This window comes from Chrysemys picta, chromosome 13 (genome assembly GCF_011386835.1).
Source record: "Chrysemys picta bellii isolate R12L10 chromosome 13, ASM1138683v2, whole genome shotgun sequence".
NCBI classification, from domain to species: domain Eukaryota; kingdom Metazoa; phylum Chordata; order Testudines; family Emydidae; genus Chrysemys; species Chrysemys picta.
Window position 1 is genome coordinate 41846754 of NC_088803.1, and position 64760 is coordinate 41911513.

Consider the following 64760-nt stretch of genomic DNA (forward strand, 5'->3'; position numbering starts at 1 on the left):
AAATGACCCTTTTTAGTATAACGCGGAATGGGTCTGGATCCTTTCACTGATGAGACATCTTGTTGGGCAGGGTGTTTTTCATGAAATATTGGATCTGTTTCCTGTGAAGCCAGCGAGCGCTGCAACAGTCTGAACTTTGGGGGGAAACCTACTTTATTAGTTAGGAAAGGTAATTATTAATAAGTGTAGGCCCTCGTTTGCATTTTTTTATTTTGTTTTGTATTGCAACCATTTGTTTCTATCACTCTTGTTTCTAGTGGAAACTCTGTTTTCTTTTCTCTTGTTTCATTACAAATGCTGTGTGTTATACTGAAGCAGTGATTTTAAACTGAGGTACACTGCTCTTTTTGGGGCAGAGGGTCTGGGATTTCTGTGAGTAGCCAGTGTCAGGAGCTGGATATTACAGGGGAACTCTTCAAGGGAGTTAACTCTTAACTCTTGTTAAGTTGTCAGGCAAAGGCAAGGCTGGTATAGCCCAGAGGAGAGTGGGTATCTGAAAGGCTGATGGTGTTAGGGAGCCAACACACATTTACCACAACCAAAGCTCCCTTATGCTGGAAGCAGGGGGTAACAAGATAACTCTCAGTCCTTGATACTTTGAAAACCATTGTATGTTCAGATGACCCTGGAAAAACTAAAGGTATATTTATGCTACAACTGCACAGCTATGGAACTGCAGCTGTAGAGTAGATGCTCCTTACATTGAGGGCAGGGTTTTCCCCATTGATGTAATTAATCCACCTCTCTGAGAGGTAGTAGCTAGGTCGACCAGAAGAATTCTTCCAACTGTCTCTCCTGTGGGGGCTAGGTTGATCTAACTACATTGCACAGGGTGCAATTTTTTTCACAGCCCTGTGCAATATACCTAATCTAATTTTTAGGTGTGGACCAGGCCTAAGAGGTAGTTTAGGCAAGCAACAAAACCAAGTGGGAGCCTGAAGAAGAAAGAGATTGGTCTGGCCAGAAGGAATAGGGACCAGAAGAATGATCGGAGATTAGTTGCTGTGGGAGTGTCTCCTAAGCAGACCTACAAACGCATTGCATTGTGTCATGGTTCTGTGTGTTCATTTGCCACGTTGATTGGACCATGACAAATTGCAACAAGAGAGAAACAATGCAATGTTTACAAAATAAGAAAAGGTTTCTTTCAATCGACTATTATATTTGGAGACTGAACAAGTAGAGACTCATTAAAAGTATCTCATTTAAAAGAAAGTGCATTGCTATGCCACATTGCTCAGGACTTTTAGCTCCACTGTAGCTTTTCACTGGTGTGATGTCACACAGCAGTCTAGGATGGAAATATTGGTAATCTTGCTGAAATACTAAATGACAGAAGATCAATGGTATCTGTTGCCAGTCCACAAGCATAAATGATAATTTACATACTTCTGAGTCAAAACCATGTTTTGAATTAACTGAGGAACTGCTGTTAATTTTAGTTTTCTGATTTTTTTTTTTACATGTATACTGGTTTGGAGGTGATGGTGGTTAAACTAAAAGAAGTTGGATCACCATTTATTTTCTAATTCTGGGCTATAATATTTTGCTTTATATGACCATTTACAGTTAATCTTTTGCCCTGTGTCAAGAATTTAAAATGGTGTAAGCCATTTTTCTCCCATTTTTGGTCAATCCCCAAATCACTATTTTATACCTTCTTCTTTGTCAAAAAATAAATAAATATCAAAATTAGAAATTTCAATCAAATTTTCAAGAAAAGATAAAATGTTATCCAAAATATTACTTATTTTTGATCAGTTCAAATTATGATTATTGATTATTTTGGTGGTAGCACTTAAAAGCCATAATTAGCGAACAGGGCCCCATTGTGCTAAGTCTTTTGCACGCATCTAATAAAAAGAGAATCCCTGCCCCCAAAAGCTTAGTCTTTGACTCTGTCATCTACTTCAGTATGAAATGAAAGACTTCAGTGGACTTTGGATCAGGTCCCAAGACCACAATGGCTCCTTTTGACTTGGTGTCTCATGACAAGGTTGTTGCCATGCATGAGATGCATATACTAATATTTAAAGTGCTGCCTTGCCTCCCGGGAATGAGTTAAGCATGACATTTCAATATTAACATTGCATTTCCAGGATTTGCTTAATTTCCAATTTAATCTTACAGTTGCTATAACATTCCTGTATTTAATCCAGTAGACGTACTGTAAACTCAATGCTGATTTAGGAGTGTTAGGCTCTGAAGACTGGAAGATAGAATTGCTTTCCTAAATGTAAAACTGAGGGTTTTAAGCATCATGTTAAAATCTGTCTCTTGTTCAGGGTTGATTTTTAATATGTTGCTATATCTGCTCTTTGGCGGAGAACTTTGGAACCAAATGGCCACATGCTTTTATTTGCACTTAATTTAATTGCAGGTACATTGAAAAGCCCTAGTGCAAAGGTGGCTTTAGGATTCTAGATAACTTATCTTTTAGATATTATGGATAATAAAGTAAATCCAAAATATTCAGTGACATAAGAGTACTGTTAGGGGATATTGATTCACTAAATTATGCTGATTGGTTGCAACTTTACATGTTAATGAATTTTCAGTAAGATAGATCATGACTACTTTCTTTGTATTTCCTATTTGATTTCCAATATCTGAATCCACTGCAATTTTTCTTTCTGATTTGCCAGAGAGATTCTGTAATACTTATGATTAAATGTGCAATTAAGGCACAAATATTATAAGCACAAGCGATTTTGAAATTAGGATGAGACTATAACACTGACATCAAATTTAAATGTCGGCACTGCTGGAATAAGAAGTAGGACTTTTATCATTCAGTAAAGAACGATGAAACTCTGCCGTGCATATTGCTAATGAGTAAGAAGCATGATGAGGCACCAGGACTCGATGTACCCAATACCAATACTTAGGAGCCGTAAAATGGATTTTCCCAAGGTAAGTTTTTTGGAATGATCAGTATGCTGAGATCATACAAAAGATGTGGAGTAAATTGTATTATTTTAGCTTGTTTATCAACTTGTCATCATCTCTCCCTGTGCAATGTAGCGTTATAAATCTGACTGACACAGAGAAAGTCACTAAGACCCACTGGCCCATCTAGAGTTCTAGCAATATTATTATGAAAAATACATTAATTTGTCTATATGGAAAGGATTTAAAGGTTGTTGCATTCATTTGTTACCAGAGACCGAACACTTAATCACACACGGGCTGTTCAGCGAGAAAAATCATCTCTTCTTCACAAGTCTATTAACAGCACTTTTACATAGTCTTGAGAAATGTTTATACTGGAGCATATTAATGAAGATGACATCTAAACTTGATGTATTAGTGCTCAAAAATGTGATTAAGTGCCCTGTTAATTAACTTTTTTGCCATGATAATTGTAAACCTGCAGCCATATTTTAAAGCCGTCTGTGCTGCCTAAGAAAGACTGGTATGACAGGAATGCTGCCAGAAAATGATTACTTCTAACAGCAACATATAGCCCACCTCAGAATTGGCATAACACATAAAAACAAGTGCTGAAGCTACAATATCATTATAACGGCATTTAGGAAATGTGCACTCTTTGCTTGTTACTTTTGGTTCCACCTCTGTGGGGAAGACACTGTCTAATAACCGCTGTCAACTTTTTCATCTATTGTTTGTGTTACGGTAGTGCCCAAAGCTCTAGATATGAGCAAGCCCCATTGTGTTAGGCACTGCCCAGACTCCTAGTGAGAGACTGTCCCTGCCCTGAAGAGTTTGCAATCTAAATAGACAAGAGAGAGTGAGTGAGAGAGGAAGTTTTTATCATTTCATTTTGCAGATGGAGAACAGAGGCTTGGGAAGTAAAGGGCCAGATTTTCAAAGAAGCTCGGTTCCTGTTTAGCCATCAGAATAAATGGCCAAGTTTTTAAAAGGGCTGAGCATGTTAGAGTTGAGCTTATTTGAAAGTCTGTCTGGGAGTGTCATAATGGGAGTTACAGGGTGCTGAGCACTCTTGAAAATCTGGCCCTCAGTGATTTGTCCAAGGCCACATAGGGAGTCCATAGTAAAGTCAGGAACTGAAGCCATTTTTTTTAAAATCCAGTCTAGTAACTTAACTGCAAGACCATCCTTCCTCTCATACCGCAAAGCATCTTGTTTATATCTCATTGAGGTTCTTGTGTTTAACTGTGCTGTCATTTGCCTTGGCTGTGTTCACAGATTTCAAAAGTGTCTTATTTCTAGACCCAAAACAAAGGGAGAGCTAGTGATGCTTCATCAGCAGGGAAAGAGAAGTGCCACTTTATCATATCTCTGTGTGTATACTGACCACCCAGAAACAATGGATGAAACTGGAGCACCCAGGAAGACAGAGTGTGACCAAGCAAGAGACTTCCATTCAGTGCAACACTTCATGGGGTAGCAGCCAGGTAACCGATGTCAACCTGCTGTTCCATGTGCAACTACATGATCTCATTATACATTCCATTTGTATTTGTTTACAGTTCTGCATCTTCCATCCCAGGGAGTATTCTAATCTCTCCGCTGACATTAACAGCAGGACAAAAAGGTGATGCAAAACTGAGTGTCTTTGAAATAAAAAAATGAAATAAGGGGACCTCTTCTATATGTCCTGATCTCGCAGAATTTTCACGGGGCACAATAGGAGCACAATGTTGGGCTTGCAGAATCAGGTATCATAGGATGTATTTTCCTAGGAAATTAGTCCGCTAGTGAAAGAAGCAGATCTCTGAGCCAGAGAAGTAGACCACTGAGTGAATGTAGAACTATCAGACTCAGCACGCACAACTATTGGCATATTGTATATCGTGAAGCTGATCATAAAATGCAGTACGATTCTCAAAAGTTTTTGCACTACATATTTTCCTATTTTTTGTCAAAATTCTGTTTTACCATTTTCTTAGAGAGCTAGAAGTGAGACACAGATGTTGGCTTTCTTTATGTTGCATTAGTGAAAATACAATAAAGGAAATGGTAAGGTTGGTACTTTCAGAAAATAACCTATTAAGTTAATCTCAACCAAATAGATGATAAAAAGGCTTATTTGAAATGTATCCTTTGGAGCTGTATTCCTTTCTTTATTACTTTTCTTATTGCTGGGTTTCAGTGTTTAAGAAATGACATTCATTCCTACTAACTTTTGATAATTTTTGGAATTGCTTTGCTTTTGTTGAACTACTTTCACTGACAAGACCACTTTAGTAGTGATTGTAAAACATGTTGTCATCCCAGTTCTGGAACATATTCCACAACCAAGGGAATATATTAAATCCACTCTACCTCAGTGCATTTGCATTCTGCAGTTATTAATGAGTTAATGGTCTGTACAGTTTTAATGAATAGAACATAAATGAAGAGCCAGGAAAGGATATTAAAGGGAGTGAAGCCCATGAATGAAGGCTTTAATTATACTTCCATCTTCAGGTCATTAGCTGCATAACTACCTGTGGATGAACTGATAATTACTCTCTCATGATGCTAATGAATTTGCTTTACATATTTAATATCATTTCATCATTCAGTTTGGATGTATAAAAATATTAACATCCTCACTATGAATGATTAAATCCTGACAACAGGTGTGTACCAGAGGAAGAGAGTGCAGTCAACACATACGAGTTTAACTCCTCTCATGATACATAAGGCTTTAATTTGCAAAGCCATCTAATTGGATCTTTGACTTCCTATTAATTTTTCTAGGATGTGGGCATCTAAACCCCTTAGACAGCTTTATCAATTTCAGCCAACATACACTTGGTTATTCATAAAAAGGAACAGCCATGTGTCTTGAGGGAATTTACATTTATGCTCTTTATTTTTGGTGTATGCACAATTATTATTTTCAAGCATTCAGAAGTGGTCTAGGTATTTCCAGTGCTTAATTTGTTCCAGAGCTCAAGAACTGACAGTTCATAGCACCTTGGTCTTGTGATATCAGTTCTGAAAGTAAAAAAATTGCTTGAGCCCTGGCACCTAATTTCTTGAGCCCCGGGACCTCTTTCATTACAAATTAAGCACTGGGTACTTCCCATAAACAAGTGAAGACATGCATTCTTCCCCAAAAAGCTTATGCATTCACAGACATACTTTATATAATGTAATGTAATGCAAGGATTATATACAGAGGTCCCCCTTATCATAATATGAATACACATGAGTAATTGGTTTCATTATTTATCATATGCATTTTGGCAGTGCCTCAGGGCCAATCAACAATGGGGCCCCATTATGCTGACAAGGTATAATGATAGAATAACAGACAGGTCTCACCCCAAAGAGTTTACAATCTAATATCAGCTAATCCTGTACCATGAAACCAGGACTACACATATTCATCAGTTTCTTATTAGCTCTCCTGTTACCATAACGTGGGGTCTACACTCATGGGGGTTATAGTGGCACTCGATATGTTCTGCTGATTTTATATCAGTCTTTTACACTTGAGTTCTGCATAATAAAAATTCCACAACCTTGAGAAATCATTATCTCTCTCATATACAATAGATGAGTCATGACACACAAGTGCAAATAAGAAATCAAAATGTTTTTTTCAAAAATAAGGGTAATTCCAGCACAAAACTCTTAGCATGGATTTAAGGTTAGTAGACACCATTCATAAGAACCACAAATATTACAAAATTGACTATTTACAATGTTTTTGTAAGGATATTTTACCATTAAATTACTAATTTGAGCTCTCAAATCTAATTTCACCTCATTTTTCATTTTTTTTTTTTTTTTTTGGCAATTCACATCTTAGATTGAAGAATAAAATGAAGAGCCAGCAATTGTCTCCTAGGTTACTGAATTGAATATAATCGCATCTCATATTTGAGGAATGAAGGCATATAACATGAAAAAAATTGTAATTTAAACCATATGCTCGCAAACAAGATAACGTATGCTCTTATTTCTTTTATGAAACAATAAAAAAGTCTGCAGTGACTAAATGACACTTTTTTATTCTTTTAGGGTTTTCTCAATTCTAGTTTAGCATTTTATGTGGCTATCAAGAGCTAATAGTCGAGTGAGGTCTGTTTTCTGACCAGCTTGTGCTAATTGGGAACAAATCTGCTACGCACCATCACACCATTTAACTTTCCTTTATGATCAATTAAAATAGACCTGAGTGAGGTTCCGCCCCTTATGGCACTCATGATATTCCAGACCTTTATGTTTCCTTTTGACTTTGACTATGTTTTTCTTCGTTATTAGTTGAGTTTGTACCTGGAAGTTTGTATGTTGTTGGGAAAATCCACGTGCAATGAAATGTTGAAGCTACATATCAGTTTTAAGAAGCACAAGTTCAAAATATAGATCGAGCCTGAAACAAACTGTGTGGAATTATAGAGACATTGTCAACTTTAAGATCATACTTCCGTCTGAACATTTTTACCTTCTCTTATTACAAATAACATTTAAAATGACTGTAACAGAAAATGATTGGTGAAAAATATTTCTTTTTATTTCCATTGGTCCATTTGACTGTACTTGGTGAACAGCTATTTTCACTCTGCGGTCAGGTCAGTTAGTCTGTGTCCCCTGTCTGTGTGGTTTATACAGCATTAAGAGAAGGAGAAACATTTAAAGCTATAGGAAACTGTGACTGTAAAAACACAAACAGTGGTAGGGAAAGAACTCAAAGTAGGTGTAATACCTGGTATTACTTCTAACTCATTTTGTCAAAGTGACAAGATTGCAAGTTGATTCATTCAAAATGCCCCAGAGTACAGGGACTCAGGCCCAGATCCTCAAAGGTATGTAAATTCCTAACTTCCATTGATTTCAATGGATGGTAGGAGCCTCAATACTTTTGAGGATCTGGGTCTCAGTGAGTATTTGATAGTAAGAGAGGATATGGCAAGAAAAAAATGGTGAAAAGGGAAGAGATGATAAACTTAGAAACAAACTCCACGTGTGAATTATTTCTTTATTTATTTTTAGAAAAGACACACGGTTAGATGGCTACTAAAATATTATTTTGAGCTAATGGAACCACAACGGTATCAAGGGGATAATATATACATCTAATATTATTCTGTTGTTCACTAGAGCTATTCAAAATAATATCTGCCTGTGAGCAGGTGGTGTTCCCAGCCAACTCTTGCACACTTAACACCTTGTGTATGCTCAAAATTCAGCATCTTCCTGGGGATTGTCTATATTAACATGAAATAAACAACAAACTCCTGCCTAAATCTTCTCTCCACATTTGCTGTTCCAATGGTCATATCAGTGAAAGCTATAATGTAGACATGACTCAAAAGGCATTAAGCTTTTTTTTTAAAGCCCTCATAGGATCTAACCTTGCTTTGAGCAGGGAGAGGTGGCACATGATGGTAAAAATGCCTGAGCCTTATCTGTACTATAGCCTTCACCAGTACTAACCTGTTGGGCTGACTAATTGGGAATTAGAGGTCTAGGAAAGCAAAGCATAGACCCAGTTTTACAATGCGGTTGGTGCAGCCATTGAAAAATCAGGTCTCCATAGTTTTGCACATTCAGATTTTATTATGATAGGTTAGATTAGTGGTTCTCACAATTCACTCTGTGAAGCCCCTTTTGGTATTCCACAAGACCACCCAAACAGACACAGAATGTGGTAGGGAAGATAGAAAATAGAGTTGAGTAAATTGAGCAGAGCAGATTCTCTGAGAAATGTATTCCAGAACATAGTCCCTGTTTTTGCTTTGCAAACGTTCCATGAGCAGACTTTGATTTTTACAGATTTGTTTATTTGTTTGTTTGTATATGAAAATAATTGATTTAATATTACCGTATATTACAAACATATATCAGCCTATGGATTGTCAGCTCACAAACAATCCACAGGGATTATTGCTTCTAATGTTCATTATTCATAACTTATTACTTTCAATAGGAGCCAGATTTTCAAAAATGCTGAGTGTGTTGGGTACTGGACTTTTTTTTTTTTTTTTTTTGAAAATCTGGCCCTTATTTAGATGCTTAAATGGGAGCTGAGCTCTTTTGAAAAGCTGGCCCTATGTGTCAATGATAGAAACATGCTTAGAGGTCTCAAATTTTGTGACTTCCAGCCATCTGTCTTATGCAGTCTACCATGATGCTTTCTTCCAAATATATGAGTGTTTTCACTGTACTCCAGAGGGAAGACAGCTCCAACCCATAGCATTCCACTGATTTTCATTGACTTGCATGGTTGTTCTGCAGACCGATAGGAAGGCGTGGTTCATTATTCCTCTTATGATTCTTATTCTTGGCTTCTCAAGCAATGTTTTTCACAGGAAACTTTGACTGGTCTGTTTGAAGATTTATTTTTGCTCTTTTGGCTTATCCTTTGTTGTTATATACATGTAAATATATGCTGTGTCTACTTCTGTTCTGTATGTTCAACACAGTTTAGTAGTGTTTTGCATTTCTATTTACGCAAGTAGTTAATTTTGATGCGAAAATGAAAGACCTTTCTAGCCGAGTAATTTTTCACCTAGTTAGACATTTAAAAATACTAACGACCATGTCCAAAAGCTGTAGAAAGAATTAATATGATCTGACTTGGGGGAAATATTGTAAGTTATACTCCTGAGCTCAATTTTCAGATGCATTTCTGTAGGCCAGAAACTTACTTTGGGGGATTTCACTCTACTAATGATATCCACAAATAAATTATTTTCATTAGCAACAAAGTGTCTCCCAAGCCTTGTGAAAGAAGGGAGGTAATCTGTGAAAAATGTAGCCTCCTAAGTAGCATGCAGGCTAGAATTTCAAAAAGTTAGGTGTGAAAAATGTGAATGCATTTTCTTGCCTAAATTATGCACACAAATTGAGCAGTTGCACCTGAAGTGTTCCCTATTAATTGTGCATGCTATTACATAATCTGCAAATACAGTCATGAACATATTTATTTTTAAATCAGGCCCCATGGGAGGTAAGGGGGCTAGCTCTGTAATGTGTACAGTATGGGAGGAGTTAGCAGGAAAGATATGTGATTAGACATATTGGGGGACTTCTGGAAAACCAGGGTTTCTGGGAGTTCTGGTTCAGATAGTGTTATTCATGTAGGCTCCCAGGGGAGAGTGCTCTGTGGAGAAGGAGCTCGCCATCCTGAGCAAGGATTCAGTATACACTCCACTCTGCATTGGCTAGCTGAGCTGATCAGTATGGAGAGCAGGACCCAGGGCTGGCGCAACCCATTAGGCGACCTAGGTGGTCGCCTAGGGCGCTAACATTTGAGGGGTGGTGACCGCGGCGGCCGGATCTTCGGCCGCCCAGGTCGTCGGTGGTATTTCGGGGGCGGGACCTTCCGCCGCCTGGGGCGGCAAAAAAACTGGCGGCGCTCCTGGCAGGACCATGGTTTCAATGTCACACTGAGACCACTTTGGCAACTAGTGCACACAGAAGTACAAACAGGGAACTGGACCTGGGCTCCCCAGCTGCACTGTGGCCATCCCCAGTGCAGTGGCGTGAAGGGAAGTGATAACTTGCACCATATCCTTGCATAATTACAACCTGCCCCATTTTTCTTGCTTCTATTACATCGGGTATAAAGTAGCCCCAGAGTTCCCCAAAAGATTTTAGTTACTTGGGCTTCTTAACATTGTTTTATCTTTGTGAAATGTGTTGTTAATTAGACATAAATCAGAGAAGTGTTTTCCTGCAAAAACTGATCTCAAAGAGTCTCTGAATACTAATTAGTCATGGGGATTTTTGTTCAGTGATTCAGAACGTGAAGCTTAAGAAACTCTAACACACAAATGCTGGTGGAGCAGGATCCTCAGCTGTGTAATTCCACTTAAATTAGTGCAGCTACACCAATTTATACCAGCTGAAGAGCTGGTCTAAGAGATGCAGAAGTTAAATGGGGCCACATGATCCTCCCAGTATTTATGTATCTGGGGTGTAACGGGGAGGCCTGTCCCTTTAAGGGCCAAAGACCTGAGGCTGGGCAGCCCTGTTCACAACTTGGAAGTGGCTGAGAAAGGGACAGATGTTCCTTATAACAAGCTGCAAGAAAGGGGGGAAACTGCAGAGAGAAGTTGAAGGAAGGGGGAAGGCTTCTTCAGTAGTCTTTAGAGAAGGGACAATCTAGGTGGGAAGCCCTGGGAGGTGTGGCTGGGTAGAAAGCCCTCCCTGGAAGTTTTGTTTTGCTTTTTGTGAGTTTGTTTGTTGTTTGGACCATACATGGAGCCCAAAGACAAGAGCTAAAGACTGATTTGGGTGTTGCTGATAATTCCCCAATGTGGTGTGGAAGGTTTGTAGTATATGTGGGGTAAATATATTTTAAGAAACAAACTTTACTAAGCTCCATACTGATGATCAAATGGAGTAACTTAATATGTTTGAAAAAACATACTGTCAGAGAAAAGGCCTAGTATAGGCAAATAGCCAAAGACATGGCCATACCTTACTAGCATAATTTCAGAATGATAATTTTTGAACCAAGTCTTAAAAGTGTATGTGGCAAACTCCCAACATGCATGTGCCATCTAGGGTTGTGCACATGAAGGACTGTGTGTGAGCAAATCCCCCTGCTTACGCACTTGCATTGGATGTTATTTAGCAGGGCTGGTCAAATTTTTTTGAACGTTGATAACATTTTTGGTTGAAATGTCCAACTTTCCCATGTTTTGGCCAGCTCTAACTGCTGAGTGCACACATGTTTAATAATTTGAGCCTTTGGTTGTGGTGGCGGTGGTTGTGGTGGTTTTTTTTCCTGCTGTGGACACTTATCCATCAGATGCCTGACTGAGACCAAATCATATCACATAGATTATATAGTTTCACTAGGTATTCTCCCCAGGGGCTGCAATGAAGCAGTCATAGAGTGGCTCTAAACCACTCTGCATCCTGGGAAGGGAAAAGATTCCTTCCCCAGTCCACTTCTTACTGAGGGCACCATGTGTCCCTCAATACATAAAACACTGGCAATGCTGCGCAGTTAGAAATGATCTCCCTAGGTTCTTCATTTTCTAGATCTGAAAGTTTTCTTTTTTTTGGTTCATCTCCTCACTGCACAGTTTCCTTTCACTGAGACACCTATGTTGATTTGAACTCATTTTATAATAATTAAAAAGGAAACTGAATTATTTGGATGCTTAAATAATTTTTAGTGCATAAATTCCCTATGTTTAAGACATATGGGATATAAGAAGGTGGGGATGCTCTAGCATACGGATTTTTGTTAGGATGATTGGTATCTCTCATATTGCCTTTCAAGTCAACCTTGGTTTTAATATAGAAGCCTAAAATGTACATTCATGAGTCCTAAGATCAGTGACTGGAAAGAAACTATAGGGCAGCATAGCTTGAAAGCAAAGAACAAATAGTAAATATAAGCTGCCTTAGGCAAGACATTAAATGTTATATGTTCAGTTTAATATTATTTTTGTAGTTCAGACAAGGACCGGGAACATGCACGGCATGAGGGGATTTCAACAAGGACATCAGGCTTAAACTTGACTTTTGCAAAAAGTATCATTATGGGATCTGTAATAACCCTTGAGACAGGAAGAACATCTGTTTGTCATCTCAGTGTGGTACTACATTCAGCCCTAAAGAGGTAAACTATATTATCAGCTTCCAAGCAGCATGCTTGGAGTTTTATAGATGCCATTTAGGACAGGGAGAAAAGGATGCAAAGGGGAAGCTTTATGATTTAAGGAGCAGATCTGTTTTGTAGCTTAATGTTTTTACTTCTAAGAGAAAATGCAATATGAGTAATAATTGAAGGCTGAGTGTGACTCAGCCTTTCCCACACACCCAGCTAACATTGTTGTTGCCTGTCTGAATTCAGACTCTTAATAGCTTTGACTTTTTTTTTTTTTTTTTTTTTAGTGCCTTTCATTTGAGGATCCCAAATCACTTTATAGACACTAAGCCTCACATCCACCCTGTGAGGACAGCTCTTATTACACCCGTTTCTATAGAGGAGAAACAAAGAGGTTTAGTTACTTTCCCCAAATCACACAAGAAGTCAGAGGCAGAGCCAAGAACTGAGTTCAGGGGTTCTGGCTCCCAGTACCATAGGTGAACCACTAGACCATATTCCATCCCTGGGATAATTTGGAGAGGATGTGGGGCAAGAGTATTACATGTTGTTAGGATTTGGCTTAAAGATTCTGAAGAGTTCAATGTAAGAAAAATCATTAAACATGAGACTTGAAATCTGCAACTGCTAGCAGCAAATAACTCCAATAGCTGGTGATGGGACATTAGATAGGGAGGGCTCTGAGTTACTACAGAGAATTCTTCCCCGGGTGTCTGGCTGGTGGGTCTTGCCCACATGCTCAGGGTCTAACTGATTGCCATATTTGGGGTTGGGAAGGATTTTTTTCCCATGTCAGATTGGCAGAGATCCTGGTGGTTTTTTTGCATTATTCTGTAACATGAGGTATGGGTCACTTGCAGGTTTAATAAACTAGTATAAATGGTAGAGTATCTGCATCTTTACGTTTTTAAATCATGATTTGAGGACTTCAGTAACTCAGCCAGGAGTGGATGGGTGAGGTTCTGTGGCCTGAAAATTTGCAGAAGGTCAGACTAGATGATCATGATGGTCCCTTCTTACCTTAGTCTATGAGTCTGAGATTTCTGAAGAAACCACAACCTGCCTTGTACATTTATCTCTGCACTTTTGCATGCGCTATTATTCATTTGTATGTGTAAGCAAACAGCATTTGATTAAGTGCACAGATCAGATACATTGCCATTTTGCATGTACAAATCCTATTTGTGCCCTAATGGCTGCAGAGATACAGGTCTGTGTGCTTGGGTGCACAGAAATGTGGCTGCAAATGTAAGTATTGATTCAGATTAGCATCTCTATTCAAGAAAACAATTGAACATGTGCCTAAGTTCCACTGATTTTAATGAGAATTAAGCATGTGCTTAAGTACTTTCCTGTACCAAGATCTTAAGGAGGGTGTCTTAAAATTTCCCCACACTGGCAAAGAAAAATGATGATTGTAAATGAAGACAGACAGATCCAACCTAATTGCATGCAGTAGAACCTTACTAATAGACTATGCTGACATACAGAAAAAATGCACAGTTCCTAACACTAATTCTTCATCCCACACAGCTCACTTCTCTGATTATTTCAAGAGAATGTATTTTTTGTCAAAGGTCTAGATGCTGGCAGAAATGAATGTGACAGGAACCAAAGTACCAGACTGTAATATTCCCTAGCAATAAGTCATTGCAATAAAATTGGCAAGCAGCAGGTATCACATTAGCCTGTGGATGAACAGCAAGCCTATGCAAAGTGATTAAAGTGTCTGTATGATATTCCCACCCCCGCCCATCAATGGGAAGGGGAACACTGTTTATAATACCTATGCTAACTACTGACAGATTGCAGGGATTAGACTTTAAATGAACTAAGTGATTGTGAAGCCAAAGATGAATGAAAATTAATACAGAGCGGGAGAGATGGTAGGTTTAGTCCTTTCCTTTTTTGTTAGGTTTGTCTGATCTTTAGGAGCCAGGAATTGTAGATGTGGGTAAACAGTTACAGGTAAAACAACCAGTTATCTAACCATTCAACCGTAACACAACGTGAATCTGAACCAAATATATTTTGAGATTTAGTGCATTTAACTTTTTTTTGGTTCTGTACTAATAGTCTGTCTATTAGTAATGTTCTACTCTTTTTGGTTCTGATCCAGAGTTCCCTGAAGCCAACAGGAATCTTTCTATTTACTTCAGTGTGCTTTGAATCAGGGCCTATATTTTGTTTTTGTGCCTGCCTCTGCCTTTGGATTCTAGCTGGATCCAGCTATGAACACATCAAAGTACCAGGTGAGAGGCTGGCCTCCTGGTATTGCCAGCCTGAGTGGAAGCCATCAGTAGTATAAACTGATGAGCGAGCCTTTCCTTTGAGATTTCCATATGAACTTTGCAGATGTAAAATGCACCCAGAGCAGTAGTGGACAACCTGTGGCCTGTCAGGGTGATCTGCTGGCAGGCCACAAGGCAGTTTGTTTACATTGACTGTCCGCAGGCATGGGTGCAGCAGCTCCCAGTGGCCACAGTTCGCCATTCCTGGCCACTGGGAGCTGCGGGAAGCAGCGCAGAGCCTCATGGACGTGCTGGCCACTGCTTCCTGCAGTTCTCATTGGCCAGGAACGGCGAACTGTGGCCACTGGGAGCTGCTGGCACCCATGCCTGCGGACGGTCAATGTAAACAAACTGTCTTGCGGCCTGCCAGCTGATTACCCTGACAGGCCTCACGTTGCCCACCACTGACCCGGATAGTTCCAGTTAGGTTTAGATAGGTATCTGATTTGAACTTTTGGGTGTTTAGCCATACTTCATGGGATTTGGAGTCTTCAGTGCAACACAAACTGAGGGAACAGGTAAAACTAATGAGGTCTAATGTGACTTAAATTTCTCTAGAGATTGTTTCTAAAGCAGAACAATCAAAGCATAATTATAATCTTTAGGGTTTCTCTGGAGAACATCCCTGGTGCCAGAGAACTTCCCTGCTAGGTTCAGTGCTAGTGCAGGGTGCGTTCCAAGCATCCGGGGAGGTAAAAGTGTGGCTGGGACAATCTATGCCATAACTATTCCAGGGGTACCACAGCTGTCTTGGGTAGCTGGGCAGAAGTTACGAAAGCCCTCAGATTTCAAAGCAGCCTTGGCCATCCCAGGATCTTGGGGGAGAAAGCTGCACCTGCTCAGTCCTTATGCTGGGCTCTGCACTGGTGCTGGGTTGTCCGTTATTCAGCCACTATATGAAATTTTCCATTGAATGTACTGTTTTTTCAACAAGTGTCATTCACAAGCATTTCTCTCTCTCAAAAAAAAGTGGGGACAAGAAAAAAGTGAAAGTGTTTTTTCTCCCCAACAAAATGAAATGAAATTTTCATTTCAAAAATATTCATTGAAAAATGACCAAGCAAACAGAATAACAAAATACTGATTTTTGATTGAATATTGGTTTTCATCAAAAATGGGTGGTTTTTAAACGAAAATGAAAATTCTTCGCTAAAAATGTCATTTCTTAAAAAGGCATTTTTTCATCAGCAAAAAAGTTTTGATGGAAAAATTTTGACAAGCACTAATAAAGTGCCAATGATGCTTCAGAGAAAGTTGTTTAGATTTAGGTGCTTATGCAACACTGACTGTCACTATGTCTCTTCTCCTGTTATTAGCATCTAGCATTACCGATCATGTATATGAAAACATGATCTTTTTCTGTGCAAGTTTATCTGCTCTTGTTGCTTATTTTTCCCCATCCTTCCCTTCGAAGTCATTATCCTCATTTTGTAATGTTACAGTTTGTTGCTGTGCAGATGAAAAACTAGAATGGCAAAGGACATTATCTATAAAATCATCTCCGTTGCTACCCCGGTTCTTCATCTGCACAGCAACAAACTGTAATGTATATACATTAGAAATCAGGATGAGGTGGAATTATGTGGTTTGAAGGGAGAGAAGATTACTTTAAATTATGTCCATTTGTTAATTAGACTTCAGGGAGAATGGTGCAGGTTGGGATGTCAGAAGATTGATTTGCATTTCAAATAAATCAGGGTAATATTTATTATTTTCTGAACACTGAAAGCATGATTGGTGTTGCACAGAGTAAAGAGGAGATTACAGTCTAAATTTGTATTAATCAGCATGATATTCTTTTGTTTGACGGCATTTTGTCGATTTCTAGAGACAAAATTCCAGCCCTGGTTTTGTATTTTAATTTATTTTTGCATCTTATAGTGAGCAGGAAGAAACAGACGCACACTTGATGCTAGCTGAAAATGTGGCCGTAGCAATAAAGTGAATGAGAAAGCTAGTTTAACAGTAAGCAACTTGAATTATATTCTCTTTAGTGTCCAGAGTCCCTGAATTTTCTTCTCTTCTTTTTTTTAAAGGGAGAGCTTGCTTGCTAGCTGAATTTTAACAAGATTTTGCAGCTGTGTCCATAGATGTATAATTTCTAGAAGTCCGATTCTGAGCAAATTATAGGTAAGGTAGATCCCTAGCTGAGAGATGTCTTTTTTTTTTTTTTTTTTTTTCTGATTGTACTTTTCAGCTAGGAGTTGTAATAAAGGAGCTGGCCCTTGCTGTTTCACTTTCTGTACCACTATGAGGAGAGCTAAAAAAAAAAGGGCATATTGATTTTCAAGTCTGAAAGTCTTGCCCTCCACTGTAGTTGTGTTTGCTCAATTCCTGCAAAATAACAGATGCCTCTATTGCAAGGTTCCAAATTGGATGGATTTATTCTGACAACCGTATGTACTGTATATGAAATGGAAAAAGCAGGGGCAATGTGGTTCCTCCATCTAACTTACTTCAATGCAACGTGGCATGCTTGCCTGCTCTGGGTTAGTGGTGAGCAGATTCAAAAGGGTGCAGGAAAGTTGAGTCTGCAGCCCTTTGTCTTACAGTATGCCACTGGCACTCAGAGCACATTCCAAGCATTCGCTGACATGAGCAGCCTTACTCCCTAATAGCCCAACCCTGCTATTTGGTATAGGAGTGAATGAACAAGTTCATTTGAGCCTCGTCTACTCTAGGAGAATTACTGACTGCTGACTATGGGTGTAGCTCAACATGATTTAATGGCAAGTGTAGACCAGGGCAAACTGTATTCAGCACATACGCTCAAACTTTGCTCAGTGCCTGACTTTCAGAAATGATACATCTCTCTGTGTGTGATTTGGAGATTAACAGTCCATTTAAAGAACAGGATTTTGTCCTAACTAGTAGCCCTGGCTCCCAGTCAAATATTGCCTGTATCAAAGCTACCTGTTGAAATGATGACAGGACCGCATCACACAGATCAAGTAATTTATTTTTTCAACACCAATATATTGCTTGGGAAGTAGTATAGAGTGGCGGGCAACCTGCGGCCCCTCAGGGTAATCCGCTGGCGGGCCACGAGACAGTTTGTTTACATTGCCGGTCCACAGGCATGGCCGCTGCAGCTCCCAGTGGTTGTGGTTTGCCGTTCCCGGCCAATGGGAGCTGCGGGAAGTGGTGACCAACACATCTCTGAGGCCCGCGCTGCTTCCCGCAGCTCCCATTGGCCAGGAATGGTGAACCACAGCCACTGGGAGCTGCAGGCGGCTGTGCCTACAGACAGTCAAACTGTCTCACATCCCGCCAGCGGATTACTCTGATGGGCCGCAGGTTGCCCACCATTGTAGTATAGCATCCTAGGCAAACTTGGCTTCAGAAATTAATTTAGCCTGTAATTACATGGTTGTAAGGCTTGAAAAACTACACTCCTTAAGAGGGTAATTGGGCCTTAAAGGAACTTTGACCTCTCTTTATTCAGGCAAAAACATATTGGCCAACATAAACGAAGCAGTGATATTTAGGTGTTGATGAACAATGGAGTGTTGCGCCATTTATTGTCCTGAGATAACATTTTAATTGACTTTTGGGCCCTACGGTATATAAGCTTGTTCACAAAGTTAATAGAAACAGCCACAAAACCTAAATAATTGATGTGCTAACTAAGCTCAATTAAATAGCTGATTCCTTTAGAGGAAAAAGAAATTAAAGGATCATTATACATCTTATCTGGAAATGAACTGGCAAGTTTCCACCTTGAATCCCCTTTCAGGGGATTTCCATGTGGCTATTTGATATCCCAAAGTGACTACAATTTTTATGTGCAGTCTGATTCTCAAAGACTCCTGTACATTACAGATACCCTGGTTCATTAAAATTTGTCTCACAGAAGGTACATTATTCATTTTCATAGCTTCATTTATTGATTTAATATAATCAGAAATGGAAGTTTTTTAAAGAATCAAATACAGTGTGCATCTATAAATGTTCATCTGCTCTAAGTTAGAAATATCTCTAAAATATTTGGATTACTATAAATCCTAAAGCCATGCTCAGTTCTTCTAGACTTTTACCTAGAGAGATGGGGATGCATTGCTGGGAGCTGATGTCATGTGTATTTTCTGTAAATGATTTAGAGTGGAACAGTTTGTTTTGCTCAGTGTATTTTTCAATGGAAAAGCTAACCCTATTAGCCCCCAAATGGCGAGAAAAGCCTTAATCTGAAGGCTTGTTTAGACAACTCACTGACTATTGTAGGCAGATGGCTATGGAAAGCTTGACATCAATTAGCATACATATTAGATGTCAATAGTATCTCGAGCAACTAATTCATAGCTGTCTAAACAAGGATAAAAATGGCTAAGACATTGCTTACCCATCTCATGCAGCAATGGGGACAGAACTATTAAAGAACCAGCACCCACCCTGAGTGAACAGGTCCTCTTCTGGGGGTGATCCCTTAGGGTATAGATCTACATCTTAGGCAATGGAGGAATAGCAGAGTCATATCATGCTTCCTAACCCTATGAACTTTATCCCCTTTTTACACTGCTGATCAGACCTTCCACTTCAAGGGACAAGAATCAACTTTTATGTTCTAATATTTAATTACACATCAGCGGCTATGGCAGTGACTCTCGTGCCTGCTCTCTCTCTCTCTGTCTGGATATCTTTTCCACAACTACAGGAGACCCCAGTCTGTCAGGTCAAACTCCTAGAGACAAAAGGACAAAATTTCACCCCTTTTATGCTCTCAGTTGTTGATTTGTCATCCCTGAGCTGATATTAGGGAATTCTCTCATGCAGGATTAAACTGCATATCCTATTCCAAAGCATGTTAAAATGTTTTAAATAGTAAAAATAGAAGCCATTAGAGGTGTAATGCAAATAGGGGAATATGAAATATGAATAAGTATTTGAGATAGGCTTTGCAGTAAATTGAGGCCTAGTAAGGCTTGTTAGTTTAAGTACTGTTAGCTTAAGTGTCGTAGGCAGTTAGCATGAGTGCTTGACCAAGGTCAGGAGATTTAGCAATAAGTATCTTGTGACAAACAAGTAACCATGAGATTAACCACATTATTGTGTTGGAAATACTGGGCGATGTATTGATGCAAATAGCTTATGTCAGTAATTGGAACCCCAATGATGGTTTCTTGGAAAGCCACACATGGGGGGGGACCAAAGGGCAATTTAAATACCATCACCGGACATAGGTGGATTTACAGAAAAGAGGTATAAAACAAGATATATTTCCAGCCACTGGTGGGGTCATCAGGGTGACGATATGATAGAAGCCTGGATTATCACATCCCACTTATGATGGTCTCCACTTACTTTTCCTTCCATCTTCTTTTCTGATACTTCTGATGGTCTCCCTAAGATTGTGAGTATGCACAATGCAGGGGATTGTTTTGCTATACTTATCTTGCTTTTCTATGATTGCTATTACACTTGTGTGTATTTAAGTACTAAATAAAGTCCTCATGTCTCTGTGTGATTCACTGATCTCATCTCCTATAATAAATTTACATAGCTGCCTGAGTAAAGAACCTGTTATAAGTGACTTGTGTAATTTTACACTCTAAATTAATCAAAGGCTATACAGTTTAAGCATTAAGGTCCTGATCCAAAGCCTATTGAAGTGAGTTGGCTTTGCATCAGGCCCTAAGGTAAAGGGTCTCAGGTGAGACCAGACACACTGCCCTATGGCTCGTTTTCCCTACAACCCCAGTGATAAGGGCAGATAGTTCTCTTCAGGGGCAGACGTTTAACTTCCTAATGGAAGGCCTATGTATCCAATCTAGAATACATCACAAAATAAAGCAGTGATGAAAATAGCTTTGTGACATTTTGTACAAGAGAGGTGAATGCAGGGGGAAATTGATCATTCAGTGACTACCTCTGTACACTGTACAAACCTCACATTTCTTTTCTCTATGCTGCTGTACTTCAGAATACCCACAAAAAATCTAAAGTGTATGGCTGTCTACTTTCTTTGCTGCTTCCCATGAGTGGCATAAGCAGAAAAAAACAGATGCTCCCTACATCTCAGTCTCAGCAACATCAAGGTGCGGGGAGAATGGTTGGAAGAGGCTCCATCATAAAACTGAAAAAATGAGGAAAGTACAATCTGCTTCACATTTTTGGCTGTTATCTGATTTCTGCCAGGGAGGAGAAATATTGATTTTTACTCTCATTAGCAGAAAATATTTGAAAACATCAGCATGTGGAGGTGTAACCCGTTAAATGTAATTCTGCATCTGAGCATAAGGTTTCATCACTCTGTGGCCACTAAGAGCCTAATCCTGAAAAGTCCTGAGCTCCTCTTCCAAGCTGCTGAGCCAACACAGGAACAGGAAAATGCCAAAACACCCAATCAAAAAGCCCCAAACTAGTTTGTAGTGTTGTTGTAGCCATGTTGGTTCCAGGATATGAGAGAGACAAGGTAGGTGAGATCACATCTTTTGTTGGACCAAGTTCTGTTAATGAAAGGTATAGGCTTCCAAGCTACACAGAGCTCTTCTTCAGGTCTTCTTTGAGTCCTGGGTACCTCACAAGTGTGTACTTTCCACCAACCAAATTTGGTCTAATAAAAGAGATTACCTCACCCACCTCATCTCTTGCTCTAAAAAAATGGATCCCCCCCAATTTTTCCAAATTTCAGTCTACTCAAGAGTTGGTCAAAAGATGGAGAGAAGGGAAATTCTTAAAAATCTAGTTGAAAAATGTTTCCATTTATTTTTCAAATTTTTTCAAAATTCGAAATGTTAATTTTTCTAAACTTGAAAACTTCCAACCAGCTCAGCGACTAGTAAGTTTGGGCCTTATGTGCTCACTCTAAGGCTGGCCCTATGATCTGTTGGCTCCTGAGCTTTGTTTGTCTATCATAATTGAAAGTTCTTCACTTGAAGCATTTCTGAGTTCTTGGTGTATGTTTCACCAGCCATTGGACACATACCCTTCTGCCAGGCACCCAACAGATCCCTGTTTCACATTTGCAAAGTTCTCCAGCAGAATTAACCTTGCTCATCAGTCACTGAAGTCAATGAAGGGTCACCTTCCAAGGACCCACTCAGCCTGGCACAGGCTTGGCACCAACTAGGAGCAACAGATTTAATATTAATATTTAATATTAATGTTCATTAATGTTAATTTTTTTCTTTGTAAGCTTAAATCCTGGTAAGTAAAAACAACTAATTAAACATCGAGGTCACTTTGCAGAACACTTGGTGAAATATGACAAAATACAGGACTTATGAATGACCATAACATGGGCATTCTGAAGTCCAGCAGTCTGAAATGCAAATTGCAATATATCAGCTGTGACCCAAGAACCCCTTAATGCCAGCAGGCAAGGGGATTATAGGAATATCCTGATTCTGATATGAGAATCATCATGTTGGCTTACAATTTTTTTAGATGAAAAGTTGTATTGTTGTTTGTTGTTGATATTGCAGTTGAAACTTTGGGTCTCCTGGAATGAGATCAAGGCCCCATTGTGACAGATACTGTACAAACATATAGGATGAAATCCTGGTCCTATTGAAATCAATAGGAGTTTTGCCATTGACTTTAGTGGGGCCAAGATTTCACCCATAGTGAAAGCCAGTCCTTGCCCCTAAGGATCTGCAGTTTAAATGGACAAAATAAAGGGTGGGAGGAGAAACAGAAGCACAGAAAAGTGAAGTGACTTGCTCAAGGTGACACAGCAGGCCAACAGCAGATCCAGGAATAGAATGTAGGTATCCTTGTATAAGTTACTTACTAACTACACTGAAGATTTGGGATTGCTCTCTGCTCTGTAGGGGAAGCCTAATTACTCACTTAGGCCGACATCACTTGAGATTGTGAAGCCATCTGTATCTCATGAATATAAATTCCGTTCTCTCCAGTACAGTTATAGCATTATGGGACTGGCATGTTCCATATATAGAGAGGGAAAGTGAAACACATTCCTCTCTTTAAAAAACAGGAACAGTGTTCTGGCAACATACAAATGATCATGCATCCTGAAAGATAGATTATTTCCTTTTACTCCTGCTGACATGCAATATGTCAATTAAAATATTAACATATTTTTTAATTCAGCAGATTGATTTTCACTTTGCCTTATTTTAAAGTGATTCATCTTTGTTTGCTGCCTGAAAGAGATGTGATATGTTTATTCATTGTCTAGTCGAAAATAGTGATTGGTGTATGAATCACTTACTTCCAGTCTCTTCTTCCTCTCTAACACTCCTTCCATAAACCAGTACCACTGGCAGCTTTGTGCATTACAGAGGCAAAGGAATGCAATAGCAGGTGGTGGTGTGCATCCTGAATTAAGGCACATTGACAGAACCAGGGTATGGCTACAGTATGTGAGTCTTATTCTGCTCTCTGATTAGTTTTACACTGGTGTAAGTTCATTGACTTCAGTGGAGTTTTTCATTATTTATATTGGTGTAAGTGAGATCAGAATGAGGCCCCATGTAGCTGCACTAGACGTAGCTTTATAAACAGCGGTATCTATCCATTATTTTTGTGAATATCACATTCACACCAAATTTTAAAATTAAAATATAAAAAAAGAACTCATAGACACTAGTGTGAGAATATGCAAAGATAAAATCACAAAACATTAAGGCATCCAAGGATCAGAGAACGACACAGGGAAACTGGACTCTCATTTTGTTACTGACTCGTTGCATGACCAACACTGTGTCAACATTTTCGAGTTTAGATTCCTAAAGCTGTGCAATGAAATTGGGAAGTGAAATAATTGACCCAATGTTCAGAAGTGCTGAGCTCCTGCAAATCCCACTGAATTTTTAGATACCTAATGATGTAATTAGGTAGATAACTTTAGGCACCTACATTTGAAAATGTTGGCCTTAATCTGTACCTCAAAGGGCTATTGTGAAGAGTACTCTATGTTTCTAAGGTCTTTAGGGTTACTTGGATGAAATGTTGTTCAAGTGAAAAGAAAGTGAAAACAATAATAATATAGGGTCTAATATAGGAATATTTGTTAAACAGATCAAAAAGCATTCTAGATAATCAATAATATTATAAACTACACAGATTTTTAGGGCCAGATTTCCAGCCCAGCCGTAAGACCATTCTGGTGCTCACAATTTTGTGAGCACAAACAAGTGCAGGTACATTTGCGTGCCCACAATTATTTCCAGGTGTGGTTAATAAAATTAATAGTGATGTGGCATTTTTCACCTGCAGATCCAATGTCCTGTACAGAGGTACAAGTGCTGCCATTTTTCAGATCTAGAAGCTAATAAGAGAAGTGACTTGCTTCAGGTTAATTGATGACCCAATGGCACCTCTGGAAGTAGAACTCAGATGTCCTGACTCAGACCAGAGGCCTACCCACTGGACCACACTGCCACTCTATTTAACTGGAAGGAAAATTTTCAATGAAAAATTATAAAATGTTCCTTATTTTCCAGTCAAATGTTTATCATTTAAATGTCTAAGACTTGATCCTGTAACCAGTAATGTCAAGGACAAAGTCTCCACTGATTTCAAAAGTGCAGGACTCTAAACAATTGTTTAGAGAAAATCAGATACTTTAGTTTCTAAATGACCTGAACTGCAAACAAAAATTTAGTGTCACCAATGACAGGCTGAAAAACACAGGCCAATGTTGGGCAATCTGTCTCTTAGTATTTACCTTCTCATAGCAGTAATTAAACTAATGAAGAATCTATGCCTGTCACTTCACTCACATAGGTTCCATTAGAATCAAATCTCTCCTTTAAAATATGGAAACCTGAGCACAGAAATTGCTCAACAACTGACTACCCATTTTGATCAGAACCATACTTCATTTTTGAAAGCAATTATTATGGTTCTTGACAAATGTAATATTCTTGCTGTAATCTTATTAATAGTAGCAGCAGTACTAAGACAAGTTGCAGTCAGGATGAATTTACTGCCAAGGCTAAACTATTTATTTTCAATGATACTCATTTTTCAAAGAGCAGATGGTTTAATTCTCCAACCAACTGCTAATAAATAGCATTTGGAAAATCAGAGGTGGGAAATTAAATAATATTATCCACTCTTGAAAAATGAAAGTTTTGAGACAGGTATGTATTTCTTTCTCAAGTGGATTTTTATCTTTTGACTACAGCAAAAAGACTGGGAGATATGCAGTGCCTAAAGTGGTATAAAACATAAAGAAGTTCATTGTAAATAACCACCTTTTCAAAAGCAAGCTTTGGGGTTTGTAATTTTGGGTGTTGAAAATGTTGGGTGAATAAATTTAGAAACTCAGGATACCCAAAACCTTGGAGAAGTTTGCCATAAATATAGTGATATGATTTGCACAAAGACTTGAGGTTAATATATTTATTTTTCTGTACTGGAGTGGGGAAGGGGAGATGTATATGTGGAATACTTAGTTGAACTCTATCTCAAATGTATCTTCAGAAGAAAGGTAAAGTTTTTAACAGCCAAGTGTCATCTGAAGCTTTGTCTACAGTAGACAATTGCATCATTGCTGTTTGCAGTGGTTTTTTCATAGTGTTTCAGGTTGCAACACAGCATCCACACTGGCCATGATGTTTGGAAGTAGAGTAAGCACCACATCTAATACACCTTGCTCCCTTCTACCATTAATAGATTTGTAGATTTCTGTGCGATAGCAACTTGGCCAACACACCATGGATTGAACCAGAAGCCTCCAGAGCTAAAAGCATGAGTCGCTACAGCTTGAGTTAAAAAGTATCTTTTATCTTGCAGAAAATTGAAAAGGGTCTGACATTAAATTTAACCTTCACTTCTGAACAGCACCTAGCTGGTACTATAATAGCCTCAGATCCTCTGCAGATCGGGCACAGAGGGGGACCTGTAGTACACACTCAGTAGTGGGTGACAGTCACACCTATTCCATGCTGCCTGGCAGAGTTTGCTGGCCCATTCCTGGAACAGGTGCATGATGTTTATGACATGGCATATACTGTATATTTTGCAACTGCTGACAGTTTTGGATTGTTCCAGTGGATGCTGTGAATGGCCCTGTCTCGAACAAGGGTCTGTAGATGTATTGCAAGGACTAGGGATGACACCCTGCTAAGCCGTCACACTTACATGTGGTATGGTAGAGAGTCCCTGGAAGCCTGGAACGTACATGATAAGTGCCATATCTTTGGGTGGTGGTGCTTGGGGGATCAGAGAACTGTTGTTATGACTGTTGAGGAAGTTCCACCTTACTTCCTTCCCATCTCATACAAGGACCCAAAACACTACAGATCATCCAGGGAAGGGAACTGGGGAGAACATTAGTTCATGGGGAATTAGGTAGAGATCCGGGATTTACTCAGGTGGGCTAGATGGGTTGTCTTGTGTATCTGTGTGTGACATTACTAATGCCTTGGTTCTTGTTTTCTTTTTTTCAGACCTCAGAAGACTGTGATACAGCCGAAGCAGTTGCATCACTATGGTGCCAATCCCAATAAGGTAAGCGCAGTCATGCATTGCTCTAATGCAGTCAAAGCTTGAGGTGCAAGTTCTCATATCATGTTCCCATTTAATCTTGGTCTTGCAAGAATGTGGAAAAAAATCCTCCATAATCTCCTTACATGGGATTCATGGATTGTCTTCCATGCTTCCAAGCATGTCATGCTTCACCACTAAGCCATCGGAGATCAGGCTTGTAGCTTGCATTAAACTGTCTATTGTAGGTCAGTCTAAGAAGCTTCTGTCTTGCAGAAAATTGAAAAAGACTGTTTGGAACAAGGAAAATCAGAAAGCGCCAGTTTGCCACATGTCCAATACTGACTGTAAATTCTTGGACTGCTATTGTAGCAGTGTTGGGCCCACTGGAGTTAAGCCAGGGATGGATTTGGCACTTGATGTCTTTTCTGTTGTGGGCCAAAAGAAACAGCTTGTGAGGAGGATGAGCCAGGGGATGAGATGACAGAAATGGCAGTCTATAGTCTCGTATCAAACTGCAATTTGAACATGTCCTTCAATAAAAAAATAATGGTGTAATCTCAATGTATGCTAGGGTTGATAACAAGGAAAATCAGAGAACCGCTGCTGCCACCTCAGACTTTAACCAAATAAACAAAAAAATGGCCTAGGAAAGAAGAGTTCTGGAGGCACCACGATTTACAATCCTGTTGGCATAATTGACTATCTGAGAAAATGAAATCTCCTGTGTTTTTAGATGGATAGGAGTGTTTGGTTTTAGCAGTAGAGTTCCTCTCCTACACTCCTCCTGCAGGGAAGTTTTCTGTATGTCTGTTTCACCTTCTGAACACATTATCATGGAGAGATCAGCTGGCAATAAGGGTCCAGCAGTGAGGGCATTAGCCCGGGTCATAGGAAAATGGGTTCATTTCCCTGATCAGACACAGACTTCTTATGTGACCTTGGGCAAGTCACGTAGCCTCTTCGTGCCTCAGATCTTCATATGTAAAATGGGAGTAAATAACACTTCCCTACCTCACACAAATGCAGTGAGGATAAGCACAGTAAAGATAGTGAGGTGCTCAGATCCTGTGGTCATGGGGGCTGTACAAATACTTTAGCTAGAAGGCAAACTTTCTGGTTATAAAAGGGTCACAAACCCGAACAAAAATAAGCATGCAGAAAGAAGGATGACTACAAAAAGCATGCAACATTATCAGAAGCAGTATTTAATGCTGCAAATAATGCAACCTATTCAGTTATATGATACAATGGGAGAGAAGGAAGGGTAGGATGAAGGTTTATAGCAATATGGTCATGCAGATGCTCCAGATAGTTATGCCTATGGTTAATTGTCTAGCAATATATGAACATGTGATTTTAAAAAAAAACAAATCCCTCTCACAGTTACAGCCAAAAAATACCATCAGTCTTTGACTATTGGCAACCCTTGACTACAAATCTATGCTTATTTTCTTTGTAAATTGGAATTTAACCCACTAAAATACTAAGCAAAGTACCTCCCTTGCTCATAACCCACTCTGCCATTTTCCCCTACACAATCCAAACTTCTCAGTTTTCCCCTAGGGCCTCTTTTTCTGTGTCCTCCCCACACCGTTCAGTTGACTATCATTCTTCCCTCTTCACATATGTCCCCACTAGAGCTATGCAGAGGATGGATACTCAATTTCTGAAGTATTTTTGAGATTTCATAATTTGGCTTTGTTCTAAAATTAGGAAAGTTTAAAAATTCTCCACCAAGGAAAATTCTGAACAAAAATTGCTGAGGGTCAATCAAACTATTTCCTTTCAACAAAATCAAATTGTTTTGTCTCGATTTAGACCTTTTAAAAATTATATTTATATATTTTTTTAAAAATGCAAAATAAAATGTCATTTCAAAACAAAAAAAAAACCCAAAATGTTTCATTCAAAAAATGTCAGAGCAGGATATTTTAACGTTGTCATAACTTTCTTCTGGTTTTCTTCTAAAATGAAATTTCAGCAAAATCTCTAGTTTCACAAAGCATTTAGATAGAATGGCACATTCCAGCTGAATGAGGTTCTGGGAAAATTCTCCCACCATCACTAGCTCCCACTCATTGTACTAAAGAATTCAGAAAAGTAATTCCTAACCTCACATGGGCTTTTGTGAGGGAGACATGCTGCCCCATGTGGATTTGATGGATGTCAGGAGTGGGGTAGTGCTGGGGTGTGGTGTCTGCTAGGGTCCTCCTTCTGCTACACAGAGGAGGGACTGGGCCTTCATGCTTCAAGCTAGCCACTGGGCAGCCATGGGCTCCCCCTTTGTGCTTCCCAGGGGAGCAGAATATAACTGCCATATATCTGTAAGTCAGCAAGAGTCAAGATAAAATTATAACTGATAAACACTTAGTACCTAAAAAAGAGCCTTAAACTGCGAAGCAAACTTTTCTGGAGCACTAATGACATTTTAATAGGGCTATCTATTTAGACAGGAGACACCAACCACAGCTGTACTAGATACATTGGAGGCTTCAAGCTTTCAAGAAGGAATGGCGTTCAGCTCTTTGCTTGTAATCTCTGTGGAGATCTACAACATAAGGGACTCTTTTTTGCTGCAAGTTGCACATTTAGCAACTAATTGCTAGTTGCACATCTTACCAATAAGAGAGATGTGCCATTCTTTCATCCCCTTATTAATCAAACAATGATCTGGAAAGGAGGAAGATGCCTCTATTAAGTAGCTTGTCCCTAGTAGAAGTGATTAAAGTTTCTGGCCTGGGCACAAAGAGACCTGTGTGTTATGAATGCTTTGGCAGTGATGGGAAAGATGCACGCATAGAGCAATGAATGGCACTCTGCATCTTGGATGCTTCATCGGAGTGGTTATGAAGGTTTCTTGGAGGTTAGGAGAAGAGGTGGCTTAAACACCATATGGCCAACTCATACATGAGCATAATTGAGTTCATGGTGTTACTATGTTGATTATAACGTGCAATATAACACTGCTACTATACCGGATCCTTTAGAAATAGCCTTTGTAAACACAGTGCACCTGCTTCTTCAGCATTTTCACAAATGGGACACAAAAATAATGACTGATAATAGTGGTCACACTCGTGCATCTTCTGAATATTGTTAAAGCACCAGTTGGGCGTGTAGTTCATACTTATTCATATCTTTAGTCTTTCTAAAGCATGGACTTCTGGAGGCAGAACAGTGCTCCTTTTGGTAAAATAGATAAATGTTTAATACCGTATATAGGAAACAAGAGAAAAGGCTAAAAGGAATGAAAGCTCCTTCATTACGGCCCTAATTCAGGAAAGCATCATTATTCAGGAGAGAGATCTGACTCCATTAAACCATTACTTCAATGGGATTTACAAACATGCTTCTGTGCTTTTCTGAATCAAGGTCCAAACATTTACCATTCATGTATTGCTTCTAGTGCACTGAGACCTATAAGATATTTTCTTACATGTTTTGGACTCAGACCAAAATGGCTTAGTGGATACAGATCTCACACAAGAGATCCTGGTTTTCCATAATTACTTTGATACTACTAGGGAGGGGGAAGGGATAGCTCAGTGGTTTGAGCATTGGCCTGCTAAACCCAGCATTGTGAGTTCAATCCTTGAGGGGGGCCATTTAGGGAACTGGGGTGAAAAAAAACTGTCTGGGGTTTTGTCCTGCTTTGAGCAGGGGGTTGGACTAGATCAGAGGTTCCCAAACTTATTTGGCCTACCGCCCCCTTTTCAGAAAAAAAATTACTCAGCGCCCCCCTTTTCAGAAAAAAATTACTCAGCGCCCCCCTAGAAATCTACCTTCCTTAAGCGAACAAACAGAAAGATGCAGTGACAAATTTACATTCTTTTATGTATCTATATTTCTACCTACGTCCTACAATATAGTAAAGAAAGATGTGTTATTAGAATATCGCCCACGACATCAGGTATACAGTGGTTTTTGCGTAAGACGGCAAAAGACAACCAAACTAAAATACTAATGAAACTAATAAACTGGGTTTTGTTCTTTGCTCAGCGTTAGATATATGTATTTGATATTAAATTGTCAAATATCAAACTAAATTTATCAAGAAAAAATTAATTTAAAAAATAATCAATATGCAATTAAAAATCAGTTATAGTTTTAATTTAGTTTGCCCTTATTTAAATAATTGTTCCTTATTAACACACGCCTTATTTACCAATTAACACAGATGATTCGATAGATATAAATAAATGTTAATAGTTAACAGTTTTTTTTTATTTCATTCCCCTGTTTTCGTTAATATTGTAATAAAAAATATGACAAATATATTGACTGTACACTTCAAATAGTACTGTACCGACACAAGCCTGCTACGATTTTATTATTAGTAAGCACTAGAGACACAGAAACGTACGGTAGATATGTAAGAAAATGTATAAAAATACTCACGTGTAAATTGCTGTTTTATTGAAACAACAATAATACAATTTGCTCTGTATGTGATCCATAATCCGTAAAGATCGAAGGTATCGAATTATGAATAAAAAAATTTAAATACTTATTGCACTATTGTTAACTGCTTTTTACACAATTCAGAAACAATCTAAATTAGATTTCATACGTCGCCTATTTATAGTATCGTATTGTAAACAAGTCATTACACGCACATATTCCTGCCGATGCATGCTGGACTTCCCGACAATGCGCGACATGCTCGCCTGCCAACACGTGCTTGTTAATTATAACCTGATCGGTTATAATTTGTGAATTTATTTGGAAAATAAAGTAATCACTACAACTTTAACTCTATGTTACACAACAGATGAAACATGTACGAACGGTTTTTCAAAATTTTCTTATATTCTCTTCTTTCTTTATGCTTCCACCGCCCCCTTATTTTTATTCAATGCCCCCCAATTGCACCTGAGGCTACTACTGCCCCCCCCGGATCGTTCCAGCGCCCCCCAGGGGGCAGTATCGCCCACTTTGGGAACCTCTGGACTAGATGATCTTCTCAGGTTCCTTCCAACCCTGATATTCTATGATTCTATGGCATTCACTGCCCCTAAATTGAATCTGATGTTTGGTCTACACTTAAAAGTTACATCAACATAGCTACAACAGTCAAGTGTGCGCAAAAATAAATAACTAAATAAATAAAACCCACACCCCTGACTGACATAGCTATTCCAGTCCAACCCCCAGTGTATATGCAGTTCTGTTGCTGGAAGAATGCTTCCATCAATGTAGCTACCATTGTTCAGGGAGGTGGTATTCCTACACCACCAAAAAACCCTTTTTGTTGCTGTAGGCTGTTTCTACACTATGGGGTTGTGCCAGTATAGTCTCTGTAGGGTAGACATAAACTGAATCCAATGGACAGATTTAGAGACAACTAGTACATTAACAAGTGTCATACTCTTTGGAGCCGTGTCAGAGTCATTGCCAAATTTCAGTACCCTTTCAGAAAGGAAATAGCAAACCCAGAGACCACACAGCTCTTGCTAGAGTCTGCAGCTGAAGGACTGAGCTACACATTTGCTTTTCTGTTTTGCCAGTAAACTATATTGGGAATTGAGCTACAGTGATAGCCAGACCTGTCACACACATCTGTACGCTGAAGATCAGGCAGGCAACTGTGGGAGTTTTATTAACCATTGCAGATCCTTTTGCAGAAATAAATAAGAGCACAACATTAACAAGGTCTGTTAAATTTCCTTTCTTGATTGCTTCTGATTGTTTCTGCCAGCAAAGGTAATTTTTTGTTTTTGTTTAATTTAAAATACTTCCCCCCCCCATTTAACATGTGTCAATAACTGTGTCACTAGATAATAAACAATCCTAGTAAAAATAAAGACTATATTGATTGCCAATCAATTCCAAAGTAGGACACGTAAATACTGAGCTAAGTTTTAATTACAATGCCATTTACTAATGTGGCAAGTTTACACTGCTCCCTGGGTTCTTTGTTTTATTCCTTAACCGAATAGCTGAGGGATGTTTAAGGAGATCATAAAATCTAGATTATTTAGTTGTCAAACAGATCTACTATCAGAGTCAAACTCATTAAAAGCAAAGATCAGTAATGCTGTGGCTTCCATAACATTTATTTGTTGCGTCCCTCCATGTTCTGACATTGGCTGACAAGGCTTCTGAGTTCTGGAGATACAGCATTGACATTCTCTGGTGCTGAATAATAATCATGTGAAGAGGAGCAGAGAGAGGATTTTAGCTGAATTACATAGTAAAGGTTATCTGATTCATTAGTCTCAACGTATGTTTCTTAGTGCAGTGTCTGTTATAAAGGGAGAAGGAAATCAGAGGGACAAGACGGGTGCTTCCGCTCCTTCACTATTCTGAAATGCAGTTTTGAAGCCAGTCAGCCCTGACGTCATATTTCCTGCTCACTATTCCAAGCTGGAAAGAGACTGTCTTCAAAGTGGGCGAGCCTAGCGGCAATTAGACAGTGGCACAGGAAAAAAGCAATAATTTTCATTAACTTGATAGTGCTGAGCATTTCAGACTAGAAAGATTTCTGAGTGAAACTGTACAGTGAAACTTTATTAGGATGAAAGTCTCCCATTGATGTAACTAACGGCTTCTGGTGCACTCGTTCTCTTTCTGTTTCTTGCTTTCTTTCTGCTGTCATTAATATGGGCATATATTGCATTTCCCACTATTTTCAGAGTGGTGTGCACCAAAGTACACTGTGAAAATCTGACCTGTTATTTCTATAAAGGAGGTGTAGAGTAGTAGCAAATCAGGCCCTAACATGTATATTCTGTCATAAAACTGTGTATCATTTCCAGAATTTCAAGTGTCCCAGTTCATGTCACTCCTTAGAGTTGGATGAAATTTTTTGGACAAATAGTTTATTAATTGAAAAATACAGTTTCAAGGGACACCGCCACCACATCCTTGGGTTTTGTGACTGGCACATAAGCCCACTTGTGAATCTAGCCCAAAAAATCAAAATGTTTCATTTAGAAAACTTCAATGAGCGGTTTCAACACTTAATGTTTTTACCCTTTTTTCTGAACAAACCAATTTGCCGAGTTGACACAAATTTGCTACTTGAATTTGCATTTTCCAGCCAAAAAATTCACCTCTCTACTTCTAAGTCATTTAGGTCCATATTTTCATAGATAATTAGGCACCTAAAATACAGCTGGACACCTAGTGAGATTTTCAAAAGTGTCTATGCAGTTTAAGTGCATAATTCCCATTGATTTCAACAGGAGTTAAGTGCCTAACTCACTTAGGTGCTTTTAAAAATCTCACTAGACACCTATGTGCATCTTTAGGCATCTAAATACTTTTTCAATCTGGCCACTGGGCACTTTAAAAACATTATCTAATATCTCACCTTCTCTTCCTATTAAATTTTTCAAGGAAAGCTGTCACTTTCTGCAAATTTCTCAGTAAAACAACCAATCTTCCACCAATAAAAGAAAAGTTTCCAATGGAACATTTTTCACCAGTCATTTTTGACTTATCACATATTACTCATGTCCAACTTTTATTTTTTAGCGTATTTGTCGGTGGTTTCTAATTAGGAGTGTTCAAAAGTAAAATCTAGAGTTTAACAAAGTTACATAGTAAAATGATCTGAAAAAAAAATCATAATAAAGCACACATAAAGAGAAAAATACCACACTCTGGAATAATTAATAAGTTAGTCTACTTTAATTTCATATTTAAAAGTTATAATGGTGAATTGGATTATGGCAATTAAACAGCAAACAGTAAACATCCTGAGACAGCAGGTAGTTAAGTGTGATTTCAGACAATTTGGATTGCAAATGCAAGTTTGCATACAAATTCTGGGTTTGTGGCTACAGATGGTAACATATATTTGTGCCATTGCACCAATGTTTGGAAACTTGGAGTGCAAGCTCCATTTATAAACATTCTTTCCTAAAAGCTTGTGTTCTGAATACTCCATAGAATATTCTCCTCTTAGTGCCTATGAAAAACTCACATAAATAGGCTTGGAAATGCACACCCCCAAATACTGGAAAAACATTTATTTATTTTTTTGCAAGTAAAAAAAATCACTCTTTTTTCAGGGCATATTAGAGTGAGATGGAGAAGCTAAGTGGAAGGAGGAGACAGATGGATTGACAGAAGGACTAATGTAGTAAAGTTTATTTGCTGTTGGCCTTCTTTTTTTGCTTGGCATCCACTGAAGCATTTGATTATTTATTCCAATGAAACACAAGCTTTTTCCTCCTGAATGTCACTGCAGAGTGTCTTGGCTTATTTTCGCAGCCATTCTCCTTTGGCTTTGGTTAGCAGCTTCGTGTTCAATTTTTGTGCATGTTAACGGTGCTGGTAAAAATCAGAACTCACCTCAATATAAAAAACCCACCCACAATATAAAACTGAAGCAAATAATCAGTAAGGAAAATGTATTGGTCCTATCAGTAAATAAATAGCTCCATTCCTATAGGCTAGAGCCTGCTTATCCCCGACATGGTCTGCCATTGCGTGGTAGGAGTAAAGGGAATAAGCAGACTCTCCCCTCCTATTTGTGTCTGGGCAAAACTGCTGCCCCTGCACTCAGACTGTTCCCTAACTATTCCCTAGGAGGGCATTATGTTCTGAGGAAGATGGAGACAAAGAGAATTCAGAGCCCTGACTGTCTCATCTATATACCAGCCAACTGAGCTGGCTGGCTTCAGAGAAGGGAGTACGCTGTATCTTTAAAGTTGCAGGTTGGTGTAAGGCCCGCCCCCTGTAAGACTTTCATGTGCAGAATGCCTCCTTCGTGCCCCCACTGGGTCAGTGCAGGTCTGGCCCCCATCTCAATACAAGCTGAATTGCACAATCTAGACCCGGGACAATGCTTTTAAAAAAGCAAGCGCTAATCTCATCAGTCTAAAGGCAGTGCAGTGTGCAACCATGCAAAGATCCAACACCCAGGCTGGTGGGTATAGCCTTTGTCTGGATGATTGTTTACAATTCCAGAATTAGCATTGATTTTTAAAACCATCACTCAGAATGACCCCATGCTGCCAGCCATTAAAAACAAGACAGCTGAAGAAAAATATACCTTGGGTCTATCATCAATCAAAGGGCAGAAAGAGTGTGTGTGGGGGGGGAGAGGGGAGCAGTGGGGGGGAACTAACACAGGCACCATTTGTCATCCAACCAATCATCCATAGGTTAATGTCTGAGGCTAAAGAATATTTGGGGGAATAAGGATGGGGAGAAGCAAGGACAAATGTTTGTGGAGCCAGGAATGCTGAATAAAGGAGTGAACCCTGATTGGGGAATGGCCTTCTTTCCCCAGGTTCTTTTCTCATTGCTTTCCACTCTTTTAGACTTTTGAACATTGATTTATCTGTTTGTGCCATCAAGATTCAATTTCTCTCTATTCAGATCTCTCCAAAAATTTTAGTCAAGATTCTCAAAACTGGATGCCTGAAGTTAGGCTTCTAACTCCATATTTAGGCACCGTGAGAAGATATCTGATTTTTCAAAAATGCTGAGCTCTCACAAGCTCCTATTAAAGTCAATGGGAGCTGCTGGTGCTTCTGATAATCAGGCCACTTATTTAAGTTCCTAAATAACTTTTGGTACCCAGTTTTGAAAATCTTGGCTTTTGAGTCTACCATGCACTTGGGCCTTCTGAGCTAGATTCAGAATTCACATTTTGAGACCAAAACTCAAACTGTTTATTTGACTATATTTTACTTTAAATAAGTTTGGAAAGCACTGAGAGAATTTTTTTTGTGAATGGTGATGTATAAATGGGACTAAATTCTGCTCTCAGTGTGAATTTGGAGTAGCTATTTCAATGGCATTAATCTAGTTTTAGCAGGGTAAATGGAAATTGCATTTAGCTTATTATTGCTCTATTCCAGCCCTTTACTTCCATATGTTACACATTTTATGCTGATTATAAAGTGTGGCTATTGTTAGAAAAGAGACTGTATTGAGTTTCTAATTTGATCAGTTTACAAGTCAAAGGATGTTTTCTTTCTAACTGCCAGAGCTGTAAATTCAGCTGAGATCTGAAAGTCAAGCTGTGAAGAGCAAGGATATCCTGTTCTCTGCCTCATTCACATACATTGTCAGCTAAATTTTGCTTGCAGAATCTTTTATTACTAGAAAGAGAGACACATCATCTTAATTTTCAGATCCCAGAGTGTCTTACTCTTCTAACACACTGCAGGTTCTATTATAGACCAAACCGTTCTCAAGAAATCACAGTCCGGAAGTCAGCTCTGCAAGTACTAAGAGGAACAAAAATTGTCTTTTCAGTAAAGTCAGCAGAGATCAATTAAAGATAGACAGGAATCTTCTCCCTGGTTCTTTTTTGGATTGGGAGACAATAGAATAGCTCAATACTGCTGCCACACCCAACTGACAAAGGTGACAAAATGGCAACAACAGTCATTATGTTAAGGGCTATCAATTTAATAAATTGACTTATAAAAGTTTATAATTAATAACCAAACTCTTTTAGGGATGAAATTCTCCCCTTTGTAAAGGGCCCATGCCTCATTTTAATTAAATATAAGCCCTGTCTTGACAACGCAAGTGGTACATAGGCTGAGTGCTGGTCCTCGCCTTTAGATGCTTTGAATATCATTGGTTAATATCAATCTCAGTATTCAGCAGATGGAAAAAGGTGGCAAGGTTGTGAAGTATACTAATAAGAGAAAATATAAATATAAATTTCAATTTATATTCTGTGCTGAAGTGGGTCCATTTTTCTCTGATTAAAAAAGGTTTTTAGAGCGTCCTGCATTTTATTTAGGGAGGAAACAGCAGCAAAACGTTTGATGCCAAGACAATTTGCTTTTTCTTTCAAAATATTGCATTGTGCTTTTATCCATTTGCATATCTGATTGCTCAGCCTAGACTATTTGCCTCTTAAATGAACGTTTTTGATGATTTTCATTGAAAATGGCATAGTATAATTAACATCTCTTTAATTCCAGATTTTCCTTCTTATAGTTTCCACTTATAAAATTGTTTTCCCACTTACTTTCCATATATACAGAGCAAACTAACCAGATGTTGCTGAGAACAGATGTTGATAGGAACAAATAGATCCATATAGTGTTTTGTGTTTTCTGCTGGGGATAGGGATGTGCTGGCTGCTGCTTCCCGCAGCCCCCATTGGCCTGGAACGGCGAACCGCGGCCAGTGGGAGCTGCGATTGGCCGAACCTGCGGACGCTGCAGGTAAACAAACTGCCCCGGCCTGTCGGCAGATTTCCCTGATGGGCCGCATGTCAAAAGTTGCCTGTTCTGGACCTATTAAAGTCAATGGCAAACTCCCCTAGACTTCAATGGAGCGAGGAATCACTCTGGATGCTTAACAGAATCATATCAATAGTATCCATGAGCGGGATGGAGATCTGAGGAAAGGCCTTACAAGACTTCTGGTTTTCCGCCCTTTTGTCTGGCTGGAACGGTCCTGAACCAGGATGCGGGCAGTGAGGCCTAGTGGCTGGGACAGGAGCCAGCGTCAGGAAGCCAGTAATCAAAGCCAAGGGTCAGAGCCAGAGTCAAAAAACCAGTAGGGAAGCAGGGCTGGAGTGGACTGGGCAGGGCAGGACAGAAGCCAGACTGGGAACAAGGCAGGATCAGGGGTGGAGCAAGGCAGGTCCAGGAAAGATCACAGCTGCTAGCATTGTGTTCAGCAGCCAGAGACCAGTTGTTGAGGTTGGGCTTAAGGGCATGTTTACTGACTTTCCTGGCCAGTCAGGTAGCACAGGCTCAGCTGTGCTCATAGGCTGACCAGAGACTGGGCAGGTATAGCTGCAAGTCCTCATTCCTGACAGGAATCAAGTAGCTCAGGAGAGGCCCAGGCTAGAGCCCCCTGAATTCAATGGGAGTTTCAGACGGTCTCTAAAACTTGATTCCTGTTTGATTCCAATTTATTTTCTCTGACCTGGTGCACCCATCCTTAGCAGTGCCATGGGCTGGTAACTACTTACTTCCATCATTGCTACCTCTGACCTAGTGTGTGCAAAGTAACTGGAGTTATTTGTATAGTTTGAAAATGGTTCTTTTCTAACTTTCCCTTTGTTTCCTTAGGCCCCTACCCCAATGGGGAAGCAACAAACAGATGTAGCACAGGGCTTTCTGGCCACCCCTGGGCCACCGTGTCCTGACATACCCCCTCCACCAGGGGTTGGAAGCAGGAGCAGAGAAGAGCCCCTACACAAGTTTTATGCCAGAGTAGTCTCAGGGAGCCATTTTTGCCCCTTGTTACACTGCCAGAGTGCTAAAAGGGACATAACTGAGAATTTGGCCCAATGATTCTCATCTGGACAGAAGTGGGGAGGGTAGAGTAGGGGGTGGATGAATCTGATGCAGCTAAGGAAAGGAAAAGCTGTAATGTAAAACCAGTGAAGCGGAGCATCAACATCCTGAGGAACTGCTGTCAATACATCAAAAAGGACCTGTATCTTCTTGGAGGAAATTACAAAATGTCTTAGCAATTTGATTCAACTCTTCATTGACACCACCACAAGCGGTGAGCCAGCTTGCAAAAGAGCTCTCTCAAAATGACTGTCTCTGCATTTCTCTTTATTCTACTTTTGGCAGGACGGCTGTTTAGCAATCAAATTAAAGTTCATTAGTTACCAACAACCAAGGCGGCAAGTCTCGGGTCAGTCCCATCTTGTAAGATTATCTGAAATGTACTAGATACTCCTTCATTTAAAAACAAACAAACATCTTTGCCTATTTGTCTAAAAGGTTTGAACGCTTTCAAACCACCTGCCGAAGTGGATTCTATACAGAGCACGCTATGCTGAGAGAACGCGAGAACAAGTCCTTTAAAAAGCAGGACTTCTCTATATTGAGCAGCAGTATACAAGTTAGAGAGGAGCTGACTTCCTACTATTTACACAGAAGTTCAGTCTGTGAACAGCAGGCAGTCTGGCCTTCTCAGGCATTCAGTTGGTGCCAAATTGCTGCGTTATTTTGGGACTCTACAAACAGCCCCGTAGGAAGGGGAGGGTTTCCCCCACAGCTCATTTGAGACTTTGTTCCAGATCACTCCTTTCTGCAGAAATATCCATGGTGAAGGAATAGGGGCGGGGGAACGGCTTCCAGGACCTTTCCTGGTGTCCCTGTCAATTGGATAAGCAGATGACAGCTGCTGGAAGGATCCATTGAGAAGCTGAGCTAGCACAGCTGATGACCAATCTGGCTGGGCTTATATGAACCTCAAGAACTAATCATTAACCAGGCTTTTCATGTTGCTGTTTTCCTCTCTGTGGGTCCCCCACCCCACCACAGCTTCCAGAATGATCCTGTGCCCACCACTCTGATACCCTGCAGCACTCCACTCCTCCTGCCAGCTACCCTGTTTTTCACTATGAACATCTGGTCACCCTAAGCATATCAGAATAGAACATAAGAACGGCCATACTGGGTCAGACCAAAGGTTCAGCTCGCCCACTATCCTGTCTTCCAACAGTGGCCAATGCCAGCTCCAGAGGGAATGAACAGAACAGGTAATCATCAAGTGATCCATCCCCTGTCACCCGTTCCCAGCTTCTGGCAAACAGAGGCTAGGGACACCATCCCTGTCCATCCTGGCTAATAGTCATTGATGGACCTATCCTCCATGAACTTATCTAGTTCTTTTTAGAACCCTGTTATAGTCTTGGCTTTCACAACATCCTCTGGCAAGGAGTTCCACAGATTGACTGTGCGTTGTATGAAAAAACACTTCCTTCTATTTGTTTTAAACTTGCTGTCTATTAATTTCATTTGGTGACCCCTAGTTCTTGTGTTATGAGAAGGAGTAAATAAAACTTCCTTATTTACTTTCTCCACACCAGTTATGATTTTATAGACCTCTATCATATACCCCCTTAGTCATCTCTTTTCCAAGCTGAAAAGTCCCAGTCTTATTAATCTCTCCTCATATGACAGCTGTTTCATACCCCCTAATAATTTTTGTTGCCCTTTTCTGAACCTTTTCCAATTCCAATATATCTCTTTTGAGATGGGGCGACCACATCTGCATGCAGTATTCAAGATGTGAGTGTACCATGGATTTATAGAGAGGCAATATGATATTTTCTGTCTTATTAGCTATCTCTTTCTTAATAATTCCCAACATTCTGTTTGCTTTTTTGACTGCTGCTGCACATAGAGTGGATGTTTTCAGAGAACTATCCACAATGACTCCAAGATCTCTTTCTTGAATGGTAACAGCTAATTTAGACCCCCATCATTTTATATGTATAGTTGGGGTTATGTTTTCCAATGTGCATAACTTTGCATTTATCAACATTCTGCCATTTTGTTGCCCAGTCACCCAGTTTTGAGAGATCCTTTTGTAGCTCTTTGCAGTCTGCCTGGGACTTAACTATCTTGAGCAATTTTGTATCATCTGCCAATTTTGTCACCTCACTGTTTACCCCTTTTTCCAGATCATTTATGAATATATTGAATAGGACTGGGCCCAGTACAGACCCCTTGGAGACACCACTATTTACCTCTCTCCATTCTGAAAACTGACCATTTATTCCTACCCTTTGTTTCCTATCTTTTAACCAGTTACCAGTCCATGAGAAATCCTTCCCTCTTATCCCATGACTACTTACTTTGCTTAAGAGCCTTTGGTGAGGGACCTTGTCAAAGGCTTTCTGAAAATCTAAATACACTATATCCACTGGATCCCCCTTGTCCACATGCTTGTTGACCCCCTCAAAGAATTCTAAAATAGGAGGTAATACAGGCCCAAACTCGGCAGTGGATGATGTGCCTCCCCTTGTGTGCAATCTAGCCATGTCAAACAATGCTAATAAATCCTCTCCACAACCATTATGGATGTGTGGGCAATGTTATACATTTATTTTGTTTTCATTATATTTTACATGAATTTACTGCAGTTGAAAAGTACTAGTACGATATTTCTGAAACTAAACTCCCTCCTTGCTGGTAGGGTTGGTTCTTTCTAGTCAAGGTTAAGGCACACTGGTAGAGATGTAAAGCAGAAGTGTTGTGGCTTTTGCCCTTCATACAACTCTATTGGTATAAAAAAATACCTGAGCATAGGTGCCCACTTCCCGGAACCAATAGGGCAAGGCTAAGCAGGTTGATAGGTTGCACCTGGGGAAGAGGTGGGCCCTGAAAAGCTAATTGATGATGAAGCCTAGCTGGGCAGGGGCAGGCTGAGCTTGCATAAAGCCTGCGAGCTGAGACCAGAAGGGGGCAAATGGTCTATTCTTATTCCCTGGGAGAAGGGAGGTGTGTTTAGGCCCATAAATTTTGGCAGCAGCCCAAATAAAGGAGTAGTCTACAGTCCCTCCCTTATTCCCTGGGAGGAGGGAGTGTGGCCTGGTAAACTCAGAGAGGGACTCCAGAAGATAGAAAAGAGAAATAGGAAGAAGTCCAGGAAATAATGACAGGGTTGGGAGTAAGTAGACAGTAGTTACTAGAGATAGGGTCCCTGGGCTGGAACCTGGAGTAGTGGGTGCCTCAGGTTCCCCTACCAGCTTCTGGGAAAGTGGCACAGGACTGGCCCTGGGCTAGAAGACTGGAGTGGCATGAGGACAGCTGATCCAGTGGAACTTTACTACCTTGCAAGGGGAGGACTATAGTGACCTGGTTGGACAACTAAGTCATGATGAGGGAGTACCCTGAGTCCCAGAGAGAGAGAGGGTTGTGATATGAAGAAGGGGGTATCAGACCTGAGTGCAGTTAATCCCCAGATGCAACCACAAGAAGGTTCCCAATGGTGAGTGGACCCTGTGACACAATGTTTAATAACTAGGCTTTGCATGTTAAATATATTTATGTACATACATTTCTCCTCTGGGTGGGGTTTAAAACAGTACACAAAAAGCACACTGCAAGGCTCACAAACTATTTAAAGGGATACTACCCAATTCATATATTCTACAGCAGTGGTTCTCAACCTATTTACTATTGTGGGCCACATATGCTGCATCCACTATATATATATAGTGTATATACATATACACACACACACACACACTATCTGTATGGCCCTGAGGATGTCACATGGGCTGCAGCTGTGCTGATTGGGCTGTGGTTTTGAGAATGTGCTCTACAGGAAGCTTGCATTTCCATTGCCTGTACTGTACCTCTTATGCAGTTGTGTTTCGGTTTCCACCGCTGCCAGTCCATCACTGAAATTCACATAAGAGTAAAAATGATATTCTTTCATACCTGAACTGGTCTCTGCCATATTGCAATTTAAAACAATTTTTTTATGCTTAAGTTATTATAAATGCCCAGGAGTTTAGGTTGATGATGGAAATAGTAGTTTAAGCTGAACTAAAGCAGAGCAAACAGGTTAATAAAGTACTGTATTATGCACTACTATTGAAATATTGCAATTAGTACTATGAATGCAAATCTCATAGAATAATCTGACAAAATCATTAGAATGGGCTTCAGTATCCTGATATATTTGTGAACTTGTGCAACTGGGTTGAATGAATGAAAAACAGAGTATAATTCTCTGTCCCCACTATTTCCTTTAAATTGTTTGTAAATGAATAAATCCTACAGTATTTTTTGACTGTTAGAGAACACTTTCTCATTTGGTCAAAAGCCAGTAATAAAAAATAGCTTATTAGTATAAATTTCTAACTTCAATTCAAAATGATCTCATTCCTCTATGCTGGCTGCTGCAAAGGCATTAGACAGGCACTGTGCTGGCAGAAGCATGCTTGGAGGCTGTATCCTTCTGCTTGTCTGCTTTCAGAAAAAATCCAAGCTGAAACATTTCAAAACAAATAGCTTTTAGCATAAAATTAACAGCTGTTACTGTATTTCCCCATCGCACCATTTCTGGCCTGCTTTCCAGGCTCCTAAACCATCTAATGAGCTTTTTAAAAAGGTTAAGAAAAACACAAACATGGGTGTGATTTCTTTTATTGCATATAAATACAAATAATATGGGAGAGCTTTTGAAAAGCCCATTCCCTTTATGGGGCTGTATGAAAATCGCCCTCTGATTCTGGGGACGTAGATCGAAGAACCACACCAGATGCATAGGTGTAGGTGTGGATGTTGTTTGCCTATGTCTAACACAATAGACATGTAGGCAATATTCAGACTAAAGGAGAACAATGGTACAAGCTCCCCCTGCCTCTTCTGTAATTGGGTTTCCTCTTTGGATGTTGTTAAACTATCCCTTGTCCATTATGATACATCTGTGAGCAATTTTTTTGTCTTTGACTCAAGCTAACTGGCATGTCTTTTCCAAGTATTTTTCCCAAGAGATTGAGGATATCTCCAGACCCCTATAAAAAGAGAATTCTTTACTCCACCCTCTCACTTCAAATGCCAAATGGAGTTGTCCTTGGGGAAGGGGAGGGTCACATACCCATAATTGTCCCCTATTCTCCTTGATAGTATCTCTTTACCATTGACTAATCTTCACATGGCAACATAATGACCACTGCATAATAAATAGGTCCAGGTAGAAACCATCTCTACTTTTCCTGTAATACAAGCAAATATATGTTGACCAAAATTGCTATATACTCTGAACCAAATGTTGCCCTCTGATGTAAGCAATTCAGCTACAGCTGGGCCTGAAATCTTTTTGACTACACACTGCCAAAAACACACAAGTTTTCTAGCAAAATATTTTGGCTGTCTGGCAAAACTATTGTTGTTTTTGAAGTATTTTCAGTGGAAAACTTTCATCTTGTTGAAAATCCAATTTTCTGCGGGGGTGTATGGAGAGGGAGAAACCGTTTCTAACAGCATAAGGACAACATTTTCTTTGAAAGAATTGAACTTATTTACAACAGAGCTGAATTTTCTCTTCTATCTTAAGCTTGGGAAATATCTGGGTTTTACTGAAAATAACCTATTAGCATAGATATAGTAGCATATTATCTCTTCAAAATATTCTGCAAACATTAACTATTATTACTACATGGACAGGGGTATGCGCTATTCAAGCGGAGGAACACATGACCTTTCCCCCACCAAACCAAGTGAGTCATGGCCAACAGATGCTTATAAACGCAGGTACAGTAATTTCAGGATAAAACAGTACTGTAGGCCACCCTACTTTTTTTTGTCCTGGCCTTCAGATGTGCAATACACACGAGCCTGGGGTTTCTCCAAACTTACTGAATTAGTCATTAGAGGCATATGCATTGTCTGATGTTGATTTTTCCTGAATCATTTCTTGTTCTTGAGGCAAACTGAATTCCCAGTGGTGTCTCAGATCATCCCTCCAGTAGCCAGCTTGAATACCCCAGAGGGACACTGACGAAACCTGCTAAGCCATTTGGGCAGGTATCCTCCCTGACTTGGACTGAGGAGCGGGAGCAGACTGGGTCTGCAGTCACAACTCTAGCCTAAGATCTGGAGTAGGCTGTGTGTAGCCTCCACTCCACATTTCAATAATGTGAAAGGTCCAACCTTTTTCCTCCAGAGTCCTGGTTGGCTTTTTTTTGTGTTGCCAGCGTTGCTCTGATTATGGGCAGCTGGACAGAGCACATCTTGCTGTAAGGACACAACAGGGTAGAAGTTTGGAACTACTTACCAAAAGGGAAGCCACCACCACAGTTCCCTGGCTCTACTGCAGACCTCATCTCAAAGAGAAAGGGCAGAATCTCTCCTGCACCCTCCTCAATGGGTGGCCACACCAAATCCCCTGCAGAGGGTGATAAAGCATCTGCCTAGCCATAATGCTCTATGCCTCTACTCCTCCCTACTCAGTGGCCCCACATTAGTTTCACTTCTACCCAGCGGAACTGGGGAGAAAATTTTGGGTCCATAAGAGAAAGTAGCTCTTCCTGGACTAGAAACATTTGACTCTACCACACCAGCCGCAACCTCCTCAGTGTAATTAAAACTGACTAATGCATTAGGATTTGAGCTCTTATTCCAGCCACAGGGAAAGTTCTTAGCTGAGTTTCTCCTAACTGTATATAATTGTGGAATATTGGATATGATACCAAGTTTGGTTTGAAATTGATAGCATGGTAGTTTTTATTTAATTTGATCTCTGAGCCTGACAAGACTGACACATAAGCATTAGCTAGCAGGAATATCTTTAATCCCAGTGATGGGAGACCTGTCTGTCTGTCTGATTTAATATTCAGAGGTGGGGTGGGGGAAGTAACACAATCCAAATTAGGTGAAGTCGTTTGAATTAGGATTTGTAAATCTTCCCTTTGATTCTATTGGGTGCTTGCTTAAGGTAATTTTTCACATTTATTTTCCAGCTGGATCAAAAATGATGGCTGTCACAGGTGGGCTGATTAGACATTGCCATGTAACGTTTTTGTGTATGTCTATAGAAATAACGGGCCAGCCGATAAGCGCCGTTTTTTAATTGAAAGGTCTCTGTCTTGCCATCTGACATGAATGCCCTAGGCTGAGAAGCTATTTGCTTTTCAGTATCTGTCATCAGCTATTGTTTGTGCATTTCCCTCAGTGGAAAATTAATATTTTCCTTCCATACTTTCCTTCAGTTTTAGCTGCTCAGGGAAAAAAAATTCATTCTAAAAGATAGCAAACTTAAATTCTCAGCATCTGAGTACTAGCTATATATTTGAAAGACTTTAATAAGGCCCACATTTTCAGCTGGCCTATATGAATGCATCTGCTTAATTTGCAACTACTTGCATGCACAATGCACAGTTGTGTATATAAATTTAAATGCTGTAAAGCCATTAGCTGAGCGTATCACTTTCTAACTGCACAGAGATATTTCACATGCACTGATACATGCACTGAAAATATGGGCTATATAAATACCTTAATTCAGATACACATCTGCATGTGGCCATTTTAGACACCTTTGGTGACTGACAGGTGAGAGGCTATGTATATGACTCCCAGGCCCTTTGAACCATCCTTCCCCCTGTGCAGTAGATACTGTTGGTAAACTCTGAGTGCACTATACAGTAAAAATTTGAAAGCATAATTTGTAGCTGGAATTTGTTAGGATAAGAAACAAGCTGAAGAATTTTTTTCATCCTTAGAATCTTCAGTGTTCTGAAGATATTCTCATGGCTTTGCTTAGTGCTAAATGGTATGTTTAGATAATGATCTGCTAAATCTTCAGTTCTCCACGATTTCAATCATATATACATTAAAATAAAGACCCCAGTTTGGGAACCACTGGCATATAGAATAGAGCATGGGCCAGGTTAAATGCTGTGTGTGTGAAGAGTTGGTGGCAGCATCCTGATTCTATGTTTTAGTCCTGGCTTCAGGACCCTATGCACCCCTAAGCAATCATACAACTAAGGAGAATTCTCTATCTTCATGGACAATCTCCTGTCACTTCTTTGTTGGGATGAATTTTTCTCACCTTATCCATTGAAGGCAGTGGGCGAGATGCTGCTTAATCTGGCCCAGAGAAAATTATGCTCTACAAATGGTTCTAGTGAGAACAATACATCCCCCAATTCCCTCTCCATAGGCCTTCTCCTTGTGGAGAGTAGGAGTCCAAAATAGAGAGCAGGGATATTGTAACATCATTTTGCTGAGCACAAATGCATGTTGGTTGCCTCCCTTTGCTTGTGCTCCCATTGTGGTGCTTTATATCCGTCCAGTATGGCTGTAATTCCCTCTGTAATAGTGTCCTATACATGTCGTCCCCAGTACATCACATTAGTGCTTTACATTTCCTCTCGAAGTCTGGCATACTTTATGACCCACTGCGGGCAGAAGGGTATCTAGCTAGAAAAGACTATCAACTTGAAATAGTAGAGAAACAGTCAGAAGGAGAATGTAGTTACAAGTTATCTACTAAAAATCGCGTGTCAAAATCTTAATAGGAAAGTGTACAGTAACAATTATTCAAAACAAGAGACTTTTATTTAAGGGATGTTAAATAAGATATAAAGCTGAGTGCCAGAGTAGGAGATATCTGTGATAGTCCAAGATTCCTGGCAAATGTCCAATTCAAGAATTACATTCTGGACCACCAAGCTTTCTCTACAATGGTTGTTCTGAGCCAAGGGCAGGTGTACTGATCCTGTGCTGATGGTAGAATATCTTGGGATACTTTCTGGAGATAGTATACACATAGTAATAGGCATATAGAGATAGAGAGATGAAAAGACATAGTACACATTTATATAATCTTTAAGCCAACTGGGAAACCTCATGCCTTTCATTCAGTAACCAAGTGGGAAAAAATGACCAAATAGCGTGTGAGAGAGGATTCCTTTATAAAACCTTGACAAGTACATGGTGACTTTCTCCATATCTTTAACTATGGATAATGATAGGTGTTTAGAAATTTGTTTGCCTTTTTAGTGTACTCTGAGGAGCAGGGCTCCCCAGCCAGCAAGACAGAAACTCTAGTCAGGTTCTTTGACTATTAACCGGATCCGTAATAAATGTACAATACAATGTACTATACTAATAAAGGGCTTCAGAACAGGATGGGTTTTTTTTAAGTGTCAATCTGTGAAAATAATTTATCTTTAAAAAAGCCCTGTTTCTACATAAAATATCTGCAGCAAAATCATGACAATCAGAGAGGTTTTTCCTATGAGCTGAGCTTTGGAAACTAATTGTGTCCACACATTAACACACAGGTAAACAAAACAAAATCATGCACCACTAAAAACTCTAATTTGTATGCAAATTTATGGGGGGGGAGGGGAAATGGATACAGGGATTTTTCTTAAAAGAGGAAATGGCTCTAGATAAGAGGCAAAAGGTATTAACATATGACATTTATAATCCCCGGATGTTTGAAGCTGGAAAAAGGTGGATCTCCACTCTGCAAACTATTTTAATAATAATGACTTTACACAAGTGAAATTACTAATTCGTCTAATTTACATTAGCATGTAAATTATTCATTAGCGAAACACAGCGAATATAATTAGACTAGCCAGTGGAAAGACTCATAAATTGTCCATGTTCCTGCCCTCGGTGTGAGATCTTAAATCATGTATGATTTCAGGAAATAGCAGTGCTGTGTGGATGACACACATGAAAACTATCTAAAATGTCGGTATATATTTGGCACAGAGAGTTCTGATATGTTTCACAGTTTAAACACTGAGAGGGACACTGCCAAATATATTTGTTTATAGTTTTCACTTAAATTTTAACTCCCTGCTATTTGTAACTTTTCCATGGAATCTTGACTATAACCCCCTCTCCCCATTGTTTCCTCTCCTCCCCGTCTATTTGACAAATATTTCATTCTACTGTTTTTTTCCCCCCAGGGCTGTGGCAGGAAAACCAGGTGCTTTTATTTATGAATTAGTCATTCTGTTTCTGAGCAGTGGGAATGCTTGCTGCACCATTTGTCCTAACTTGCTTTCACAGATGGCCATTTACAGAGGCAGTATGGGTAACTCTGGAAATAACAGCCTATTTTTCATGTGCATTCATCTATTTTTGGGGCTGAGTCTGTCCAAGGGGAAGCATCCTCAATGCTCATTCACATCAGTGGAGGTTGAGTGTTCTCAGCAGCTCTCAGACATCTTACATCCTTTCACATCAGGCCCCTTTAGCTTATTAGTGTAGGTTTGCAGACTCAAGTAGGAAGCTTGCTCCATAAATTGCTTTTGCAGGAAGCCAGGAGAATTAAAATATGCAAGGTTCACAGTCTCTCTTGGGGTGACAACTTTTCATAGATCTCATCAGAGAACTGTTTTTCTTGTAGGAAAACTTCAAGGCATAAAAAACTTTCTCCAGGTTTTAAAGATGGCTTCATATTTCACCTGAGCGACATGTTTCAAACAATGCACTAGTATAGAGCTTTTCATTAGAAACCTCAGTGCTCTACGGACATAAACTAATCAGTTCCTACAAGTTGAACGCTCCTGTTCAGTAGAAATCCATAGAGATCACCTCATTCATCACCATGTACAGCCAGCTCTAGAGTAGAGTGCAGCAGTCACTTCAGAATGCACAAGATTACAGAATGGCTTAGAAAAAGAAGCGCAGAAGAAAACTGTATCCAATTGAAACTGCAGGAGAGCTTAGGCCGGCAAAGTAATTGTTGGAATTAGATTTTGGCCAGAAGATCAGGACTAAAACTCTTCCAAAATGTCCCAGGGGATCTTTAATCACCTCAAGAGGTTAAGAATGCAGTGTGGCAGTGTGGAATATTCCACACAAGTGTGAAATTCACCCCTGGACAGCCGATATAGCATTTAAATCCTCAAAATAAAGGTTAAATGGGGACTGCATAGGTCTTGTGGTAGTATTCTTCACAAGGGTGAATTTCATCCAAAAAAGTGCAAAACTACTCAATCACTTAACACTCCATCACACATTAGAAAATGGGCTCACTTCGGCAAAAATTATGCCGATGATTGTAAACCAATTGTAAACTCTGAGGCAGGAATTGTTTGTACAGTGCCTAGCCCAATGGGGCTCTAGTCCATGACTGGGATTCCTAGGCACGGCCACATATGAATCAATGTTTTCAGCTAAAATCAAGCTTCTGAGCAAAGATGACTGTCACATCTAATACATGTAAAGAGTGGTTTCTTTGAAATGAAAATAAGAGCTGTTTCCTCTAAATGAGACATTACGGGAAGGAACCTGAAATTCCACAACAGGAAACAGCAAACATTTTTCTAAAGCCATTTCAGCAAATGAAGGACCAAATTCTGAAGCCTAACACACATGATTCAGGTTGCTGGGTTCATGAATGTGAATTTCACACAGCTTTAGTCAGAATGACTTGTTTTATATCTCATTTGAAAAAAATGGCTTTCTTTCCTTGCAATATTAAGTAAATCACTAAACTTAGGGAGGAGGGAAAATCCGTAGGAGGTGGCCCTTGTGGGTGGAGATGAAATGAGCTATCTACAGGCTATGCTGAAAATAGAAAGTAAACTCAACACTGTCACTTCAGCTACAGCTATAAGGTCAATATTAAGTGCAAAGTAACGAACACTGGAAGAGAGAATCCCAACTGTATATAAAAAATGATGGGGTCTAAATTAGCTGTTACTACTCAAGAAAGATCTTGGTGCCATTGTGGATAATGCTCTGAAAACATCCACTCAATGTGTACCACAGTCAGAAAAGATAATGTTTGGAACCATTAGAAAAGGGAGAAATGATCAAACAGAAAACTACATAGTGCCACTACATAAATCCGTGGTGCCCTCACCTTGCATACTGCATGTAGTTCAAGTCATCTCATCTCAAAAAAGATGTATTAGAACTGAAAAAGTACAGAGAAGAGCAACAAATTACTTAGGACTATGTATGAAGGACTTACGACAGCTTCCGTATGAAAAGAGATTTAAAAAGACAGGGACTGGTCAGCTTAGAAAAGAGACAACTAAGGGAGATATGATAGAGGTCATAGATAGATGGATATGATAGATATAAAATCATTACTGGTGATACATAGATAGATATGATAGATATAAAATCATTACTGGTGTGGAGAAAGTGAACAGGGAAGAGTTATTTATCCCTTCACATAACACAGAATGAGGAGTCACCTGGTGAAATTAATAGGCAGCAGGTTGAAAACAACATAAGAAAGCACTTCACATGACACAGTCAACCTATGGAGGGATGTTGCCAGGGGATGTTGTGAGGGCCAAAAGTATAACTGAGTTCAAAAAAATTAGGTAAGTTTATGGAGGATAGGGGCTTATATGCCTACTATCAAAGATGGTCAGGTATGCAACCCCATGTTCTAAGTGTCCCTAAACCTCTGATGACATGAAGCTGGGACTGGACAACCGGGGTGGATCCCTCAATTCCCTTCGAAGCATCTGTCACTGGCCACAGTCAGAGACAGGATACTGTGGTAGATGGACCACTGATCTGATCCAGTATGGCTGTTATGTTCTTGGGGGTTATTTTCACTCTTTATTCAAATATTACGTAGAGGAGAAAAACAATTCCTATTTCCTAGGGTGTTCCTCATGGGTAAATCCTGCAGTCCTTTTTCAGGGAAAACTCCAAACACTGCTTGTCCTGAAAATTTCAGAGCCCATTCTGAGAGTTGTTGAGTTCTCAGCAACCAGTTGGTTTCAGCAGTAATTCAGTGTTCCAATCTCACAAGAAGTGAACACCTACTAGAAGGGGCACTGCTGAGCATACTCAGTTACCATTGAGTCCTAGTTGCTACAGGATTGGGCCCATTGACTTTTAGTTGAGTTTTCCTTGAGTAAGGATTATAGGATTCGGTCATCAGGGTCTTGTGGTCAGAACTTTGCCTAGTACTATATTTTTGCACCCTAGCCAATTTATTACAGATGAGATGGTGCTAACCCAACATCAACCTCATCTGTAGTCGTTTGATGCAGAACATGAATTATTTTATAACCATTTTTGCTAAAATGCCTGGGTTATTAATTCAGAATATTCAATGGGCCAAATTCTGCTCTCAGCTATACCAGAGTGACTGCTGTTCTCGCTGGAGTTACACCAGCATTCCACTGTTGCAACTCAAAGCAGAGTTTGATCCAGAATCTCTCCATTGTTAATTATCATAATGGTAAACAAAGCCTAATATTATGACTGCATTAAGAGTCAATGAAAAAGGGCATTACAAAGTAAAGTGGTGGGTGGATCCATCTGCTCATCATATGTTAAATAACCCCAGCAGTTAACTCCTTTGCTGGCTCACTGCTTTGCCTTCTATTTTATAAGAGGAAAGTCATTTTTGAATATACATTGGGGAGCCAGGCTCATGCACCATTTTAATGACTAATTACTCTTTCATGTATTTACATGAAACAATTTGAACTTAAAACTCATGAGCAACATTTTCTCCATTTGAGAATGCACTTTAAATTGCAGCCAGGTATGCTAGCAATCCATCTAAAATTCGTTAGCTGGCTAGTACAACAATACTTCAGACTACTGTAAAAACAAAATGATACGGCAAAGATTATTTGTTGTACTATCACTTTCAAAGCTTTCTGGTATTTGCAAAGCAGCCTAATAAAATATTGGCCTGTCTATGAAAGATTGCTCATCAGAGATCATTCTAAACAGGTTAGATTATCGCTGTGCTTGGTGTGTTAATTGCTCTCCTCCAATAGCAGTGGGCTTTTTAAAACTAATTTTATTACTGGAAAGTCATGTGAGACCTCTGTTTATTTTGTGCTATAAATATGCACCAAGGAAGTCAAGTGACTGCAGATGTTTTAGTTTGAAGTGGAGCATATATTTTTCAACAAATTCTAATTGTGCAAAATACATCTCTATAAAGAAAGATTTTTTTCCCCCATTGCCTAGTCTTTGAACTTTTCTTTTTAAATATCCTCTCCTGATAGCAAAATAAGCTATAATGGAAAAGTCTTGATCCCTTGTGTATTGATGGAATAATAACATGTTATACATGGTACCTAGTGGAGGAACCAATATGCCAGTGGTGTTAACCACTGGATCATCCTTCCACTCCATAAGTCACCATCCCTACCTATAGAAGAGTTGGGCTTAGTTCCCTACTCTGCCACATACTTCCTAGATGGGCAAGTCATCTAATATCTCTATGCCTCAGTTCCCCATCCGTAAAATGAGACTATTTGAACTTCCCTGCTTTACAGTTGTGCCATGAGGATAAATATATCAAAGGCCTGAGTGCTCATATACTTAAATGATAGGGGCCAAATAAATACTATAAATAGAGAACCAAAACAGTAATTTTGTCAGTGCTACATACTGGCACCTGCTTCACTCCCTACCCAGCATGGATTTTGACTAGACAACTCAATGACCATGTCCATGATTCACCTTTCCCAATTCTGCTGACTTAGAATGCACTTAATCCGCAGCTTGAAGGCCTTCACAACTTTGGCAGCCCAGCTGATTTTTGGGCTTTGTGCAAAGGAAGCAGGCTGTGGACCAAACGTAGCTGTTGTTGCTATTGAAAGGAAAATGTGAACAAGGCACATCCTGAAATGGAATTGAGCGGCCATATCTCTTCTTTTCCAGCTGCCCTTAGAACTAAGTAAATGTAAATGTCACCAAACTTGAATTGTTTGCCCTCATTGGCTTGAGCCAAATTCCAAAACAACTATGCCAATATGACCTAGCTCATAAGGACCTATAGCCAGGCTCCTTACACATCCCCTGGGCATATGTGGGAGGAAGCCATGGCCCTGAGCCATCTTAAATACATGGGTCTACACTTTCAAGTGACCAGTGACATTGTTTTGGGGTGCCTCCGTTTTTCAGTTGCCCAATTTGAGGCACTGATTTTCAAAAAGTGCCGATTTCAGCTTTCCAGGGACTCTGATATTGATTTTACATGGACAGTGCTCAGATGAATGGCAGTATAAAACCCTGAGATAGAATAGACAAATAAATGAACCAACCATATAAATCATAACTCCAGGGGAAAATTTAATGAGTATTTTTAAGCACAGGACCCTTGGCATTGTGACATTAGTCAAACAGCACCTACCACACCGACAACTCATTAACAGACCCTTTCCCCTCCTTCCTACCCCATTCCCTTCTCCTGACCCACACATGGAAACTTGCCTTTAGGTAGCCACTCTTTTGATTAGTTAGAAACTAAGCCCAAAGCATATTCAATATCCATTTCCCTATGAAGAAGACATCTTGGTCCCTCTGGATAAACATAGAAGCAAATGACACTTGCTGTGACTGTACAGATTGCAGATTAATGGGCTATCCTGCTATGAAGACTAAAAGAAATGATAGCCACCTTGCAGTATTAATCATTTTGTGACAGTCTGCCCTAATAGCACCATTTTTATACCTCTATAGGAAAATTTAGCTTTCAGAGTTAAATCATCCCATTGGATCTCATCCATCCTCCCAGTGGCATCCTATGTTTCTAATACAAAATGTTGAATAAAAATGGAATGGGGGAGAGGCGGTTTAACATGTAATGTTTTTGATAAATCAGATGGCTTGGTAGCACCTTTTGATTTTCAGATAGGCACAAACATAATCATATTCACAACATGGGCAAAGAAATGTTGTCTTTGAAGCTATAGATGAAAAGCCGGCACAAAATGAAAAGATTTGTTTTGTTCATTGATGTCAATATTTTCTCAATGCTTGAAAAGAATGAAGTCAGGAAAGGAGTCTGTCTGATGGGCCATGTTTGTGTTCCTGATGCATATGTGTGTGTGTTAACTTCTGTTTAATCCAGAGAATCATGGGTTAAAATGTTGAGCTCTAATCTTCCATTAAGGAAAATGCAAATATTCGCTTATCCAAACAGAGCAAGCCCATCTTTGAAATGCTCATTTTGACTTTCCCCCCCATATTTAAAATTCTCTTATCTTATTTGATCTTGACAGTAGACCCCTCCTTCATCTATAATTCAAGGGAAAATCTTGTAGACTTTGAATTTAAATCATTGGGGTTTTGTTTATTCTCACATGAAAAAACGGATTCAACCCTGTTTTGACTAAGCTACAAGTACACAAAAGTAGCTCTTTCCCTTTATAGACTAATTTGCGAATTCAATGCCCACTGGAGTCTTCCCACTGACTTCCCATGTGCTTTGCATCAGGCCCTAATATTTCCTTTTACAAAACTCTTCCACCAGTTAGGGAATAATAAACTGTGATTTCAAAGATGTATAGAGGTTTGTAGGATGACTGCATTTGGTCCTCGGCTGAGATCTTGAGCACAAAAGTGAAAACTCAATCCAATGTGCACTATCAAATATTAATTAAATAAGCTGCACTACCCAGTGCAAAGTATGCATTACTCTCATTTTACAGATAGCATTTCTGTGCCTCAGTTTACCTAGCTGATTTGCCCAAGGTCACCAAGCATGTCAGTGGCAGAACTGGAGATAGAAGTCAGTTCTTCCCCTTGATAACTTGACAATACTGCCTTGCAGAACTGTGCTATTATCTGTATTCAGTCACATTGGATAAGTGACTTAACCTTTTTGCCTTAATTTCCCTATCTATTTCCCCATATTTCTGCACACATACCTTACACAGCCAGTGTTAAACTATCCTGTGCTCTTTTGTCTGACATCACGCTCTTCTCACATCAAATCATTCTTCCAAGCCGCTTCTTGTAATCAAGTATGCTCTGAGGCATGAAATGTGCATGTCTCAACCATGAAGAATTACTGCTAGGGTCCCACTGTGTGCTGCAGTGCACCCTTCTCCCCTCCCCCCACCCCCAGTACATCTTTTTTTCCCTCTGCTTTTCACACTCTGGACCACTATGGACTTGTTTTGCAAGCTTGTTGCTGTACAGCTACAAATTCCATTCGCTGCAGCCCTGATTTTCCAACATGAGCCCAGACAAAAACGAAAGAGGAGCACAAGCTCTTTGGTGCAGGGACCACCTTTTTGTTCTGTTTCTAGAGTGCTGAACATAATGGGGTTCTGGTAAATGACTGGAGCTCCTAGGTGCTCCTGCAATACAAATAACAATAAATGTGTTAGGGTGAGTACACTTGACAGAAAGATGTTGGACATTTTCCAGCAAGAAAATAGAATGGAATAACTGATTGGTTCACTGCCTGAAAGTCCTGCTTGGCTATAGTGGAGGACTGGAGCTGGTAATTACACTCCTGACATTTCCTTGGCTACTAGCTTTTCCCCCACCATCCCTGGCCCCTCCAAACTTAGCAGGAGGGGGACTTAGCAGTTATGGGGAGTGCTGCTACACGGCTCCATTCATCCTGCGCAACACAGATATCCTCTACTGCTGACAGCCTCCCCACCTGAATAGTGTGAGGAAGCAAGCGTTACACTGATTCAAGGATAGAATGGATGCACTCGGTTAGAATAACCAATTGCTCTACCACAGATTGATCTTTCTAGTGCAGACATACCTCTAAATGGGTTATAATCCTAGAAATGAAATAAAACACAAAAGTAGGCGGAGGACGTATTTATACTTTCTGCTAGCAAAGTGTCAATTAGGAATCAGTAATGCAATGTGTCTTTACACAATAGCTGTTTGATTTTCTGTTGCCACAGACGCTCATTAGCACACCAGTTCATTAAGTTTCTCTTAATTGCTTCATTGGTTTAAGCTTCAGCAAGCATCTGAAAATATTTTCCATTCAAAATTAGAAGAAGCTGGAGATGTGCCCTACTTGATTTTGTTTGTTTTTATTCTTTAGAGGATAGTGGTAATTTTGCCTTTAAAATAATAGAAAATAGACTGACTTCACTCAAGGAGAGTAGATCTAAACACAGCCTCCTGTAGACTCTCTTTAAAAGATAGAGATTCAGGTGTTTGCCTAAGATAGGAATGTCTTCTGAATAGCAATGCTTACTGCACACATAAGTCTCTGTCTGGGCCAAGGAATCTGAAGCTGCCTTCCCCTCTACCAGAAAAGATGTAGGATCCTTGGTAATCTCAAATGTTCTGAGACTCCCAGATGGCATAAGTGGTTCAGCATCTGACACAGAATGCTCTTCCAACCTCTCGTTAATGATGAAGAATGGAGAGGGTTGCTCGATAGAGAGGCTCTTTTGGTCTGTACAAAATATGAATCTCTGTTCAAATACAAAGAGCTCCTTGTATATATCTGAGCAGGAATGTTCAGCTCAAATATAGGCTATGGCTAAAATGAAACGGGTGTATCAAATGCACTGCAGAAATGAACTGCTCAGAGTCAGTTGAAAAAAAAAATTTCTGCAGAAAAATTCCAATAAAGGAAGTTTTTGAAATTTTCAGTCACATTTTTTGACGTAAAAACCCCCCCAAAAAATGAAAACCAAAATTTTCAGCTGACACTAAAAAATAATAAAAAAAAAAGTTTCTTCAAAACTTAGTTTAGTTGTAAACAACATTGTCAGTTTCAACAAGCCCCTTTCAGCTATAAAAGCAATCCACCAGGTTTTTCTATTTGTTTTAATAGTCGTGGGGTTCATAGAAAACTCAGTCCTGGAAGGCTTGCTTTTGTATGTGAACTGACTCACTCGGCTGTACTCTTCTGTCCTGGTCAGTGTTTGGAGAAATGCATCAGAGTGACATCTGAAAGATTTTACTGCTCAAGGTGTCACCTTCCATGTGATAGGAAAAAACTTGGGTTGTCCATAACTCCTTGTATCATTAATGATCTCTTGACACTACTCTGAAGAACATTAATTCTTGTGTCCTGGACAAATATTATGTAAGTAATTACATTTCACTTCCTTAAATCCCACCAACAGAACAGAGTTTTTCACTCACTGTATCCAACGTAGGTTTATCTACATGAATACTTAGTTTGTGGTGTGACTCTACCTCACGCTAGCCCGCTGCGCCCTAAGGGTATGCTTTTGCGGCCTGTGGCTGTGAGCCTCTGAGCCTGCATCGACAGACTCGGGCTCATGGGGCTTGCACTACCACACTAAAAACAGTGCTTTCTAAGTTGTGGTTTGGGCCCTGAAACTCACTCCTCTCCCTCAGCTTCAGAGCCCAAGCTCCAGTCCAAGCTACCACATCTACACAGCTATTTTTAGCGAGGTGGCACAATCCTGAGTCCTTTGACCCTGGCTCAGAGGCTCACAGCCACAGGCTGTGTAGACATACCCTAATTGTCCATGTGCACCTCAGCAGGGGTCCACAAACACCTCATTAGCACTCTTTGCAAACTCCCATTTTGAAGTGGGGTGGATCCAAGTGGTGATGGTGGTGGTGGTGGTGGATTGAGGACTGTTGAAACTGCAAACGATCATGATAAAAGTGGGAGGGTTTCCTGGTCCTGCTTGCAGGATAGGAGGCTCAGTGGCAAGGCATATGATCAGAGTCAGTCTGAAAAGACACAGCTTAAATAAAGGTGGGTTGAGTAGTGCCTCACTGCCTTGGGGAGCAATCTGCTTTCTCTCTTTATGGGTTCTTGTGTGTATATCACTAAATTCTATGAAATAAAGCTGTGTAATGTTGCAGTCTTCCAGCAAGAGTATTTGTTTGTATCTGCTTTCTCTGTGTATGCTGTGAACATAACAGTAATATAATGACAAGGAGTCCGGTGGCACCTTTAAAGACTAACAGATTTAGTTGGGCATAAGCTTTTGTGGGTAAAAAATGCATGGAGTGGAAATTACAGTTAGTCTTTAAGGTGCCACCAGACTTCTTGTTGTTTTTGTGGATACAGACTAACACGGCTACCCCTTGATACTTGAGTAATGTAATGGTGACTGTGTGTGTCTGAGAACAGTATGCTATCCTTTTGTGGCTGACTGCAGAGAGAATAAAATTCGTACTGCTTCTGAGAACTGAGATTATCCTGTAGCTAACGTGTGCTGTGTTTTAGGAACAAAGGACAAGATTTTTAAAGGTCTTTAGGTGCCTAAAGATACAGATAGGCATCTCATGTGCTTTTAAAAATCCCACTAGGTGATATCTTTAAAAATCTAGGTCCCAAATTCCCAGGTCGTGTCCATTTTGGCATGTAGCTCTTTTTTGTGCCTATTGTTTCATTGAAGATTGGACCGAACATGATGCAAGTAGAGGATTACAAACCAGCAAAGCATGCACAGGATTTATTGCCAAAAAAAATTTTTTAAACAAAACTGTGCATTGTGGAACACATTAGAATAATTTTAGCAATGACAAGTTAGTAAACACCACTGCCTTGATTGCCCGCTTTAAAAGGATGGTTGATAATCCTCCCTCCAGTGTCTCTTGTTTGATTTTCACCTCCATCCCCACCCCCACCAAAACTTGTTGAATGAGAAGATGCTACAGCTTCTGGATTTATCTGGAGTTTTTAGACTGAAACTAGTTACTCCTGAGGGCATTCTGCGCCAAAAATTAAAAATTCTGCAAGTTTTATTTGTCAATAAATAAATGCAGAGGCTCCAGCATGGAAGTGGGGAGCACAGGCCATTGCATGAAGGTGGGATATCACCCTGCAGCCCTCCTACACCAGGACATGGAGGCTGCACCCAACTCTGACACAGCACAAGGCCTGGGCCTGTCCCAGAAACACCCTGAGGCCTTGCCCCTATGTGCCAGGTGCACCAGGAGTGGGGCAGGCAGGCTTACCCAAGCAGGATCCAAGTGTGGAGGGGCTCTGTGTGGGGGGATCCTGATGTGGGGTGAGAGGATTCTATGTGGGACAATCTGGGTGCAGGCAGCTAAGTAGGGGGTTTGGTGTGTGTGGGGATCATTGGGGGGTGTTCCAGGTGCTGGGGCAATGGGACTCTGCAGGAGCTTCCAGGCAAAAGTGGTTAGGGCTCAGCGGAGGGTTCTGGGTGTGGGGTCTGCGTGCTGTGGGAGTGGGACTTGGTGGGGTGGGCGTCTGGATGCAGCTAGTTGGGGTCAGTGGCATGGGGTCTGGATATGGGGGCTCAGGGAGGTGCAGGGGGTGGGGCTCATCATGGTGAGGGTTTGAGTGAAGGGAGCTCAGTGGGGGGTGGTCTGGGTTCAGGGGTCGGGTCCATAGGCAGGGGGTCTGAGTGCAGGAGGGCTCTAGATGCAGGGGATGAGGTTCAGTGGGGTGGGGTTTGGATATGGAAGGCTAGGGGAGTTCTAGATGTACTGCATGAGGTTTTGCAGGGATGTTTGGGTATGGGAGGTCTGGACGCACAGGGGTTGGGTGAATGGGGGAGCAGCTCCCTGTATTGGGTGACCCCCAGAGCTGAGGAGCAATGGGGACAAGAAGCATGGGAGGATGCTGAGCTTCCTGCAGCTGGGGGAGGTTTTTAGGGGTGGGTCTGACACAGCCCCAGCAGCTCCTTCCAGGGGAAGAGGAAGTCCTGTTCTCTCCTGCCTCCAGCACAGCCGGGATTAGCAGCTGATTCCAGTTTAAGGTAGGAGACACTGACTGGGGTGTCCCCAGCCCTGTGGTGATTTACCTCTCTGCTGGCTGCTCTGGGTGCCTGAAACAATGTACCTGCGCTGCTAGGGAGTGATGCACGTCTGCTCTTAAAGCTTCCCTTTGCTTTCCTGTCAGAAAGTCATTTTTTTCTGCAGGGAACCAAAGAATTCTGTGCTCGTGCAGTGGTGCAAAATTCCCCCAGGGTAACTAGTCAACAGAATTTTGTGCATAGCAATGATTTACTTTGGCAGAAGTCCCATGTTCAGCAAAGTCCAGTGTTCTTGTCCCAATGCTAGATCAATATCCCTATCTGATCACTGATGGAGTTAATGTGAACTGCTTAGAAATCCCAGCACACTAAGTAAAGTAAATTAACTCTTTCTACTTCTTTACAGTGCATAGAGTGTTTAAAGCAATGACTCTCTTTTTTTTTTGTCTAGAAAACCAGTGCAAATCAGAAGTGTCCACAAATTAGACAATCAGTTTTGTCCAGAAGAGATTGAGGTTGGTGATACTGAGATACACACACCTCTAATGGATAAGCCTAAATCAAAACTTCAGTCATACATCAGCTGATCCACTCAGAAATTACAAAGATGGTGCAACATGTAATAGTATGTTAACAGTATTGTCAGCCTTACACAGTCAAATCATGAGATTTAAAAAAAATAAAGGTTGTCTTCTCATTTGCTTTGGGGTTTGTGAGTCTTTCAGATTCACACTTTCCAGCTTTTCTCTGCAACCATGAGAGCTAGAAACGTTCTTTTTTCAAAATGACAGCTGGAATTCTGAGTAATTGCATGACTCCAGGAGTTGGGGCTTAAAGAAAAACACCAAATGTTGCAAGGCTCACAATAAAATCATGAGCTGGCAACACTGCAATTAATGCCCCCAAATCTGTTTAAAACACATCAATTCCATTTGATTTATTCCATTAGATTATTCACTGCTGTCTGGAAAGATCAATCACTACTGAAAAGTGCATCCTAGATTCAGATGGGTTCCTAGTATAGAAAGAAATCTTATAGATCAAGGTTGTTAATTGAAGAATTCTATACAATAAAACAAAAAAGACCTGCTTTTTCAAAATTGTAAATCTTGCTTGTAAAGCTTTCAGCTGAATTTTGAAAACAGGTAATTGTACATACATGGTTAATTAGGTGCATTTGCACATGCAGTTAGCCAATTTGCAAGGGCAATTCTAATAAATGCATGCCATTGCACATCTTGCATAACTAAAACTCATGTCTAATGCAATTTGAAATGAACTGAGAAAAGTCCAATGAATGCCTCTGGGGCTTACACTAAATATTGCACAAATATAATGAACTTTTGAAGAAGTTTGTACCTCAAGCAAGTCCCATTAGAATCACTGATTTAATATAGGGAAGTTTAAACAAAAGTAATGTTTGAATTAAAGTTTAATGTTAGGGAAATGGACTGTCAGGACGTGTATAGGCTGAGAAGGAACGGCAGCACTTTCAGATTGTAAAGTGTTGCTAAATGTCATAGCAACACTTATTTTGCTGTGGAAATTAATAATGTATAAGAGCTTTTGCAGCCATGAGTTAAACCATGACTGGCAACTAGAGTTTTTTCTTTCAGTCAAGACCGTCTCCCTTTTAGGTATTCAATCCTGCTCCTACTGGATTCAATTAGAGTTCTCCCAATGACTAGCTATACGTGTTTAATTAAGTCCTGATTCTGTTCCCTAAAGTCTTAACTTTGTAGCATGCGTAGGTCAGAGGACAAGACCACAGGTGAAGCTTTAGTAGGCCAGACTTTCTAACAGTGTAAATTGACATTGCTCCTTTGAAATCAGTGGAGCCATGAGAACTTCTATGAGCTGCGAATCTAGAACAGAAACTCATACTAAATAGTATGAACAGACCTCACTTGTTCAGCCACATAGTCACTAACTATTGCTATTGACATAGAACCTGCATATTTACCATTTAAAGGGCTCCACTGATGTTCAAGAATTAAGATACTGGATCCACAAAGTACATAAGCACGTGCTTAACTTTATTACACGAGTAGCCCCCATTAATACTGGTGGGACTGCTCACATGCTCTAAATTGCTGAATCAGGGCTTTGCAACCTTCTGTGGTAAAGCTTAAGGGAGGGAAGGAGGAAAGTACGCTTGAAATTCTCAGGGGAGAAATTAATACTTCCCCACAGAAAAACCTAAATAAATGCTAGACTCGCCAAAGGCTGGCCCTGAAGGGTAGGGCATGTTAAAGAATGTCAAAAAAGCTCCATCTGTCATGTTCCCACAGCTGCCCCATCCTCCAATACTCCTGTTTGTCTTGAGTGTCTTTGCCTTCTTCCATGCAACTGGAACACCTGGTCGAAAAGGGACCCTCCCCAGCCTGGTGAAAATGAGTGAGTGAGGGTGGGGGAGAGCGAGTGATGGAGGGGTGTGTGTGGAGTGAGTGGGGCGGGGCCTCAGAGAAGGGGCAGGGCAAGGGTTTTCAGTTTTGTGTGATCAGAAAGTTGGCAGAGAAGGGGCAGGGCAAGGGTTTTCAGTTTTGTGTGATCAGAAAGTTGGCAACCCAACATGCAAGTTGTGACTTAAGAGCCACATGATAGCCCTGAGTAACTTGCTCACGGTCACAGCCTGTCAGTGGCAGAGCTCAACAATTCTGAATCCTAGTTCCAGGAATTAGAAAACCCTTTTTACTGCACTTAGAGGAACTTAATGGAGTTCAGCATCCAAATCCCATTGCAAGTTCAATGGGTTGGGCTTCTAAGTCTGTTAGACTCTTTAAAATCCCAACCAAAGTGAATTATTTCAAATATATGAATGTCTAAAGTTCAGACAGTTTGAGTTGAGACTTTAAATAGAAGGCTATTGTGATGTGCTTAAATGTCAATACGAGAGCACCCGGACAATTTTTCATCTCTGCTTCAAACCTTCAGACGGTGCCAAAGGACAGATAATGCTGCTGCAGCAAGAACAGGTACTATTCAAGCTGACAGTCCTTTTTTTAAAAAAAATCTATCTTAATTCTAAAACCTCACCAGCGTTTTGTTTTCAAAGAAGATCTGTGAGCTAGATGGTGTATTTCACAAGGGCTGCTCTTTGAATGACCATAACTTCGGTTTCAGTAGATTAAGACAAAAGATAACATTGATTAGTTAACAGAAGCTCCATTGTGGGAGTCCTGCAGTCTTATTTTCTTTCAGTCCTGGATAAAAACTCCTTGTCTAGCATAGTAAATGAAGATGAATCAATGTGGAGCTGAATCATATTTATCAGGAGCACTGTGCATTGGACAAAGCACATAGCCTGTGACATGAACTGCGTGCCCCCAAACTGTCCAAATACCATAAGAATTCCAGCTTACTCCCCGAAAGCAAGCTGAGCAAAGGAAGAAGACAAAGAGGCCAGTCTATTTACAGCAAAACACTTATACCCTGATTGTGCGTCTATTGCATATTAACCAAACATGAATTCATGCACATAGGATACTGTGTACACTAATCAGTCTTGGGGCTAGATCCTAAAAGAGGATTTAGGATTATGTTAATGCAAACTAGATACCTTTGTAGTTTGTGCCAGCAGCATCCACATGGGGCAGTTTTGAGCACAACACTGGTGCGCTTTGCAGTTTGCATGTCCACAGCCCACACTGTGCTGCAGTGTAGGCAGGCCCTTGGACTCAGCGTTGCAGTGCCTTACTCTTAGATGTTATGCCACCTTGTGGAATGCACAGCTCCAAGGTAGGTGCCCAGGCTCCCTATACAATGCCTGAGGAGAGCTGGACCCCTAAGAATGGGACTCACAAAAGCCAGCATGCTGAGTGGGAAGCCATCTAAACTTGCCAATAGGCCATGCCCCTCTCTTCAGCATTTCCTAAATCTAACCCCTCAAAGGGACGTAGACTAAATTGGAGGCACCTCCCTCTGCTTGGAATTCACAGCTGTGAAACCTCCCCTGAGTTAGGAGTACAAGCCCTTTCTTGGGCAGGTACACACATGCAGGTGCTCCTCCTATATCCAGTAGCCCATGGGTTAGAACACTTATCCAGGGTATGGGAGACCCAGGTTTAGTTCCCCCCGCCTCCCTGATTTGGAGCAGACATTTGAACCAAGGTCTTCTCCCCTTTAAGGTGAATGCCCTAACCACTGAGCAATGGGGTGTTCTGGGTGGTCCTTTCTTAGTCTCTCCTGTTGAAGCTGTTCCATTTGTATAAATAACTAAGTAGTCATTGGAACAGACTTGAACTTAAGTCTCTACCATCCCAGCTGTATGCACTAAACACTGGGCTATAGTCACTGGGTGAAAGAAAGAGGGACTAGTAAATACTCTATACAAAGGGGAACAGCTTTAATGGGAAAGACGCACCCTAGAATACCCCAAAACCCCCTGGTTAGGGCACTCTCCTGGGAGATGGTATTTGAGCCCAGGTATACCTACTCAATGTCAGGTAGAGTGAGGATGTGAATCTGGGTCTTCCACACCCGGGGTTTGGGCTCTAACAATTAGGTTAAAGATTTTAATTCTCCTTTGTTTTGTGTGAGACCTGATCCAGTAGGCATGCTCTGAGCACATCTATCAGACTGGGACCACAGACAAGGTAGGTGGGATAGTGCCTAATGTGAGGATCCCACTGGGGCTTAGGCAAGAGGGAGGTATCCAGGCAGCTTGTGCATGCCCTGTGGCAGAAACATAGGCAATCCTGTGAGGTTTTGAGCACCTGCAAAAGTCCTAGCGCCATGAATGGGCGTTAAAGGTGTTCATTGTCTTGCAGGATCAGACACTTACGTCTCATGAAATTAAACTGAAGAGAATGGAAGGGACGTTGTAGAGGCATAATGGAGGGAAGAATTTGATTCTACAGTTCTAAGGTGACAATACTTTTTGCTGTAATCAGTTAAAGCCACCCAGTGTATCCTAATTTTTGTCAGTCCTCTACATGCCAAAGGATAAGGGCATGAACTATGCAGTTGGAACTAAGTTTAATTT

General features: G+C 40.2%; 1 long non-coding RNA gene across 1 annotated transcript; it reads left to right on the forward strand.

The window, feature by feature from the left end:
* Positions 1–26061: 26061 nt before the first annotated feature.
* LOC122174498 (uncharacterized) lies at positions 26062–60477 on the forward strand. Its single transcript, XR_006176410.2, has 2 exons — positions 26062–26205; positions 60228–60477. It is a non-coding gene; the product is annotated as an uncharacterized LOC122174498 (long non-coding RNA).
* The last annotated feature ends 4283 nt before the right edge of the window (positions 60478–64760 follow it).